This window comes from Vigna unguiculata, chromosome 8 (genome assembly GCF_004118075.2).
Source record: "Vigna unguiculata cultivar IT97K-499-35 chromosome 8, ASM411807v1, whole genome shotgun sequence".
In the NCBI taxonomy this organism is placed as follows: Eukaryota; Viridiplantae; Streptophyta; class Magnoliopsida; order Fabales; family Fabaceae; genus Vigna; species Vigna unguiculata.
This window is the reverse complement of record NC_040286.1, coordinates 30,386,154-30,458,242: the sequence shown is the minus strand read 5'-3', so window position 1 is coordinate 30,458,242 and position 72,089 is coordinate 30,386,154. Positions and strand designations below refer to the sequence as shown.

Below are 72,089 nucleotides of genomic sequence, written 5' to 3'. Positions count from 1 at the left end.
AATTAAGTTGTTTTTTCTCAAATGCTCTTTTTAAGACAATTTAATTCAGTTTCAATTTTTTGTGTGTATTTTAATTCAGTTTCAATTCTTTTTTGTGTATTTTATTTCAGTTTCTTGGTATTTATTTTCCTCAGACTTTCCAAAAGATTTTAAAGTCGTAACTCATATTTTTTTAAGCAGAGAATCTATAAATAATTTAATATTTGAAATTCAATTTTAAAGCCATTTTTTATTAACAAGCAACTCTAATTTGAATTTCAAATTACACCTTAGGTTAACATCCAATTCTACAATTAATGTTTGTATTTCTTTTTCTTATTTTTTTATTATTATTCTTGATGTGGTTCTATTTAGGGATAACAAAATAATTGTATCCTGTTAATAAGATCGGATATTAAATAGATATTCGCGGGTGATAGATAGATATAGGTATTTAATTACATTTTGATGATAGAGTGGGTATAGGTATCTTGTGCATACTCGCTATCTGTTCATAATTTTTGTTTATATATTTTCTTACATAATAATCATTAGTGAGTGTTATTTTTGTCACTTTTTTTAAAACCAAATGATAAAGATAAAGTTATAAGTAAAAGAAATACTAATTACTAAAGAATTATTTAAAATTTGACTTCATACATTTATATTTTTTATTTTAGATCAATAATATTGAAGTTATTATTGTTAAAAGGATTAGTTTTTTAAAATTTATATTTTGGTGCAATTCATTTAAATTGCATTGTATTAATATATTTTAGTGAATATTTTGATTTGAATTATACTTTAAAATTAATTTTTTATTTTTTTTAAATTATATATATATATATATATATATATATATATATATATATATATATATTTGTGGGTATCAATGAGAATCTATTGGTATAAAAAATATCTGCATTTTTTTCATGAATATTCGACGGATAACAGGGCGAGTAGTATGATATATTTTTTAGGCGAAGTGGTAGCGGGTAGGCACTGCTTGTACTTGATCCCGTCCGTTGTCATCTCTTATTCTAATCATTTAATTTTTCCTTCAAAAATGTCTATAACATTTTGGTCAATTTAATAATTTTAGTTTGTGTGTTCTATGATAACAGTAATACACTTATGTTTAGGATTATCACAGGTCGGGCCGTATAGTATCTACCCATTATCTGATCCATCACAGAAAATTATCTTGTTATCTTTTTGTTATTTGCCGGATGCTCACTTCAAAAATATTTGTGACTTTTTTACAACTTGTGAGTGCTCAACAATATTTGTAAATATTTTAAAAAATTATAATTTTTAAAATAAGATCTAAATAAAATTACAAAAACAACATAAAATATAAATGTAAATTAAATTAAAGTATAATATTATTTAAATTTAACCTAATAAATTATAAATTAAATTTTAATTTTAATTTTTTTAAGATAATGAATATCTATAGATATTGATAATATGATATTAATAGCCAACTTATTTAAATTATTCGTTACCTATTATTCGCGAGCAGTCATTTGAAGTATTCACTCAATATCCAATAATTTTTATTCGCATATACATGTAATCATAAATATTTTTGTCATTCTATGTGTAATTTGCATATTTTATTCGCCTCATGAATATTAATCTTCTTGAAAGCATGTGGTTTTTCATAAGTTCATCCAAACTTTAATAACATCTATACTGTGTTTTGCATTTTTAATCCCAAAAAGTGTATCATCAGACAAGATATTGTAGTCTTTTTTGTCCAACCATCTGAACAACACTTAATTTATTTTGATAAAGTATAGGAGAAAACATAAAACATAAGTTTCAAACCTAAATAACTATTAATTGCAACTGTTCTTTTGTCTTGTGCTCATTTTCAATTTTAACTTTGAAAAAGAATATATATATATATATATATATATATATATATATATATATATATATATATATATATATATATATATATATATATATATATAAAGATTTCCCTTTTTTATCCACATTTCAAAATACCAATTTTACCCTTTAAATATAATAATTATTAAATTTTTAAAAATTGACCGTTACTTTTACAAGTTTTTTATAAAATCGGATGTCTTTGTTTTTTCTCTTCTTCTTTATTTATCAATGGTTATTCTTTTGTCTGTTCTTATATATTTCACTTTATTTTTAATAAATATAATTTTAATTTATATATTAACTTAATAACATTACAATATTATCATCTATTAATATAATATCACACATATTTAAAAAATAGATATAAAGGCGCGATAGCGCCTGTGTTTACGCTAGGATATATATACACTAAGTAATCAATTTTAATGACCGAAAGTTGTTAGTCATTATAATAACTAATTTAGATACCAATTTATAAAATAAAAAATTATTGATTATTAAAATAGTTACTATTATGAATAAAAAAATATTATTGTCATTAAATTGGATTTTAAAAATAGCTATCAAGATTTTGGCTACCAAGGAAAATTGGTCACTAAAACTTAGCTACTTAGGTACCAAAATGACTTAGTTACTAAATTGGTCTCTAATTAATTAGTAACCAATTATAATTTTTCGTTTATAATAGTGACTATTTTAGCAACCAATAATTTTTAATTTTATAAATTGGTCACTATAGTGACTAATAACTTTCAGTCACTAAAATTAGTTACTAACAAGACATCTTCTTTTATATATATATATATATATATATATATATATATATATATATATATATATATATATATATATATATATATATATATATAAATAATAGAATTTCTATTAAAAGAAGTTAGTTATATATCATGAAATTTTATATTTTAATTGAACATATGCTATTACATTTTTGTTTTAATTTAGGAAAACATGAGAGTTACTTTGCATTGTTATTAAAGAGATGTCATCATATAGAAAGTAAAAATTGGTTTAATTAAATTTTAAGTTCTTCATAAAGACTATATTAAAGTTTTTAAACAGAATGTCCTTGTATTTAGAGATATAAAAAATATGTGTACTTGTAGATATTCGCAGATAAGATCCGTAATAGGTAAGAAATGAATATTGAAAATAGATATCGCGAGTAATGGATACGAGTATTTTTTATACCCACATATTAATAGAACGGGTACAGATATCATAATATTCGTACTTGTGGATATCTGTACTCGCTATACTCTGATACATTAATATATTGATTTTGAATGAGTTATTTTTTATCCATTAATTTTAAAAAATCTTAATTTATATTTAACACTATTTAAATGAATTATTGTCGTTTTGTTTAAAATTTACAAGTAAGAAAAACACCATCCAAACACCTGAAAAAACCAGGGTTCCCCGGTGGAAATTGAGCTGAATCGCGCTCTGATTAGTGAAAAGGGGTCTTTGTGCTTCTTTGGTTCTTTGGTCTGAATAGCGTTGGGAACAGTGTCCAAACGGCTATATTTTGTATATTACGCGCCCTCGCTTTGGTCAGGGTGATATGATCATCATTTTAGTATGAATGGAAGTGGATTTTATAAAATTTAATTATGTCCATAACAACAACATTGCGTCATTACTTCTTTCTAAGTTAAAATTTTCATAGTGTCGAAACTTTCATTATTAACTTAAATACCTCGATAATAACTATAAAAAATCTAACTACAAATTAGCAATTAATAGTTTCAATATAATTATTTAATTAAATGTTCATCTCATTAATTTTGATTAATTTTGGATGATTCACTAATTAAAGTTACAAGTACGATTAGTAATCTCGTCGATATTTTCCTTGAAAAACTAAGCATCATAGCAATTATACTTTCAACATCTATGAATTCTAGTACAGTGAGTGATTTCTAGATAGTTAATTTTGATATTATCTTGTGAAAAATAACTTAGCTAATTTCTTATATTTTTAGAAATTCTCCAAACTTAAATCAAGTAACCCTTGAAGCAATTATATCGGTGAATTTTGGTTGTGATTTGGAGAATATTTTTTCAGGAATGAGATTGATATATTAAAGGAGGCAAAAATTTAATTATTTATTATTTTTGTTGAATCAGTTGTATATATTTTTGAAATTTTGGTTGATGATTTAATATTCAAAAGTATTTTATAAAATTTTACATCATATATACACCCATTTTTTAACTATAATTTTTTCTCACTAATTTGACACAAAAAATATTTTTACACCTATTTGACACCTAAATTTTTTTGCACCCAGTTTACAACTATAATTTTTGTACACCCATTTAACACCTAAATTTTTTTATACTCATTTGACAACTAAAATATTTTCACACACATTTAACACCTAAAATATTTTTACAACCATTAACAACAATAATTTTTTGACACTCATTTGACACTTAAAGTATTTATACACACATTTGACACTTAAAATATTTTTACAGTCATTTGACACCTAAATTATTTTACACCCATTTGACACCTAAAATATTTTATATCCGTTTGACAACTAAAATATTTTCACACATTTGACACCTAAAAGATTTTCAGACACTTTTGACACCTAAAATATTTTTACACCCATTTGAGAACTATAATTTCTTAGCACCCATTTGACACCTAATATATTTTTACACACATTTGACAACTATAATTTTTGTACACCTATTTGACACCTAATATATTTTTACACACATTTGAAACTTAAATCATTTTTACACCAATTTGACACTTAAAGTTTTTTTACCCATTTGACAACTATAATTTTTGTACACCTATTTGACACCTAAAGTATTTTTACACACATTTGAAACTTAAATTATTTTTACACCTATTTGACATCTAAAATGTTTTGACAGTTATTTGACACCTAAAATGTTTTTACATCCATTTGACAACTAAAATATTTTCACACATTTGACACCTAAAATATTTTTACGCACATTTGACACTTAAAATATTTTTTCACCTATTTCAGACCGAAAATAATTTTACACACATTTGACACCTAAAATTTTTTTACACCTATTTGACACCTAAAATATTTTTACACAAATTTGACATTTAAAATATTTTACACCCATTTGATACTTAAAATATTTTGACAGCTATTTGACACCTAAAATATTTTTACATCCATTTGACAAGTAAAATATTTTCACACACATTTGACACCTAAAATAATTTTATACCCATTTAACAACTATAATTTTTTAACATTCATTTGACACCTAAAATATTTTTACATACATTTGACACTTCAAATATTTTTACACCCATTTTACATCTTAATTATTTTTACATTAATTTGACACCTTAAAGTTTTTTACACCCACTTGACAACTAACATGTTTTCACACCCATTTGACACCTAAAATATTTTTACACCCATTTTACAACTATAATTTTTTAGCACCCATTTGACACCTAAAATTTTTTTACACCCATTTGACAGTCAAAATATTTGTACACATATTTGATGCCTAAAATATTTTTACACCCATATGACACATAAAATTTGCTTACACCCATTTCTTAGCTATAATTTTTCTCACCAATTTGACACTTAAAATATTTTTACACCAATTTGACACCCAAATTTTATTTACAACCATTTGACAACTGTAATTTTTGTACACTCATTTGACAATTAAAATATTTCTACACACATTTGACACTTAAAATTTTTTACATTTATTTGTCACTTAAAATATTTTTACACCCATTTGAGACCTAAAATATTTTTACAACCATTTGACAACAATGATTTTTTAGCTCCCATTTGACACCTAAAATATTTTTACATACATTTGACACTTAAAATAACTCTCTACCCATTTGACACTCAAATTATTTTTACACCAATTTGACACCTAAAATATTTTTACAGCCATTTGACATCTAAAATGTTCTTAGACCCATTTGACAACTAAAATATTTTCACACGCATTTGACACCTAAAATATTTAAACACCCATTTGAGAACTATAATTTTTTAACACCCATTTGACACCTAATATATTTTTGCACACATTTGACACTTAAAATTTTTTTACACTCATTTGACACTTAAAATATTTTTACACCCATTTGACATCTAAAATTTGTTTACATCAATTTCTCGGCTATAATTTTTTCTCACCAATATGACACCTAAAATATTTTTACACCAATTTAACACCTAAATTTTTTTTATAGCCATTTGACTATTATAATTTTGGTACATCTTTGACAGCAAAAATATTTTTACATATATTTGTCACTTAAAATTCTTTTTCACCCATTTGACATCTAAAATAATTTTACATTCATTTGACAACTATGATTTTTTTGCTCTCATTTCACAACTAAAATATTTTGCCACCCATTTGACAGCTAAAATATTTTTACCATCATTTGACACCTAAAATGGTTTTACACCCTAACCCTAACCCTAACCCTAAAACCCTAACACTAACCCTAAAAACCCTAACCCTAACACTAACCATAACCCTAAAACCCTAAACCCTAAACCCTAACCCTAACCCTAAAAACCCTAACACTAACCCTAACCCTAGACCCTAAAAACCCTAACCTTAAAAACCCTAACCATAACCTTAACCCTAACCCTAACCCTACAACCCTAACCATAACCCTAAATCCCATAACCCTAACCCTAAAACCATAAAACCATAAAACCCTAACCCTAACCCTACACTAACACTACTCCTAACCCTAACCATAACCATAACCCTAAAACACTAACCCTAACCCTAACCCTAACCCTAAAAACCCTAACTCTAACACTAACCCCAACCATAAAAACCCTAACCCTAACCCTAACTTACTTTGCATTGTATTTTTATTTTAATTTATGATTAATTTGTTTTATTATATATTAAATATTTTTTTTGTAAATACTCGTGGGTACCCGTGGATAGTAAAAAAAAAATACGGGTACCCGCATAACGGATACTCACACAAATATGGGTGCGGGTACAAAACGAATATTTATCTCACAGATAGAGTATATATGGTGAGCTATTATCGTATCCTACCCGCCACGTTGACATTCTTGCTCGTGTTACATGAGTAACAATAGGCTTAGGTAAATCTATTTTCTTAAATTCAGTTTTAAGTTTTCAATTTAATTTGTGATTGGATTTTTTTTTATCTGAAGTGTACATGATATTGAGTTCAATCCACAACCCAAAACTTTATGAAATGAATTTATAAGACTTCTATCTTATATGATGTATAATTTTATTATCTTTATTTGATGTGTACTTAGACTTACAAATAATTTGCAATTCTGATACAATTCAATGAAATTGGGAAGTGTAGTAGAAACTCTTTCCAATGTCTGCAGAATGTGAAGAGAGTTGCAATAAAGGTTGCACCAAGGCCACTGAAGCCAAAGAGAAAAGCACACAAGAAAAGGACCTGTGTTTTCCTCTCATATTTCATTTCATATTCATTATGATTCACTCCAAATCATTTACAGAACCAAATTGAAGTTCGATGATTGTAGTGCTTTTTATGTTTGTGATCTGCATAAAGAGAATTTAATGCTTTCAATCTTCATTGAAAGCAATCTGCTACAACTCATTTGTATAATTGCAGCCACACCTCTTTTAGCATTCACCTTTCTTGATTGTAGCAATATACTCTTTTCTTGTAACCAATTAATATGCATTCTTCAAATAAGGAACATACAGCACATAAATGTTTTCTACAAGACCATTCTTGATCTTTAGCTTAACATGAGCCACTTTTTTCTCATCACTCTCGCCATAGAAGAATCACTAAAACATAAAAGTGAATTTTCTTATTACTTTCTTTCACTGATTAATATCTATAAGTCTTACATAGAATAATAAGAAAAAGAAATTAATAAAAAAAATACTATAAGAATAAAAAGTTGTTTTCGAAGTTATCAAAGATTTATAATTTTGTTCATAAAAAATTATACGAAGGTTTGAGTATTTGTGAATGTTTGGTGCGTGATTCCGCACATCAAAGAATTTGGTGCTTTGATCAAAATCTATATATCAATGTTATTTGTTATTTGGTCTTATGCATTTGATACACAACCATCAGAAAAAAAGGTTTTGCTCCCATTTCACAACTAAAATATTTTTGCACCCATTTGACAGCTAAAATATTTTTACCATCATTTGATACCTAAAATGTTTTTACACCCTAACCATAACCCTAACCCTAACACTAACACTAACCATAACCCTAACCCTAAAAACCCTAACCATGACCCTAACCCTAACCCTAACCTTAAAACACTTACCCTAACCCTAACTATAAAACGCTAACCCCAACCCTAAAACCCTAACCCTAAACCCCTAACCCTACCCTAACAGTAACCATAACCCTAAACCTAAAAACCCTAACCCTAACCCTAACCCTAAAAATCCTAACCATAACCATAACCCTAAAAATTGTAACCCTAACCACAAAAACCCAAACCATAACCCTAAAAACTCTAACCCCAAACCCTAACCCCTAAACACTGACCCTAAAAACCATAACCCTAACCCTAACCCTAACCCTAACCCTAAAAACCCTAACCATAACCTTATTCTTAACACTAACCCTAATCCTAACCCTAACCATAACCCTAACCCTAAACCATTAACCCTAACCCTAACCCTAACCATAAACACTAAACCCTAACCATAACCCTAAACCCTAAAAACCCTAACCCTAACCCCAAACCCTAAACCATAAACCATAAACCCTAACCCTAAAACCCTAACCATAACACTAACCCTAAAAACCCTAAACTTAACTTGAACCTTAACACTAACCCTAACCCTAACCCTAAAACACTAACCATAACCCTAACCCTAACCCTAAACCCTAAACCCTAAACCATAAACCCTAAACCCTAAACCATAAACCATAAACCATAAACCATAAACCCTAAACCCTAAAAACCCACCCTAACCCTAAACATAACCCTAAAAACCCTAAACCATAACCCTAAACATTGACCCTAACCCTAAAAACCCTAAGCCTAACCCTAAACATTGACCCTAACCCTAATCCTAACCCTAAAACCCTAACCCTAACCCTAACTCTAACCCTAACGCTAACCTGAACCCTAACCCTAACCCTAACCCTAAAAACCATAACCCTAACCCTAACCCTAACCATAAAACCCTAACACTAACCATAACCCTAACCCTAACCCTAAACCATAAACCCTAACCATCAACCCTAACCATAACCCTAGACCCTAAACCCTAAACCATAAACCCTAAACCCTAAACCATAAATCCTAAACCATAAATCCTAAACCCTAAACCCTAAACCACAATCCCTAAACCCTAAACCCTAAACCCTAAACCTAAAACCCTAACCCTAACCATAACCTTATTCTTAACACTAACCTTAACCCTAACCCTAACCCTAAACCATTAACCCTAACCCTAACCCTCACCCTAAACGCTAAACCCTAAACCCTAACCATAACCCTAAACCCTAAAAACCCTAAACACTAACCCTAACCCTAACCCTAAAACACTAACCCTAACCCTAACCCTAACCATAAACCCTAAACCCTAAACCCTAAACCGTAAACCATAAAAACCCTAACCCTAACCCTAAACCCTAACCCTAAACCCTAAACCCTAAACCCTAAACCCTAAACCATAAACCCTAAACCCTAAACCCTAAACCCTAACCATAACACTAACCCTAACACTAACACTAAAACACTAACCCTAAACCCTAAATCCTAAACCCTAACCATAACACTAACCATAAAACACTAACCCTAAACCCTAAATCCTAAACCCTAAAAACCCTAAACCCTAAACACAACACTAACCACCCTAACCCTAAAAACCCTAATCCTAACACTAACCCTAAAAATCCTAACCCTAACCGTAAAAAACGTAACCATAACCCCTAAACCCTAACCCTAAAAACCATAACCATAACCCTAACCCTAAAACCCTAACCCTAACCCTAAAAACCCTAACCATAACCTTAACCTTAACACTAACTCTAACCCTAACCCTAACCCTAAACCTAACCCTAAACCATTAACCCTAACCCTAACCATAATACCCTAACCCTAACCATAACCCTAACCATAACCCTAAACCATAAACCCTAACCTTGAACCTTAACCATAACCCTAAACCCTAAAAACCCTAACCCTAACCCCAAACCCTAAACCATAAACCATAAACCCTAACCCTAAAAACCATAACCATAACCCTAACCCAAAAACCCTAACCCTAACCCTAAACATTGACCCTAACCCTAAAAACCCTAAGCCTAACCCTAAACATTGACCCTAACCCTAATCCTAACCCTAAAACCCTAAACTATAACCCTAACGCTAACCTGAACCCTAACCCTAAAAACCATAACCCTAACCCTAACCCTAACCATAAAACCCTAACACTAACCATAACCCTAACCCTAACCCTAAACCATAAACCCTAACCATAACCCTAGACCCTAAACCATAAACCCTAAACCCTAAACCCCAATCCCTAAACCCTAAACCCTAAACCCTAACCCTAAAACCCTAACCCTAACCATAACCTTATTCTTAACACTAACCTTAACCCTAACCCTAACCCTAAACCATTAACCCTAACCCTAACCCTCACCCTAAACCCTAAACCCTAAACCCTAACCATAACCCTAAACCCTAAAAACCCTAAACACTAACCCTAACCCTAACCCTAAAACACTAACCCTAACCCTAACCCTAACCCTAAACACTAAACCCTAAACCCTAAACCCTAAACCCTAAACCCTAACCCTAACCCTAAAACCCTAACCATAACACTAACACTAAAACACTAACCCTAAACCCTAAACCCTAAACCCTAAACCCTAAACACAACACTAACCATAACCCTAACCCTAAAAACCCTAATACTAACACTAACCCTAAAAATCCTAACCCTAACCCTAAAAAACGTAACCATAACCCCTAAACCATAACCCTAAAAACCATAACCATAACCCTAACCCGAAAACCCTAACCCTAACCCTAACCCTAAAAACCCTAACCATAAACCCTAAACCCTAACCTTAACACTAACTCTAACCCTAACCCTAACCCTAAACCTAACCCTAAACCATTAACCCTAACCCTAACCATAAAACCCTAACCCTAACCATAACCCTAAACCATAAACCCTAACCTTGAACCCTAACCATAACCCTAAACCCTAAAAACCCTAACCCTAACCCCAAACCCTAATAACCCTAACCCTAAAACCCTAACCATAACACTAACCCTAAAAACCCTAACCATAACCTTAACACTAACCATAACCCTAACCATAAAACCCTAACCCTAACCCTAAACCCTAAACAATAAACCCTAAAAACACTAACCCTAACCCTAACCCTAACCCTAAACATAACCCTAAAAACCCTAACCATAACCCTAAACATTGACCCTAACCCTAAAAACCCTAACCTTAACCCTAACCCTAAGCCTAACCCTTAACATTGACCTTAACCCTAAAAACCCTAACCATAACCCTAATCATAACCCTAACCCTAACCCTAAAACCCTAACCCTAACCCTACCCCTAAAACCCTAACACTAACTCGAACCCTAACCCTAATCCTAACCCTAACTCCAACCCTAACGCTAACCCGAACCCTAACCCTAACCCTAACCCTAACTCTAACCTTAACGCTAACCCTAAAAACCCTAACCCTAACCCTAACTTACTTTGCATTATATTTTTATTTTAATTAATGATGAAATTTTTTATTATATATTAAATATTTTTTATAAATACTCGTGGGTACTCGTGGATATTAAAAAAAAATACGGATACCCGCATAACGGATACTCATACAAATATGGGTGCGGGTACAAAACAATTATTTATCCCGCGGATAGAGTATATATGGTGAGCTATTACCGTATCCTACCCGCCACGTTAACATCCCTGCTCGTGTTACATGAGTAACAATAGGTTTAGGTAAATCTATTTTCTTAAATTCAGTTTTAAGTTTTCAATTTAATTTGTGATTGGATTTTTTTTATCTGAATTGTACATGATATTGGGTTCAATCCACAACCCAAAACTTTATGAAATGAATTTATTATAAGACTTCTATCTTATATGATGTATAATTTTATTATCTTTATTTGATGTGTACTCAGACTTACAAATAATTTGCAATTCTGATACAATTCAATGAAATTGGAAAGTGCAGTAGAAACTCTTTCCAATGTCTGCAAATTGTGAAGAGAGTTGCAATAAAGGTTGCACCGAGGCCACTGAAGCCAAAGAGAAAAGCACACAAGAAAAGGACTTGTGTTTTCCTCTCATGTTTCATTTCATATTCACTATGATTCACTCCAAATCATTTGCAGAACCAAATTGAAGTTCGATGATTGTAGTGCTTTTTGTGTTTGTGATCTGCATAAAGAGAATTTAATGCTTTCAATCTTCATTGAAAGCAATCTGCTACAGCTCATTTGTATAATTGCAACCACACCTCTTTTAGCATTCACCTTTCTTGATTGTAGCAATATACTCTTTTCTTGTAACCAATTAATATGCATTCTTCAAATAAGGAACATACAACACATAAATGTTTTCTACAAAGGTTTGAGTATTTGTGAATGTTTGAAGCGTGATTCTACACATCAAAGAATTTGGTGCTTTGATCAAAATCTATATATCAATGTTATTTGTTATTTGGTCTTATGCCCTTGATACACAACCATCAGAGAAAAGGTTTTGCTCCCATTTCACAACTAAAATATTTTTGCACCCATTTGACAGCTAAAATATTTTTACCATCATTTGACGCCTAAACTGTTTTTACACCCTAACCCTAACCCTAACCCTAACCCTAACCCTAAACCCTAAACCCTAAACCCTAATTATAAAACCCTAACCCCAACCCTAAAACCATAACCCTAACCCTAAACCCCTAACCCTACCCTAACACTAACCATAACCCTAACCCTAAAAACCCTAATACTAACCCTAACCCCAACCCTAACCCTAAAATCCTAACCCTAACCCTAACCCTAAAAACCGTAACCCTAACCACAAAAACCCAAACCATAACCCTAAAAACTCTAACCCCAAACCCTAACCCTAACCCTAAACCATAACCCTAAACCCTAAAAACCATAACCCTAACCCCAAACCCTAAACCATAAACCCTAACCCTAACCCTAAAAACCATAACCATAACCATAACCCTAACCCTAAACCATTAACCCTAACCCTAACCGTAAAACCCTAACCCTAACCCTAACCCTAACCCTAAACCATAAACCCCAACCCTAAACCATAACCATAACCCTAAACCCTAAAAACCCTAACCCTAACCCCAAACCCTAAACCATAAACCCTAAACCCTAACCCTAAAAACCATAACCATAACCCTAACCCTAAAACCCTAACCATAACACTAACCCTAAAAACCCTAACCTTAACCTTAACACTAACCCTAACCCTAACCCTAAACCCTAAACCCTAAACCCTAACCCTAACCATAATTCTAACCCTAAACCTAACCCTAAAAACCCTAACCCTAAACATAACCCTAAAAACCCTAACCATAACCCTAACCATTGACCCTAACCCTAAAAACCCTAACCTTAACCCTAACCCTAAGCCTAACCCTAAACATTGACCCTAACCCTAAAAACCATAACCTTAACCCTAACCTTAACCCTAACCCTAATCCTAACCCTGAAACCCTAACCTTAACCCTAACCCTAACCCTAACCCTAACCCTAACCCTAAACCCTAACACGAACCCTAACCCTAACCCTAACCCTAACTCTAACCCTAACCTTAACCCTAACTTACTTTGCATTGTATTTTTATTTTAATTTATGATTAAATTTTTTTATTATATATTAATTTTTTTTTATAAATACTCGTGGGTATTCGTGGATATTAAAAAAAAATACGGATACTCGCATAACGGATACTCACACAAATATGGGTGCAGGTACAAAACGAATATTTATCCCGCGGATAGAGTATATATGGTGAGCTATTACCGTATCCTACCCGCCACGTTAACATCCCTGCTCGTGTTACATGAGTAACAATAGGTTTAGGTAAATCTATTTTCTTAAATTCAGTTTTAAGTTTTCAATTTAATTTGTGATTGGATTTTTTTTATCTGAAGTGTACATGATATTGAGTTCAATCCACAGCCCAAAACTTTATGAAATGAATTTATAAGACTTCTATCATATATGATGTATAATTTTATTATCTTTATTTGATGTGTACTCAGACTTACAAATAATTTGCAATTCTGATACAATTCAATGAAATTGGAAAGGGCGGTAGAAACTCTTTCCAATGTCTGCAAAATGTGAAGAGAGTTGCAATAAAGGTTGCACCGAGGCCACTGAAGCCAAAGAGAAAAGCACACAAGAAAAGGACTTGTGTTTTCCTCTCATGTTTCATTTCATATTCATTATGATTCACTCCAAATCATTTGCAGAACCAAATTGAAGTTCGATGATTGTAGTGCTTTTTGTGTTTGTGATATGCATAAAGAGAATTTAATGCTTTCAATCTTCATTGAAAGCAATCTGCTACAACTCATTTGTATAATTGCAACCACACCTCTTTTAGCATTCACCTTTCTTGATTATAGCAATATACTCTTTTCTTGTAACCAATTAATATGCATTCTTCAAATAAGGAACATACAACACATAAATGTTTTCTACAAGACCATTCTTGATCTTTAGCTTAACATGAGCCATTTTTTTCTCATTACTTTCGCCATAGAAGAATCACTAAAACATAAAAGTGAATTTTCTTATTACTTTCTTTCACTGATTAATATCTATAAGTCTAACATAGAATAATATGAAAAAGAAATTAATAAAAAAATACTATAAGAATAAAAAGTTGTTTCCGAAGTTATCAAAGATTTATAATTTTGTTCATAAAAAATTATACGAAAGTTTGAGTATTTGTGAATGTTTGGGGCGTGATTCCCAACATCAAAGAATTTGGTGCTTTGATCAATATCTATATATCAATGTTATTTGTTATTTGGTCTTATGCCTTTGGTACACAACCATCAGAAAAAAAGGTTTTGCTTCCTTTTTGTCTCAAAGGAAATTTGAACTTTCCTACTTTTGTTTATCATTAAACAGACAAGAGTAAGATTCAAATGCATAAACATAATGACCATATATTTATGACTCCTAAAAGCACTCTTCCTTAATTGTGCCATCATAATTACCTTACATAATTACTTTAACATCTCTTTCTGACCATGAAATCCATGAATAGTATGCACTGTAATTTTATTTAAATTTATGTACGAAAATATTGTTAAATATTAAATTTTTCGTTTGTAACCCATAAATATTAAAAAAATTATATGAGTACTCACATAATGGATATCCGTACGAATACGGAACATATATTTATCCATTAAATAAAGTACGAGGAGATACTACGCGTACCTGTTCCATTGACATCAGTAGCATCTATGTGTTCACTTTACCCTTCCTCTTCCTCTACCAATACCTCTTTCTACTCCTAAGTTGTTGGAATGGAATGAGTACTAGTAGAAGCTAGAGAAAGAGAGGTTGCATATCTTTTTCCATTCTTGAACCGATCAAAGGACACTTAAATTCTGGCATAACAGTAACATCTTCATTTTTTCCCAATGAAATTGCATGAGAAACATAAATCTAAATTTCTGTACTATTAATATTTCACTAGAACATAATTGGCACTTCCTCTTGTCTTTTTGCATGAAATAAATTAATAATTTATCATTTTTTATCGTTTTTGTTCAGTTCTTATTGTAAGTAATCTTCTTTCTAGCTTCTTTATCCCATCTAGCTTATTGACTTATTATCCCCTCTTAAGAATATGTCTACTATTAACTGCAAAAGCTACCCAGAGTTGAAAATAAGAACTTTGAATATCTTACTTATCTGCCTGAGGGTATTAATTAATTTGGATCAAATCAACCCCATCAACTTGAAAAACCAATCCAAACCTCATAAATGGATTTAAGTTTTTAACTTAATCCAATACCAAACCAAGCAGATTCAATTATATTTAGTTTAGATATCAATTTTGAGATTTTAAATTCAATAAACTCAAACTAAACCAGTGATATGCTTTTTATTAGTAATTATCGTTCCTCTAATCCTTTTCATATGCTTTTTAAGGTTATTTATCACAAATCAAGAATATTAATAAATGATTTGTTTTCTAATAAAATAGTTGTTCATTTTCTTACGTTACCCATTTCTTTCTCCATCTAACACAATAAATGCTTGTTTTGAAAACTGATACTTGTTTGCATTGTACTAAGAGTGAAATAAAAAATAAAAGAAGAAAGAAAATGTATGTAAGCTGAAATTCTTTGGATTGGAAAAAAAGTAAAAAATATTAAAAGTAATCAATTTTATAAATTTAATTTTTTAAGTGAAATTTGTATATTTATATAGTTTAAATTCGTCTTATCTTAAATGAATGTAAAACTTTTAAATCTAATATAAACTAATTTTAATATTATATTAAAATATGAATTTTAAATTTAATTTAATTTTATAAAATTTACGTGTGAAATAAAATTTTTATTCATTAATTAATATATTATAAATTTATCTCATTTTTAATTTTAACTTATAACAATATTGTCTCCTTCTTATCAGCTCGTGATGGGTTATCATTCATTTTTTTTTATCAATACAAAATCAATACAAATTGGTAGTCCCAAAAACTAATGGACTATTAAGTTTATGATATAATTATATAAATGTTTTTATAAATTTTACAGTTATCTTGAATAAAATTATGCATATTTTTTTTCCTAAAACAACTTAAGGATTCGATTGATCCAAATTGAAACAACTTATTTCGCCAGCAGGTTTGTTTCAATTTTTTTTTTGAAGAATTAAAACCCATCCCAACTAATAAAAATGGATGTTTTTGACTTTTAAATATTGTAAGTATCCTTAGAAGAGAGTTTAAAGTCTAACTCAACTCCACAAAACCAACTTGTAAGGTGAGGATTGTACCTTACTTATATATTGTGAATTGGTTTTATCTCTAGTCGATGTGGAACTTTCAACACACTCCCTTACATCGAAGTATATTCATCTTGTGCGTGAGACTAGAAATTTGTGAGTGGTCCGTTAGCGATCTGATAACGGATGGAACAGAATGTTCAAAAAATTTCGCTAGGATAGCTCTAATTTGACTCTGATATCATATTATCTAAACAATTGATCGATGATAATACATGAAACTAACAGTGTATTAAAAAATTTAAATAATTGTTAAAAATGCAGATATGGAAATTGCAAACTGCCGCCTTTGAAGAAAAAGTGTGGGTTTGTATATAAGCCAATAATTAATGATTTAATTTGATTATTAGGAAGTAAATTGATGGTTGATTAATAGTTCCAAACAAAATATTAGGAGCATAGACCCATAACATGGGACAAAGATGTTTTGGGTGGAGCATTGCTGTTCTCCCCTTCCCACAGGTGAAGCATTAATTTCTGGCTGCACTTTCCCAGAAATTGTGCTTTATGTTGTTTTTTTCCCTTACTCAACATGCTTCACACACTTCAATCTTTAAATTTCAACGTTTTCCCTTTTTCTTATATTTTTAAATTTTCAGGTTAATTTGACTCTTGTTTTATTTGTTTTTTAATTCAATTTCTTAAATTTAAAAAGTTTTACCCTCAAAAGTGTATTTGTTGACTAAGTTGTTGTACTAGGTGGAATCTCTTAAAGTAAATCAACCACGTAAACGATAAACAATGAAACGGAAAACTAAAAAAATAATAATATTAGTACGAAAAAAACTATTAGAGTGATGAGTTTTTCTATCAGAAACAGTTCTTTGTTTGGATACGGAAGTGAGGGAGAAAGAAGAGAAAAGATATCTGTAAGTTAACTTTATTTTTCTCAACTCAATCAATTATGTCTTTGTTTGTAACTTTGGCTTCAATCTATCTTCAATATTTATCGTTAATTTCATATAATACGAGACAAAATAAAAAGGTTCAATTATGTTAAAGACTGAAACAAAATTGCAAAACACAGTATCACTTGATTTTTCGCTCTTTTCTTAATTCTTAGAATGGGACAACTCCTTTTTCACCGATGATATTTTCATTTCTCACATTCTTTTTCAAAATATATGATCTAAACCATTATATGATTCGGTTTCTGGCCAACCGAGACATATAAGACAAGGTAAAATGGAAATTCTACATTAATGATAGTAAATTATATTTAACTCCTCTTATTCCTTTTCAATTATATATTTTCAAAATTACATCAATAAATTCAAACATGTTGTAAGGACATAGTGAAAAATTACTTCAAAGCTCAACTAAAACTAAAAAATAAGATGGAATATTTTCCTTGTTTAATTTATTTTAAAAATTTATCATTAGTCTAGTGATTATAAATGATATTGGAGAAAAGATAAATTTTTAGGGCAACTTAGGTGCATGAACCTCCTGGTGAGATAATAATTTGTTATTGGCTAATGTCATGGGTGTTAGCTTGCAATGTAGTTAGTTTATTTTCTTCATTTTCTCATTTACCCAAAATAAAATACATTTGCTAGTATAAATAAATAAATTAATTAAAAACAATATTTGTTTTAGAGGTTAATTTTCTTTAAACAATATCAAGATGGATGGAGTGAGATTAGGGTAATAAAAAAAATTATACTCACTTATTTGTGGATAAAATATGTGACATATACTAAACAAATATTCATAATGGATTTTATATATATATATATATATATATATATATATATATATATATATTCTTACTTAAATTTGTATTTATTCAAGTCTGCATTTCGTCTAAATATCCACAGTTAGAAAGAAAAAAATCTCGAATAAATAATTTTGTGATATTATTTTCAGAAAAATCACATAAATGTGGCTTGCAATACCCAAAATGTTGTATGAGTGGCTTGATCGACTCTCCAGGAATACTCGCGAATCACATCTTTGTTTAGTTTTAAGTTTCGCATGATTTTCTCATCAACTTTGTATTGTCGAGCAATACTTCACATAGACTACAGTTTGAATTGCTCTAACAAACAATAATCTCCAAAAGTAGAGTTTGACCTCTGTTGTCACCCTGATTCCTCCGCGTTCATAATGAGGTAAATTGGTTTTTAAGTAAATATAAGGTTTATTACCAGAAATCTCATATTTCATAATTATATGACCCCTCATATTTTATAATTATATTTCATAAATCCACGTCTCACTTAATTTTGCACCAAACTCTTCATATCAAAATGCAAACTTAAACTCGCATAGTTGCTATCTGTTAATAATTATCAATGAATTTTATTTGAGTATTTTTTTTTAAATTTAAGTGGTCAAAATAAAATTATTAGTAAACGAATTTTTAATCATGGAATAACCATTTAAAATTTGACTTCAAATATTTTTATTTTTTATTTGGACATATGAAATTGAATTTATTTTATAAAATGTTAACTTTTTAAAAATTATATTTTGTTGCAACTCATTTAAATTTACATTTAAAAAAATTTATTTATATTAATTTATTGACTATTTGATTTTGAATTTTGCCTAAAATTACTTTTTTTTTGTCTAAGTTTATATTTTAAAAATTTACTTTTAAATAATTTTATTTAAAATTAAAAAAAATATATAGATAAATATTCGCATCTATCTATGAATACCTCGATGTAAGAAAAAGAAAAACTTGTAAATATTTTTCATGGTTATCCGACTAATAACGAAACGGAGACGATGATAGATTTATTTTGATAATATGAATAATGAGTGGACATTATCCGCACCCGATAAACCCAACGAGTTCTCATTCCTAAATGTGATTCCTAATTGGGATTACAGTGTTCCAACACTGGAGCCCTAAACTTTTCTTTGAAAGGACATAAAGAAGTTTCGGTGAGCCATGAAGCTACACATTTGGAATAGCTTAGGTAGGGTCATGGAAGCAAAAATAAGTTTGTTGGGAGAACTTAATTTACCCAATGAAAAACGTTTGTATGTGAGAGGTGAGGTGATGTTGAGGGAGAGCCCGTGCAATACACAATCTGTTTGATTAAAGTTCTCTATCATTCATTGTCTGAACTCAAATTATCTGCCCCTTCAATCTAAACTGTTTCCAGGTTGAAAGGGGAGAAAATGACCAAAGATAGTTAAGAATTGTAATCTTTTAATTTAATTGGTCCCTCATACATGGCTCCTACTTGAAAACGTTTGTCACAAATACAACAAATCCAATAAACAGAAGCACACCACTTTGCAGCCCATAGCCATTTCTCCGATAATTTTTTTCAGAAAACTCAATTGCTGAGTAGTCTGACACTGATGTTTCTTGTATTTTTTTTCCAAAGTCAATTCTCAGTTTCCAATAGAACTAACACGTGTGCAAGCTATTGACAAAGAGTGCTACCTCTCTCTCTTTAAGTGCTTAATGCAACCTAATCATTTTGTTTTTATTTTCTCCTTCTTCTTAATTAAATATTTCTGTTAAAAAAACTCATGATCTGCAAACTTTTTTTCTTCTAATAATTCCATATCTTTTTTCCTCATAAAAAGCATTGACCTACTTTTCCTAATCACCACCTTGCCTTTTAAGGACTTGTTTCCCTGCCTTTTCTCTCTCAGTGCCTGTGTATGAAACAAAAATCTTTCTCCCTCCCAACCCTCCACTGAGATCAAGAAAATCAAAAGGCATGTTTGGACATCAAGAGATAGGTAAATGTTATATAAACACACATAAATTTTCTTCCTCTCTTAAAAATCAATTTACTCATGAGTTGAAATTAGTAGCATACCATTCATATCACAGTTTCAACCATGTTTTTGGTTTCTGGTGATGGTGCTGAGAGCATGATGCTCTTACACCACCCAAAACACGAATTATTTTTTCTTTACAGATTCATGGTTTTAACATGCAGTTTTTTGTATTTTCCCAAAGACAGATTAGAGGAGATAACAAAGGTGAGAGCAGAGGTGGAAGCATCATCTCAAATGGGAAGAAAGCATTTCTATGGTCCAACTCCTGGGATAACCTTAAACACAGTAACCCCTTGTGCTGCATGCAAGCTTTTGAGAAGAAGGTGTGCTGAAGAATGCCCTTTTTCTCCTTATTTCTCACCACACGAGCCTCAAAAGTTTGTAGCAGTTCACAAAGTGTTTGGTGCAAGCAATGTCTCCAAGATGCTTCTGGTTGGTGCCTAGCTAGCTCCACAACACCAAAATAGTTACTCTTTTGTTGTTCTTCAATTGGATTAGTAGTTCTTATTGAAGTAAAAACTGATTTGTTTTCAAATTTTACTTTTATGTGCAGGAGGTACCAGAGGCTCAAAGAGCTGATGCAGCAAATAGCCTTGTTTACGAAGCTAACTTGAGGCTAAGAGATCCTGTGTATGGATGCATGGGTGCAATATCAACCTTGCAGCAACAAGTTCAATCTTTACAAGCAGAACTAAATGCAATAAGAGCAGAGATACTAAAATACAAATATAGAGAAGCCGCGAGTCTCATTTCTTCTAATCATGCAGCTTTGGTTTCTTCAGCTGATGCAATCTCAGCAGCAATTCCCACAAACTCACAACCACTAGGTCTTTCTCAACCTCTCACTCCTCCTCCACCAAAACCATTGCATACTCCTCCACTAAAACCATTGCCTTCTCCTTCTGTTATCCTTTCATCCTTCTCTTCATCTTCAACTTCTTCTGTGTACACTCCTCCTAAAAGCTCAATGAGCCTTGGATCCATTTCCAGCACTGAAAATGTCCCATACTTTGTTTAGTATTCATTTGTTGTAGGAATAATCATGTTTTTCTCAACAGTGTAGAATGTATCACTTCGCCATCTAGAGCTAGTTATGGGGAAGGAAAGCCCCATCACGTATTCATGTGCTTTTAGTGGTATTTTCTACTCTTTTGATGTTCTTTTTCACAAACATTATCATTATGATTTTTAATTTTATACATCTTCTATTTATGCTTGATTTGTCATCATTTGTAACAGTACTGCATTCGAATATAGGCATCAAATTTACTTTTACCAGGTAATTAATTAACTAGATTGCAATGTTTCAAACTGATGTAAAAGATTAAGGTATGAGATGGAGAAAAACTGAATAAATATAGATGTAGGTAAATGCAGAAAGCAAAAAGTATAAAGAATACAATGAGAAACTCTTGATGCTCTGAGAAGTATGATTTTATTATAGAATTGGTGCTGAAGATCACATGAAGAGATTAAGTATAGCCTTGAACAATTGGCCACTGCACGTGGGGGGAATATATCTCCATTTGACTCAAGTTTAAATAACTCACTCACGAGTCTGTGCCAGCTGCAGATTTAAAGGATGTGAAAGACTTCACTTCTTAAAAGGGAGACAAGGTACGGTGCCTGTGTTATGGTTCCTGTTCCCATGTGAAGATATATAGATATAGATATAGATATATAGATCTAAGAACATATATTAAAACCCTTTTCTCGTTTTACTTAGATTCTCAAACTTTATCAGTCTTAGTATATTTGAAAACATCTCTCTCTATATATGACATATAATAGAAAAATAAAAGTAAAGCTTTTCTGTGTCTTTTGTTGAATTGTATGCTCTAAACTCTTATGTAAGCAGCCAAATTATAACCACTGATTGCATAGATTAGTTAATTAGAATTAGTTTTGTAGCCTAACAAGTCACTCAAAGTATATACAGTTATTTCCTTCCACTGATATAAGAAAAAGGAGACATATTGTAATAACCAAAGGCTATGCATAACCTTTTCTTTCAAAAGGTGTGATAGTTAGGTATGGTGGTATTGGAATCTTATGTGATCAACCAAAAAAAGTTAGGTAGAATAATAGAACAATAGAAAGATTGATTATCTGTTAGCAGCAGTACTAGTTGCTAGCACGTAGTGTAATCAAGAATAAAATAGTTTTTCACTGCAAAAAAATATGATTACGGTTATTTTTTATGTGATTAATGAACTGTAACCTATAATAGTTATAGATTGAAATTAAAGTCGTAATCTATTACACATAATAGATTATAGTTCCAATTGTAACCTATTCATAACACAATGGATGTAATTGTCAAGCGGTCATTGTAAGCATCCTGCTAGAGTTATGATGATGGCATCTAATAACTCAACTATGATATAAAATAGTAGAAAACTGATTTAAGCCGATGCTGGAATCAGTAGCATTTGATATGCATAACCAAGCTTAACTAGGAGAACCAACTTTAACGTTGAACACCAAAGAATCAAAGGAAAGAAAAAGAACAGTGGAATCGTTTGCTTTGCAGTGTAATTAAAGTTGTTCAATGCAAGTAAAGGGTATGCAATCTAAGTCAATCTTTCCACCAACAAAATCTGGTGAGTTATGGAAGCATTCGATTCCTTTGACGTGTGAAACTCAACCTGAAATAGTGTGAAAATAGGCTTAGAAAATGTTAATAAATAAAAAAAGATAGGTAATAGACATGCATAGAATGCTCCATTTTTATTATTTATATTGTGTGATAGTTTGGACGAAAGATGCGTATGGATTATGACACAGATCGAACTTGGTTTTGTCACCGTTGCTTGAAATATTCGCATCTTTGGCTCAACATGGCCATTAGTTATTGCTCAATTTACTATTACTTAATATTCAAAACTTCAGAAACTTCATCTTTCTTACATGTCAAACACCCCATCAACAAGGCACGAGAATTTTGGTTTTCTTTATTCAGTTTTTTGTTTTTTAGAAGTGAAAGCAAGAAATAGTTTTATAGCACGCAATTCAAGCTAGTTGGGCGACTTGGTGGTAAATCATGCAATATTTTAACTAATAATATGGATTAAAAAATATTATCAAACTGATATGGCATTTATATGGAGTTGACAAGTTCTAATTTGGTATTAAATGTGAGAAGAAGATAAAGTATTATGTGTTTGTGAGGATTCCTAGACACATAGATGTGTGTATTAATGATAGGTCTTTGGATCTATATAAATGTGATCAAAAGTCAAAGATACATATCTAAATAAAGCATTCACATGGATATATCTATGAATGCTTAATTAGCTATTAGTTGAGCTGTGTCACAGTGATTAATCAGAGAGGTTCTTCCCAGTGACAGAGACAGCTCGAAACTTGCTTTGTAAATTAATGTGTTCTCACATGGAATCATCAACTGCAACTTGGTCTACAATAATTAACCTAAAGGACAAATAGGGTGTTAGCCAAATTCCTTATATGCTCAACCTTTTAATCATCCATATCTTATGTTAAATTTGGTAATTTAACACTACATTCTTTGGTTTGTCAAAAACATGTTATATGGATTGGATTTTAACATGAACATATTAAATAGGATTCAATTCTTGATTAAGGTTTAAATATATTTTTGAAATTAGTACAGATGTATTAGAAGAGTAGGATAAAGATAGGATAAAAGTATGATAAATTTTAATTTTATCAAATATTTGATAAAGGGTAAAATATAGAATAAATTATGTCTAAATGGAAAAAATACCATTTTTATATAATTACATTTGATTTTCTAAAAGTTCAATATGTTTTTTTACGAGTTCTAAAAGTTCAATATTTTTTATGTTGTTATTTTTCTAAAAAACTGTAAAAGTTGGTCCTTATAATTTGTGTCAGTAATGATATCTTTGGAAATGTTTTTAATCCCTAAAGTAAGCATTAGTTACCTATCTTGAAATGAATAATGGAATAAAAATAATAATTTCAAATTTTGAAGGATAAAAATAAAAAAATACATATTTTATAGTAATTAAAATAAAATTCACTCATTGTATAGTGAAAATTTAAATTTCGAACTACAATGGAAATAAAACAGAAAAGAAATCAATAAAATCAAAACTCGAGGCCAAAGTAATTTAACAAAAAATTATAATGATAATTGACATATAAGGTGAGAATATTAACAATATAAAAATATATAGATCAAGCTACAAAACTCAAATTATTAGTATTGATGGAAAATGTAGTTAAACAAGTTATGATAAGAATAAACATGACATAAAGAAGTAAAGGCTTGAACTTTTTACCTTATAAAAACTCCTTTTCTTAGCGATCAACATTGTTTCAAAGATGAAACATATAGAGCTGTTGCTGCATTGTTAAAGGTTAGCATACGATTAAGTCTAGCCAGTTTTTTCTTGCACCCCCACAGAATTCTTACTGCACCCCATATAAAAGAAATTTCTCATTTTATTGTTCTTAAATTATGCAATCTAAAAGTTAAAAAATATTTTCGGATTATACTATTCGAAAAAATTCATAATTACGTAATTTAAAAGTTGTTTTGGCTTTTCAAATTACGTAATATGAAATTTTTTTTTTTGATAGAATGACTTTTGGTTGCAAGATTCACAAATCAAAAATGACTTTTTGATTATACAGTCTAAAAGAAAAAAATGTTAAAAAAGACTTTTAAATTGTGTTATCTTATTGATAAAGTTATGTTCTACTGCACGCAACGTTTCCTCTTAAGTTTTGACTATTTTTTTCGTTATTTGCCTCTTTCACTTCTTTTGTATATAAGGCTTTTGTCCTTGTCCTTGTCCTTTTGTAACACATCAAGGAATATAATTCTATTTTGTCTTTCTTCCTTATGACTCTCTCTATCTCTTTCTCCCTTTGCTTTTGTTTCCATATTGTTATGCAATTCCATATTGCCTCTGTCATTATGCATTCTCCTTTTTTCTTGCTTGCTTCCTGCCTGTTTCTTGTGTTTCTTTCTTCCTTTTGTTTTTGTTCCCTGCTTTCTTTAACCACGACAGATATCTCCACCACCAATATTGTGCCCTCTACATCAAACGAAATTCAGTCACCTAATTTTCTTAATCTGCATCCAAGTGAAAACCCAACTACACCTCTGGTTGCACCTTTGTTTAACGGGACCAATTATCACTCATGGAGTCGATCCATGATCACGGCTTTAAGTGCCAAGAACAAGGTCAAATTCATTCTTGGCACCACTGATCCACCTAACACCAACAATTCTTTGTTCTCCACTTGGCATTGATGCAACATAGTTGCTTCTTGGATCATTCATTCAGTTTCTCCCACCATAAGACAAAACATCATATGGATGGATAACGCCCTCGACATCTGGACAAATCTCAAGAACAAATTCTCCCATGGTGATCTTGCACGTATAAATAATCTACAATTAGAGGCAGTTACCCTCAGTCAAGGCGATCTCAATGTCTTTGATTTCTTCACAAAATTATGCATCATCTGGGATGAATTAGAAAACTTCAGACCAACACCTACATGTTTTTGCCCCGTCAAATGCTCATGTCTGATTCCTACTATCCTTGCACAAATAAGAAGAGAAGATCAGGCTATGCAGTTTTTAAGGGGTCTCAATGACCAATTTAACAAATATAAAATCATATGTTCTCCTCATGGATCTAATGCCACCTATCACAAAATTTTTTTCCGTTGTCATGCAATAAGAAAGACAGTTGTCACATGGCACTCCTGCTATCAACATCCACAACATCAACAATACCACTCAACACTCCATTGCTTCCAATCACAATCCTAACAGTGGGTCTGTCAATGTTGTCTCCACTTATTCTTGCACTCATTGCAACAAAACTAGTCACACCGAAAGTGTCTGCTACCGCAAGCATGGCTTTCCCAACCAAGCCAACAATAAAAGCATCCCTCCTCAACTTTCTTCTTCCAAGAAACTTTGTACTCATTGTGGTAGAAATGATCATACAGTGGATATATGCTATAAGAAGCATGGCTATCCACCTGGTCACAAACTACACAATAAAACACCACACGTTCATTAAGCATCCATACAAGAAGACAAATATGCCCAATCTGAACCTGATGACACCATGGGAGACATTCACCTAACACCCCTATAGTACCAACTCTTGGCTAATCTGTTCAAGAATCACACATCGGTAACAATCAATCAAATTGGCTCTATTGCTTCAAGCAATTCTTCATCAGGTAATATCAACTCTATTATTGCTTCTTCACACCATAAACGTATTTGGATACTTGACTCTGGTGCCACAGTTCACGTTTGTGTTTCCCTACATTTTTTTTCTTATCACACCAGAATCAAGCCTATCCAAATTACTCTACCTAATGGTGAAACTGTGACTGTTGAACAGTCAGGAACTATCCACTTCTCCCTTACCTTTTATTTAACTAATGTTTATGTTCCTCATTTTTCCTTCAATCTCAATTCTGTTTCACAGCTAATCAAAACTCTTAATTGCAAACTCATTTTCTCTTCTCTTGGCTGTGATATACAAGACTCACAGAGCAACGCCACGATTGGTTCAGCTAATCACGCTGGTGGCTTATATTTCTATAAACATGTCCAAACTCATGACAACAATTTCTTTGCTTTCTTTAAACAATTGTAATGCCAAGAACATAAATCTATGACACTTTAGACTATGTCATCTCTTAAATGATAGACTTCGTCTTCTGTCTGCAAAGTATAACTATATCAATTTTGATCATTCTTATATTTGTGATGCATGTCATCTTGCTAAACAATGCAAACTAACTTTTCCTTCTAGTGTATCAAAAACTATTCAACCCTTTGAGTTACTACACATTGATATATGGGGCCCATGTTCTTCTCATTTCTATGCAAGGAAATAAATACTTTCTAACTATCGTTGAAACTCCCCAGCAAAATGGCATTGTCGAGAGAAAACATCAACACCTTCTCAATGTCACCAAGGCCCTTCTTCTCCAAGCTAATCTTCCAACTCTATTCTGGTGTTTTGCTGCTACCCATGCTATTTTTCTTATCAATACTATGCCTACTCCCTTTTTAAACAATGACACCCCTTTTGAAAAGCTTTTCGGAAAAAATTGTGATCTAACCAATCTTCATATTTTTGGTTGTCTTTGTTATTCTTCCACCATCACTGCACATTGAAAGAAACTTGATTCTAGAGTTGTGCCTGGTATATTTCTTGGTTTTGAACCCAATGTTAAAGGTTATCGTCTCCTAAACTTAAAGAACCACAATCTTGAAGTATCACACAATGTTATTTTCCATGAAAATCATTTTCCCTATCATAACACTACTGGAACAATTGATACAAACAATCTTTCTCTCCCTCTTCCAACCAACTACACTCAAAATTATGATGACCTTCAAACCCCTTTCCCCACTAACCCTCCTTACCCCAATCCACCCTCTAACACTCTTGCTCCCACCCAACCTCCTTTTATTACAGATTCCAATGTCACTCAACCTCGATGATCCACCCGCTCTAGAAAACCTCCCTAATACCTTCAAAATTTTCAAACCAATAGTATCACCAAATACCTCATCCACAACTACATTAACTATAATATTTTATGCCCCTCTTTCAAACATTTTATTTCTGTTATATCCTCTACTAACGATCCTTGCAGCTACACTGAAGCTTCTAAACACCATCATTGGATTCAAGCTATGAAAGAGGAACTTGAAGCCTTGCCTACTGTTAGATGATATAATATTGTGTTTAGTAGTTGGGCTCAGCCCATTATGTATTTCTGGGTTATGCCCATTATCAATATAAATAAACTATCCTTTGTGTAGGGTTTACACAAGGGAGATTAATCCCAAAACCCTATTTCATCTTATTTTACATGGTATCTAGAGCTTAGGTTAGTTTACTACAGTCACTGTCCAGTCGCTCATTGCCGTCGCTTCTACCGTCGTCACCGTTGCCTCCATCGTCGCCGTCGTCGAAGCTACAGTTTCGACCGACGCCAGACGGTTTTGTTCATGTCGGCCAGGCGACTCCAACGCCGCAGAGATCGCCGCCATCGAAGTTCTCACGCGCCTTCATGCATCGCCGCAAGCTCCGACAGTCTCCCCCTCTCTGCCGCACGTGACGGCGCGTCGCCGATCTTTTTCTACGTCGATCAACTTCGCCTGAATCGCCTTCTTGAGCTCTTCCTAGATCTGTGGTTGTTGTTTCAATCGGAGCACCTTGAATTTTTAGGGTTTCTCCCTCTATGGCTTCTTCCGCGGCCAATTCGGGTGTGTCGTCTTCAAGTTATCTAGTTTGTCGTGTGAGTCTTGTCAATTAGGAAAGCATAGTCGTAGTTCGTTTCCTTGTATTGTCTCACAACGGGCTTTGTCCCCTTTTGCATTAGTTCATTCAGACATTTGGGGACCTAATCGTGCTAAGTCTATTTTAGGTTTTCAGTATTTTGTTACTTTTGGTTATATTTAATGAAAAATCATTTTGAGTTGTTCTCTATTTTTCAATCATTCTTTCATGAAATTAAAACACAGTTTGGGGTTTCTATTCGAAATTTGCGGAGTGATAATGGTCGTGAATATCTCTCTAAATCCTTCAAACATTTTATGGCTTCTCAGGGCATTCTTCATCAAACATCATGTGCTTATACACCCCAACAAAATGGAGTGGTTGAGCACAAGAATAGCCACATTATTGAAACAACTGACACTCTTTTAATTCATGGTGCAGTTCCTTCACATTTTTGGAGTGATGCGGTTCTTACCGCTTGTTATCTTATTAATCGCATGCCTTCTTCAGTCTTGCATAACCAAGTTCCTCATTCTATTTTATTTCCTCACGACCCTCTTCACCCTTTACCTCTTAAAGTCTTTGGGTCCACATGTTTTGTTCATGATTTTAGTCCTGGCTTGGATAAGTTGTCTCCGAGAGCCCACAAATGTGTCTTCTTAGGATTCTCCCGCTCACAAAAAGGGTATAAGTGTTTCTCTCCTTCCCTCAACCATCATTTTATCTTCGCTGATGTCACCTTTGACGAGTCTTCTTTTTACTTCACACACCCCTCTTCTCGCTGTGAGCCACCATCTACTACTATAGATATCCCTGTTGTGTGTGATCCTCCTAGTGTGCCCACTTCCAGTGCCACCTCGAATTCTCCTCAGCCACCTCCGAGTGTACCTATTGCGGATAAACCACCTCTTCAGGTTTATAGCAGAAGACAGTTGCCAACCACCAACACATTACTCACATCAAGTGCCGAGTTATTTGTCTCCTCCGGTTCCAACAACTGAGTCTGATCTTCCCATTGCCCTTCGTAAAGGTATGCGTTCTACCCGTAATCATTCCCCTCATTATGCTACTTTGAGTTATCATAGAATCTCTCCATCTTTCTATACATGCCTTTTGTCTATTTCCTCTTTGTCAATTCCAAAATCTTTAAGTGATGCATTAGCCCACCCTGGTCGGCGTCAAGCCATGCTTGATGAATTGAGTGCTCTCAGGCATAGAGGAACATGGGATCTTGTCCAATTACCATCTGGGAAATCTGTTGTTGGTTGCAGGTGGGTCTATGCTATCAAAGTTGGCCCTGATGGTACTGTTGACCGTCTCAAAGCTCGCCTTGTTGCCAAAGGTTACACACAGATCTTTGGTTTAGATTATGGTGATACTTTTTCTCTAGTGGCCAAGATGGCATCTGGTCGCTTATTCATTGTCATGGCTGCTCTTCGCCAATGGCCTTTTCACCAACTTGATGTCAAAAATGCATTCCTTAATGGCGATTTGAATGAAGAAATTTATATGGAGCAACCTCCGGGTTTTGTTGCTCAGGGGGAGTCTTCTGGATTGGTTTGTCGTCTTCACAAATCTTTATATGGCCTAAAGCAGTCTCTTCGGGCCTGGTTTGGAAAATTCAGTAGTGTTGTTCAACAATTTGGCATGTCTCGTAGTGAAGTGGATCATTCAGTTTTTTATCGTCACTCCAGTGTGGATGTATCTACTTAATAGTATATGTTGATGACATTGTTCTCACAGGAAGCGACAACCTTGGCATCTCCCTCTTAAAGCAACATCTTTATCGTCATTTTCAGACCAAAGATCTTGGAAAACTCAGGTATTTCTTTGGTATTGAAGTAGCACAATCCAATAGTGGTATTGTCATATCTTAGAGGAAATATGCATTGGATATTCTGGAGGAAACTGAGTTAATGAATTTTAAAGCGGTAGAAACACCCATGGATCCTAATATTAAACTTCTACCTAAATAGGGGGAGCCTTTCTCAGATCCTGAACAGTACAGACGATTAGTTAGAAAGTTGAATTATCTTATTATTACTCGTCCTGATATTTCCTTTGCTGTTAGCGTGGTGAGTCAATTCCTTAATTTCCCATGTGAAGAACATTAGAATGCAGTCATTCGCATATTAAAGTATATCAAAAGCTCTCCTGGAAAAGGTTTACTATATGATTCCAACTCTAATACAAAAGTTGTATGTTATTCAGATGCTGACTGGGCAGGATCTCCTTCCGACAGAAGATCTACTTCCGGATATTATGTCTCGATTGGTGGTAGTTTGATCTCTTGGAAGACCAAGAAACAAAGTGTTGTGGCAAGATCTAGAGCAGAAGCGGAATATAGAGCTATGGCTTTAGCCACGTGTGAACTTGTTTGGCTTAAGCAATTGCTTCAAGAATTGCAATTTGGAGATGTCACTCAAATGACACTCATATGTGACAATCAGGCTGCTCTTCACATTAGCTCTAATCCTATTTTTCATGAGAGGACCAAGCACATTGAAATTGACTATCACTTCATTCGAGAAAAAATCCTATATGGGGACATCAAGATTGAGTTTGTCAACACAAGTGATCAATTAGCAAATATTTTCACTAAGTCTCTTCGAGGACCTATAATTGATTATCTTTGTAACAAGCTTGGTACATACGATTTGTATATACCAGCTTGGGAGAGTGTTAGATGATATAATATTGTGTTTAGTAGTTGGGCTCAACCCATTATGTATTTCTGGGTTATGCCCATTATCAATATAAATAAACTATCCTTTGTGTAGGGTTTACACAAGGGAGATTAATCCCAAAACCCTATTTCATCTTATTTTACACCTACAAACAACACATGGATTATCACGGATCTTCCACCAAGAAAATCTGCCATTGCTTGTCGTTGGATCTACAAAACAAAGTACAAATTTGATGGTTCCATTGAGCGTTACAAGGCCCACCTAGTAGCAAAAGGTTACAACCAAGTTCAAGGGTTAGATTTCATTGATACCTTTGCTCTTGTTGCTAAACTAACCACTCTTCGCCTCTTTCTTGCCTTAGCTGCCTCTAACAATTGGTTCTTGCGCCAATTGGAGGTCAACAACGCCTTTTTGCACGGTGATTTACACGAAGAAGTATACATGAAGTTGCCCCTAGGTCTTTCTAACCCCAAATCCAAAAAAGTGTGCAATTTGCAACGCTCCCTTTATGGCTTAAAGCAAGCAGGAAGACAGTGGTATGATAAGCTATCCCAGTTTCTCATATCTCATGATTACACATGTTCTCCTTCTGACCATTCACCTTTTATCAAACATGTTGAATCTCACACCTCTGTCATTCTTATCTATGTGGATGACGTCATCCTAACCGAAACATACATTGAGGAAATACAACATATAACTCATCTTCTCCAAACCAACTTTCACATTAAGAACCTTGGTGACCTCACCTATATTCTTGGTCTAGAAGTGGCTTGAAATCCTTCAGGCATTCACCTATCGCAACGCAAATACACTCTTGATCTGTTGACCGAAACATGTATGCTTGATTTTGCACCCATGCCAACTCTTATGTCTCAGTCATCTAAACTCCTTCTGCAAGGAAAACCCCTCAATAAAGACCAATCTGCCTCCTACAGACGTCTAATTGGCTTTCTCATTTATCTGACAAACACACGCCCTGATATAGCCTTTTCCATTAATCACCTTAGCCAATTCATTTATGCCCCAAAGTTTCACCAAGCCAAAATCAAGTAACACCAGGCCACTATACAAAACTAATAAGAACGTTGAAGCGAGAGAATCATTGAAAAGTTTCACAATTTGCCATGTAACAAGTAACAACCATGACTTTTCTAACAATGAGGAAAAAAAGACCAATATCCTTTTCTATTTGAATATGGCAGAATCATGATAGAAGATACAAAACAAAAAATGTATCTCTCACTACAGTAGAAATTCTACTAAAGTGTAAAGTACTAAAGTCTACATAACAAAAACAAAAAAAACTAACCAAACAGTCTTCACTTATATAACATAAAAAGTATCACTACACAAATGAAAAGAAACAAAAATAAAGCCATGTTACAATTGTCATAGTGAGTAGTGATGCAGAGGGAAATTCAGTAGGACACGTGCCTATATATAAGGAAATATGAAAAGTGGAGAGAAAGTTGTTAGGAGAAGCAACAGAATTGCAAACAAACCAGCACGTTATAGGGACTAAGGGATATATGTATGCAAAAGGGGAGGGGAAAAATAAGAAGAAAGTTAGTTATGAATTTCTCTTGCTGAATGTTCTCTTCTCTCTTTGATTTCTATTGTACTCACAGGCTGCTCGGTTTATTTCCTTTGAGAATACACCAAAAATTTCAATTGTCTCTCTTTTTTTTTGCTATCACTATATTCCAGTTTGTGCATGAGATATTCCATTGGTGCTTACATTGAGCTCTGATGGAGGAAAACACACGATTGAAGGAGTTGGTTGTAGACATTAAACGCGCCTCTGATAGTATCACTTCCCTTGATGACCAGAATAAGGTAACCCAGTAGCGTTTGGATCGAGTGGAGACAACGATGTCTTCAATCCAACGCACTCTTGATACTCTAACTCGAGCTCTTGATCGCCTCTCCCTTCCTTCACCAATTGGAGCTCCGTCCTCATTACCTCCATTACGTCACGTGAAATGGGACTTTCTAAGATTTGATGGATCTAATCCTCTTAATTGGTTGTTTTGTGCCTAACAATTCTTTGCATATTATGACACCCCTGCTTCACAATGGCTCCTCATTGCGTCCGTTCATTTTGAAGGTTTTGTTGTGCCATGGTTCCAGATGTTACAAAAAGCCAACCAAATCCCTACATGGATCGAACTTGCTCATGCTGTGGAGGAACACTTTAGGCCTTCAAACTTTGACAACCCTCGTGCCCAATTGTTCAAGCTATCTTAGGAAGGCTCTATTGTTGTGTATTACACTCAATTTTTGACTCTCGCCAACTGAGTCGATGGGCTCATTGATGCAGCCTTGTTGGATTGTTTCATCAGTGGATAGCATGACCCAATTCGTTGTGAGGTCATCACCCAAATTCCGCAGTCATTGTTATGTGCGGTGGCACTGGCCCGTTTATTTGATACAAAGGTTAATTTGGGCCTTCCTTCCAATTCAGCTAAAGCCAACGTTGTTGCTACCCCAATGAGGTCCTTTTCTTCTCCTACATCGTCTTCTACTACTCTCAAAACCTATAACCTCGTGGGTTCTCCTTCGTCAAGTTTACTTCCTACGCCTCGCCTCAAACCATTACCACCAATCAAACATATGTCGTCGGCAGAGATGCAAATTCGTCATGACAAAGGGCTTTGTTTCACTTGTGATGAGAAGTACTCTTGGACTAACAAATGTCCTAATAAGAATATCATGTTACTATTATATGATGTTGATGACGATGATTGCCAACCTATTTTTGATGTGTTGACGCCTAACCCTCCAAACCCCGAGGATGACCCACCATTATCTCTCCATCACCTTTCTCTGCAAGCTTACCAAGGCTTCCCTAGCAGCGCCACTATCCATTTCCAAGGAACCATTATTGGTACAACCGTTAAGGTGCTTATGGATGGTGGTAGCTCCGATAGTTTTATCCACCTTCGCATCGCACATCACCTTCACCTCCCTATTGAACCAACCCCTGGTGTGAGGGTTTTGGTGGGAAATGGTCATTACTTACAGGTCGGTGACATCATCCGTGCCTTACCGCTTCAAATCAGTGGCCATATCATTCATTTCCCCACGTATGTGTTATTGATTTTCGACACTAATGTGTTAATTAGAGCCTCATGGCTTGTGACATTGGGCGAACACATTGCCGATTATCGCTCTGCTTACATCAGATTTTATGCTAACAATGCTTTTATCACCTTACAAGGTGACCATTATTATCACCTGGTTACTGCCAAATTTCACCATCTCAAGCGGTTGTGTGCCACTAAGGCTATTGCTGAAATGTACACTTTATCTTGTTTTTCCATGGACTTGGATACAGGAGAATCGTTGGACTTTCCTCCGAAATTGCCCAATGATCTTGTGGTTGTTCTGCAAAAGTTTTCCTCTCTCTTTGAAGTTCCTCGAGGATTACCACCACCACGTAGCCACGATCATTCTATTCCTCTACAAGAAGGGGTTTCGGCAGTCAAAGTCAGGCAATACCGTTATCATTTCTCTCATAAATCTGAGATCGAGCATATGGTTACAGTGATGCTCCAAGACGGTTTGATTCAGCCAAGTACTGGTCCTTTTTTAGTTCCAATTTTGTTGGTGCATAAGAAGGATGAGACATAGCGCTTTTGCACGAATTACAAAGCCTTGAATGCGGTGACAGTGAAGGATTCATTCCCTATTCCTATTATAGACGAATTACTTGATGAACTTGGTGGGTCTTGATTTTTCTCTAAGTTGGATTTATGTTTCGGGTATCATCAAATTTTAGTCTATCCCGAGGATCGTCACAAGACAGCTTTTCACAGCCATCATGGGCACTATGAGTGGCTTGTCATGCCATTCAAATTAACCAATGCCCCAACCACCTTCCAAGCCTTGATGAATTATGTTTTTTGTCCCTTTTAGCGTAAGTTTGTATTAGTGTTTTTTTATGATATCTTGGTATACAGCACTACCTGATCCTCACATCTGGATCACTTGTCTCGGGTACTTGACTGTTTGCAACGCCATCAGCTTTATGTTAAGCTTTCAAAATGCTCTTTTGGCAAATATAGTCTTGAATATTTGGGTCATATAGTTTCTTGCCAAGGCGTGGAAATGGACCCCGACAAGGTTCAAGCAATGCACGAGTTGCCTATACCGACTTCCGTGACTCAATTGAGAGCTTCCCTTGGTTTAATTGGATATTATCGCATATTTATTAAAGGATATGCTTCCATTGCTGCACCTCTTACCAATTTGTTACAAAAAGATAAGTTTTCTTGAAACACGGAGGCCCACACAGCTTTTATCGCTCTTCAACAAGCTCGCTCTTATCACGGCACATGTCTTGTCTCTTCCCGACGATTTTGCATTACCGTTTATTGTGGAAACAAACGCTTCAGGCTTGGGTATTGGTGTTGTTTTGTCTCAAGTCGGTCATCCTATTGCTTATTTTTCAAAGAAAATATCTCCTCGCATGCAATGACAATATGCATACGTTCGGGAACTCTATGCCATCATTGAAGCGGTTGCGAAGTTTCGTCATTACCTGGTTGGCCATTATTTCATTATCCGCATTGACCATCGTAGCCTTAAACATCTCATTGGTCAAGTCATACAGACATCGAAGCAAGAATCACTTCTTCCTAAACTACTAGTTTCCACTACTCCATTGAATACAAAACTAGATCCTCTAATCAGGCTTTTGATGCATTATCTCGTTCATTTCACATGGTAGTAACAATTCCCCATTCCACCATTATTGATGAGATCAAAGATGCCATCTCTTTGCCGCGTTCATTGAACCAATTAATTCAGAAATTCCAATCTGACCATGCTACCATGCCACAACACATATTGAAGGATGGGTTGTTATTTTGGCGCCACCGCTTATTGATTCCAGTCGAGGCTCATTCTGTTATCCTTCAAATCTTACATGAATTTCATTCATCTGCCATAGGGGGACATGCGGGATTCCTCCGCACTCGTGCTCGTGTTGCTACTTATTTTTATTGGTCGGGTATGCGTCGTGACATTAGTGCCTTCATTAGGCAATGTCAAGTATGCCAACAAGCCAAATCATTACAAACATTTCCTGCTGGTCTTTTAAGCCCTCTTCCAATTCCGAATCAAGTCTGGGAGGATGTCATTATGGACTTCATCACTGGTTTTCCATTGTCAAGGGGTTATTTTGTTATTTTTGTCATCATTGACCGCTTATCTAAGTTTGCTCATTTTGCACCTTTGCAGTCCCATTTTATTGCACTCCAAGTTGTTGAAGCTTTCCTCAATATTGTGGTTAAATTGCATGGTATTCCTACTTCCATAGTCTCTGACCGTGATAAGGTTTTCACTAGCTCATTTTGGCAGCATTTATTCAAACTTCAGGGTACTACATTGAAGATGAGCTTCGCTTACCATCCACAAACAGATGACCAATCTGAAGCTCTTAATAAGTGTCTGGAAATGTATTTGCATTGTTTTGTTTCTGAACACCCGCACCAGTGGGTCTCCTTTCTGCCATAGGCAGAATTTTGGTACAATAGCTCATTTCAAACCTCCATTGGGATGACCCCTTTCAAAGTTATCTATGGCAGAGAGCCTCCCACAATCATTCCATGTTCTACTCGTGATGACATTCCCTATGAAGTTCAGGATCAGTTAGTGCAACGTGATCGTCTCCTTGCTCAGCTCAAACTACAGTTGTCTCACGCTCAAGCTCGCATGAAGACGAATGTGGATAAAAAGTGGACGAAAATAGAGTTCAATGTTGGTGTCGGTTTTTGTGAAGTTACAACCCTATCGCCAATTGTCTCTACGGCTTCAACGAAATCAAAAGTTGTCCATGCAATATTTTGGGCCTTTTAAAATCTTAGAACGTATTGGAATTGTTGCTTATCGTCTAGAGCTCCCTTCACATGCCAAATTACACCCATTTTCCATGTTTCTTTGTTGAAGTTGTGTAGGGGTGAACCCATTTCCCAGTACATTCTATTGCCACTGATGACAACTCTCGAAGGACCACAGTTACAGCCGTTAGCAGTATTGGCTTTTCGCCATATTCAGGTGCAACAATCTTGGGTTCCCCAAGTTCTCATCTAGTGGGAAGGTACATACAAGTGCACTTGGGAATCATTATCATATATCCAAGCTCATTTTCCTCAGTTTGACCTTGGGGACAAGGTCCCTTTCGATGGGGAAGGTAATGTTATGATGATTAGTGATGCAGAGAAAAATTCAGTGGGACACGTGGCCATAGATAAGGGAAATATGAAAAGTGGAGAGAAAGTTATTAGGAGAAGCAACAAAATTGCAAACAAACCAACGCATTATAGAGACTTAGGGGTATATGTATGCAAAAGGGGAGGGGTAAAATAAGAAGAAAGTTAGTTATGAATTTCTTTTGTTGAATGTTCTCTTCTCTCTCTAATTTCTATTGTACTCACAGGGTGCTTGGTTTATTTCCTTTGAGAATACACCAGAAATTTCAATTGTCTCTCTTTTTTTCTATCACTATATTCCAGTTTATGCAAGAGATATTCCAACAGCTATGCAGAAAGTCTAGTCACATTGCATTATTTCTAGTATATGATTTTGAAACATTATCTGTGCCTTTTTAAGTTGTTTTGTTTACAAAGTGAAGACAATACAGGGGAAATTGAAAATTTTCCAATCCATTAACTGCCTTTATTTGAACAAGCATACAAAGGTCTTGGCAAGCAATGTATGGAGAAACAAGCAATAGAACCTTTCACTCTACCTCTGTACTTCATAATGCTGTTTTGCCATTCATCGTATAAGCATCTCTTTTTGTGCTCGCTTAGCTTCTGAGCACTTCAATGTTTGTACTACATATGGCAGCATTGTCTGAAGTAGTTGCACACCTTATGTAATTCTTAGCATTCATAATAAGTTCTAAAAGTTCAGGAATAGAAAGCATATTTTGATCCTGAAGACAAACTGCCAGTAAATTTGCAAATGTTTCGAAGCTCAAAAAAGAAAGCTCAAAGCTAGATTTGATAAGAGGTATGAAAGCCGTTGTCTATTGGTTTATTTAACATGCATTGTTAGGTTCTCTTTTAGCATTTTTCTTCTTTGCCATCTTATCTGTTATTCTGTTTCAGACAGTTGGCAGTTAAGTAGTTTAGTTGGTTGGTCATGTTAGTTAGACTTAAATAGTACTTTTGTTTAAGCCTGATAATAAGGAGTTTATACCTATAAAAGAAAGATTCAGAAGTTACATCTTGGTTTTAAGTAACATCTGACATGATATTAGAACTTACAGTTCATTTCGGTTTTCAATTAGTTAGGAAGCAATGACATCAAAGAAAATATTAGCATATTAGGAAGAAAAAAATGCAACTATATCAAGACTACAAAAAATCAATGATTCCTGTTGTTAGAATATGAAAATAAATGTAACAACCTGTGACTTATAATCAAAAAGTAATATGGAAAGCAATAATATTACATGATTCTCACCAAATTCAAAATAGCATGTGTCACTAGAAAGAATCTCACCTAGTTTACTCTTACAATAGGCCTCTGGCAATCATTTCATAAAGAAGTTTCTCCGCCTTATCATTTTCATCTTCTTCAAAGAAAGCACGAATCATTATTTCAAAAGTTACAGCATCTGGAATGCAACCATTGTCTTCCATTTTTGACCATAAGGCCAATGCTTCATCAAGCAAACCCTCTTTACAAAGCCCATTGATCATAACAGTATATGTTTTGGCGTTTAAACAATAGCCTTTAGTCAAAAGATCTAGAAAAACCTCTTGTGCATTCTTAAGCTTTCCACCTTTACAAAGTCCATCAAGAAGTATAGTGAATGTGTACACATTTGGCTGAATTCCTTGGTTTTTCATTTTGTTGAAGAATTCAATTGCTTTGTCAAGATGGCCATTTTTGCACAAAGCATCTATTAAATTATTATAAGTGATTACATCAAGAGGTTGACCTGTATCATGCATCTGATCAATAAGATCCCAAACATAAGAGATTCTTCCTGATTTGCACAAACCAGCAATAAGAGAAGTATAAGTCACTGTATCAGGAACCATATTTTTCTGGTGCATTTCTTTAAAAAGATTCATAGCATCATCCACCATTTTAATCTTACATAGTCCATGAATCATGATACTATAGCAGTGAACATCAGGAGTTACTCCCATTTGGGTCAAAGTGTAGAATACATGTTTTGCACTGTTCACTTCATTAACTATGAAATATCCATCCATTAAAGTACTACAAACAATAACATCAGGTTTCAAACATGCTTTCACCATCACAGCAAACACATTTCTAGCTTCTTTTACCTTTCCTTCCTTACATAAAGCATCAATCAATATACTATAGGTATAAATATCTGGGTCGATGCTTTTCGATACCATTTCATTTAACAAACCAATTGCTTTGTTTAGTTGACCCACAATGCAGAAACCACATATCAAACTAGTGTAAGTGACAACATCAGGAGAAATTCCTTTCACAACCATTTCAGAATATAAATCACAAGCCTCAGTAACAAGATTATCTTTGGATAGACTATCAATGATTGTGCTGTACATTATCAAATTAGGCTTAATAGCCCTTCTTTCAATCATTCTCAACAACCTAATGGCAGCTCTTGTTTCTCCTATTTTACACACCCCATTGATCAAAGTCCCATAACTAATCTCATCCAGCCGAAACCCTTGTGCCAACACCTCGTCATGAAAGTTCAGTGCTTTTTTTACCTCACCCTTAAGACAGAGACCTTTCATGAGAGTGTTCAAGGTTATGGTAGTTGGGTGATGACCCAGTTTGAGAATCTTTCCCACTACAGAGAAAGCGAAGGCCATTTGACCTAAGTGGCAGAAACAGTTAACCAATATGTTCAAAGTGAAAAAGTCAGGATCAATTCCAGTGAATTCCATTTGCCTATAAAGAGAAATAGTAGAAGGGTAAAGCTTACTATTCACAAGGAAACTTAAAATCTTGTTAAGTTGGAATGTGGGTGGGGTAGGATGCATATGGAGCATGTGATTGAATTGGAAAAAAGCATCATCAAGATTGTTAATTTGTAGGCGCTGGGAGTGAGAGTGGAGAGTACAGGGTGAAGGGAAGCAAAGAAAGGAAATGGGGTTTTGCAAGAAAGGAGGAAATTTGGGAATGGAAGGAGACAGACAATACCTTAATCTTCTTGCCAAAAACATTGTTTTGTTCGTTGACACCAACATCACTGAAAAGATTGCGTTGTTTTGTGATTGGTTGGTTTCTGTGTGAGAGACCAAAGTTCAGTTTTTGCTATTCAGCTTCTGGGAACCGGGATCGAATAACTGATGCTGCGCTTACACGACCAAAAAATGGAAAGACAAAGATATGGTAAACTTATATTTAAGAAAGAAAAATAAAAATAAAGTAAAATATAATCGGCTATACAATATAATATATAATTGAATAAGAATATAGTAGAATAAAACTTTTTATAAGGTGAATACATCTTAACTAAACTAGTATTTTAGTTTGTAAATTATAAATCTAAATAATAAATTTATATAATTAAAACTCATAAGAATAATATTTCTGTATATTAAATTTATATCAGAATTTAAAAAATTATATATAATTGTTTAAATTGAAATTTAATTTTAGAATAAAGTTAACTTAATTATATTTTCCTTTGGAATTTTAACTTAATAATTTTTTTAATCACAAAATTATTGAAACCGTATAAGTCTTGAATTTCTTTTTTACATTTTCTCGCACATATCTAAATTATTGCTTTGTCTCTATATAAATCAGTTACAAATATATATATATATATATATATATATATATATATAATATTTATTTGAAATACTTCATCTTGACTTGGATGTGTGTAGAGATGGCAAATAAATTTATCATCGTGAATATTGTCCAAACCATTTTGACGGGAAATTTCCGCATTGACTGGATATGGGTATGTGTATGGAGAATCTCCGACTTTTTTAATTGGATATGGGGATAGGTATGAGGATGTACATATCTCCATCATAATACTTGTTCTCGTTTAAATTATTAAATATTTGTAATTAATTAAGTAACCATATATATATATATATACTATTTTTTTTATTTCTTCTAATTATTTGGTTTGTCATAAAATTTATTCGCATCTCAATTATATTTTTTCATCATATCATAATTTTTACGTAATTATGTTAAAAGATGTATGTCAAATAAAAAAAAATTATGTCTCACATTTGAATATTTATATTATTTTTTAATATTTTTATTTACTGTATATTTTCCTTCCACATTAGAATGTCTAATACTCTCAATTTAAGTATTTAATAGCATAAACCTTTCGTTGATTAGTATCCTTTACTTATTATTATTAGTTTTTGTTTCATTTGAAGAACTTTTTTGTTTCTCTAAAAAAAGTTTTGTTATTTCTCAACCATTGAGTATCTATGTTGATATTTTAAAAGTTTTCTTAAATCTCTAAGGTATTTTTCATCTTATCATACTCTTAATTATACATTTTTGTTTTTCTTGGTACGATTTCTTTATATAGTCTTTCAAATTGTTTATAAGCATTTGTTAATTTTTTTAATATCTTTATTTGTTATTTATTTTCATTATGTAGAATACTATTTCGATATATTTATCTAATATTTTTTTTATTTTCTAACTCATTATCAATCATACTGTAATATTTTCACTATAATTGTATACATAACTTTTATTTACTATAATATAAAAAATTTAATATAATTGTCATGAATCTTTTTTTATACCATCCAACATAATTGAAGTTCAAAAGATACAACATCTATCTCAAAATTTTATTATTATGATTATTATTTGTTCTTTGTATCATTTTGATAAGGTGATGTATTATAACTTTTATTAATGTATAAAAAAGATATTCATTAGAATTTAAAAGATTTAAATAAACAAACATTTAAAATATATTTTAATTTGAATATTCCTTTTATATATTTAAAAAAATATTTTTAAATTTTATTAACTAGATTTCATTAATGTATGCAAATTTAATAAATGTGTTGGTTCTCATGAAATTTTATTTTGTTATAAAATAAAGGTAATAAGAGAGACAAAGGAGAGGAAGAATAGAGAATGAGAGAGTAGGGAGCAACTTCTGTTTTTATGTGTGTCTCATTACTGATAGGACGAGTCCTATTTATAGGTACAATATGGTAACCCAGAAAGGATATAAAATCAAATAGTAAATACAAAATATTACATCATAAAGAGTAATGAATAATATGATTATCAATCATATGAGTAATTGTATAAATCAATGGACGACCATTAATTCATAACACTCCCCCTTGGGTGTCCATTGATAAAAGAATGTGCCTCGTTAAAACCTTACTAGGAAAAACCCTTTGGGATAAAAACCTAGTGAAGGAAAAAGAGTACATCATTCTATATAATATTGTTCTTTGCATCTTCTAATTTCTCCCCCTCATGTAAACTTACATCATTAAGATGGCGGAGTCCAATCCTATGAACCAATTGCTCAAAAGTTCTCCTTGGCAAAGACTTTGTAAATAAATCTGCTAGATTTTCACATGAGCGAATCTTTTGGATCTCTACATCACCATTTCTTTGAAGATCATGAGTGAAAAAGAATTTTGGAAGAATATGTTTTGTTCTGTCTCCTTTAATATATCCTTCTTTCAATTGAGCAATGCATGCACTATTGTCTTCATATATCGTTGTTGGTTTCATTTTTCCCAAGGATAAACCACAAGTTTGTCGCACATGTTGAATTATAGACCTTAACCAAACACATTCACGACTTGCCTCATGTAATGCTAAAATTTCTGCATGATTTGACGATGTTGCTGTTATTGTTTGTTTCACAGATCGCCATGAAATCGCTGTGCCACCACATGTGAACAAATATCCTGTTTGTGATCGACCATTATGAGGATCTGATAAATAACCTGCATCTGCATAACCCATTAGATCTAATTTTGAATCATTTGGGTAAAACAAGCCCATATTCATAGTGCCTTTAAGGTAACGGAGTATTTGTTTTACTCCATTCCAATGTCTTCTTGTAGGTGAAGAACTATATCTTGCTAACAAATTTACAGCAAATGCTATATCGGGTCGAGTATAATTAGCAAGATACATTAGTGCTCCTATAGCACTAAGATATGGTACTTCAGGACCAAGTAGTTCTTCATCTTTTTCTTGAGGTCTAAAAGGGTCTTTATCAACATCTAATGACCTCACCACCATTGGAGTGCATAGTGAATGTGATTTGTCCATATAGAACTTTTTAAGCACTTTCGTTATATAAGCTTCTTGATGTACAAGAACACCTTTGTTTAAATACTCAATTTGTAATCCCAAACAAAACTTTGTCCTTCCAAGATCCTTCATCTCAAATTCTTTCTTTAAACAATCAATTGCCTTTGTGAGCTCATTAGGAGTTCCAACTATGTTTATGTCATCTACATAAACAGCAATTATGGCAAATTCATTCTCGGATCTTTTCATATAAATACAAGGACAAATAGGGTCATTTTTATACCCTTCCTTTAATAAGTACTCACTTAGACGGTTATACCACATACGTCCTGATTGTTTCAATCCATAAAGGGACTTATTCAATTTTATTGAATAATCCTTTTTAGAATTTGCTTTGTTGGGCACATTAAATCCTTCAGGGAGTTTCATATAAATATCATTTTCCAAAGAGCCATACAAATAGGCTGTAACAACATCCATGAGGTGCAAATTCAAACCTTCTTGTGCAACAAGGCTAATTAAATATCTAAATGTTGTTGCATCCAATACTGGAGAATATGTCTCCTCAAAATCAATACCAGGTCTTTGTGAAAAACCTTGAGCAACTAACCGTGCTTTGTATCTAACAATTTCACCATTCTCATTTCGTTTTTGTACAAAAACCCATCTGTACCCAATAGGTTTTACACCCTCAGGTGTGCGAACTACAGGTCCAAAAACCTTTCGTTTAGCAAGCGAATCTAATTCTGCTTGGATTGCATCTTTCCATTTTGGCCAATCATTTCTTTGCCGACAATCTTCAATTGTCATTGGTTCTTGATCATCATTGTCACTTATGACATCCTTTGCTACATTATATGCAAAAACCTCGTCAATATTGACTTTATTTCGATTCCATATTTTATGATTCATGACATAATTTATTGAGATCTCATCATTTTCAACAATTTCAGGTACCTGAGGTTCTTCTGGAACCGAATCATTGATTATGTCAAAAGAATCTTTTGGGACTTTTACCCCCTCGATTAGGCCATCTTGCCTTTTTTCCCTTTTTCTCACACGAGGATTTTTATCTTTGGAACCCAAAGGCCTACCACGCTTTAGGCGTGTTTGAGATTCATTTGCTATATTAGATTGTCCAACAGGAATATCAATTCTGATTGGAGTATTAGCAGCGGGTATATGCGACTTAGTTACCCTTTTTGTGTCAGTAAAAGCATCTGGTAATTGGTTGGCCAATTTTTGTAAATGAATTATCCGTTGAACTTCTAGTTCACACTCTTTTGTACGAGGATCAAGATGAGATAATGATAATTCATTCCAACCAATATCTTTTTCCAGTTTCTTTCTTTCTCCCCCTAACGTTGGAAAAATTGATTCATCAAAATGACTATCAGCAAATCGAGCTGTAAATAAGTCACCTGTTGATGGTTCAAGATATTTTATTATCGATGGAGAATCATATCCAACATATATTCCCAAACGTCTTTGAGGACCCATCATAGTCCTTTTTGGTGGGGAAATTGGGACATATACAGCACACCCAAAAATTCTTAAATGAGAAATATTTGGTTGTTGACCAAAAACCAACTGTAAAGGAGAGTATTTGTGATAACTTGTTGGTCTGATGCGAATCAATACTGCAGCATGCAGAATTGCATATCCCCAAGTAGTCATTGGAAGATTAGCTTTCATAAGTAAAGGTCGTGCAATCAATTTTAGACGTTTTATCAATGATTCTGCAAGTCCATTTTGAGTATGAACATGTGCTACTGGATGTTCAACTTCAATTCCAATTGACATACAATACTCATTAAAAGCATGAGATGTAAATTCACCAGCATTATCAAGACGAATTTTCTTAATTGGATAATCTGGGAAGTGGGCTCTTAACTTGATCAATTGTGCTAATAACTTAGCAAATGCTTGATTTCGAGTTGATAGTAAACAAATATGTGACCATCTAGTGGACGCATCAATTAATACCATGAAATATCTAAATGATCCACATGGTGGGTGTATTGGACCACAAATATCACCTTGTATTCGTTCTAAAAATGAGATTGACTCATTTCTAATTTTTTCTGGTGATGGTCTTATTATCAATTTTCCCTGCGAACATGCAGTACATGAGAAATCATTGGACTGAAGAAGCTTTTGACTTTTAAGTGGATGTCCACATGAGTTTTCAGCTATTTTTCGCATCATGATATATCCAGGATGACCCAACCGATCATGCCAAACAAGAAATTCATTCTTATTTGTAAGCTTCTGGCTTACAATAACATGCGTCTCAATCGCATTAATATATGTGTAGTACAAGCCATAAGAGAAGGCTGATAATTTCTCCAATACACATTTTTTATTTGACTCAATTTGAGTGATATAAAGATATTCAACATCTCCTTCATTATTTGTCTCAATATGATATCCATTTAGACGAATATCCTTGAAACTTAATAAGTTTCTATTGGACTTAGGAGAATAAAATGCATTTTTAATATGCAATCTTGTACCTCTTGGCAGAAGTACTGTAGCTCTTCCAGAGCCTTCAATTATATTTGTAGTACCAGAAATAGTACTAACATTGACTTCTCGCATTACCAAAGTAGAGAAAAATTTATTACTCTTGAGAATTGTATGAGTTGTTGCACTATCAGCAAGGCACAGATCCTCATCATTGGTGTTAATGCCAATATTCATTCTTCATATAAACATAAATATCAATATTAGAGATTACTTTGTAAGAGGAGAGAAAGAGAAAAAAAAATAAAATAGAGGATTTTATTCATAAAAACATAAAAACTTGTACATATAAAAGCAACATGAATTAAATATAAAACATTGTCTTAAAAATTAATCATAAAATAAAACTATTTTCTAACACTCCCATCACCAATAAGGTGATCAATGCTTCCATCGGGTTTAGAAAAGAAATCACCAATATCAAGATGAGTAGTATCCATATGACCATAATCAGAATCACCATCTTCATAAGCAAAGTGTGTTTCTACATTCTTCTTTTTAAGTGATTCTTGGTAGAGTTCAACAAGATGCTTTGGTGTATAACAGGCACGGGTCCAATGACCTTTACTACCACAACGGTAACATATATTTTCAGCCTTTTTGCCATTATTTTCACCCCTTTCTTTTTCCTTTTTCGCATTCTTGTTCCACTTCTGTTGATGAAGTTTCTCTTTGAAAATTTCCTTTATAACCATGTCCACGACCATGATTAATAGCACGACCATGACCACGACCATGGCTACGACCACGGCCAAAATTACGACCACGATTATTATTATGGTCTTGACCTCGTCCATGATTATATGGATCAGATGTTGCTGCATTCACTTCTGGGAATGGAGCAGAACCAGTTGGTCGGGCCTCATGATTTTTCATCAAGAGCTCATTATTTTGTTCAGCCACAAGAAGGCATGAAATCAATTCATAATATTGATTGCTCCATTCACTTCTGGGAATGGAACAGATTAGGCGGATCTCATGATTTTTCATCAAAAGCTTTATTGCTTTGTCCAGCCAGCCATGCATAGGCATGAAATAAATTCACAATATTTGTGAAGTCTCTTTTCACAATATTTTTGTTATGAGCAAATTAGTTGCTTTATTTCTTTATTTAATGGTATCCCAATATCCATTGCATCTAAATATATTTCAACATTTAAAATCCAATATAAGGAATTCTTCCTTACAATATCAAGGGTCACAAATCCAAATTTTGCAACGTTTCGCGTGTTTAAAACTAACACATAAAATAATAATATTAATAATAATCATCATCATCAAAATAATAATATTAATAATAATCATCGTCATAATAAAAATATTATGACAGAGAATTTTGCAACGTTTCGCGTGTTTAAAACTAGCACATAAAATATTAATATAATCAAATTTCATGTATGAAATTATTAAAATCAAATAATAATAATAATAATAATATGACAGAGAAAAATAAATCAAACAATTATCATTACACAAAAAAAAGAAAATGAGATAAAGTTTGTGAATGAGAAAAAGATTAGAAAGAACCTCGGTTAAGGAATATAGAGCGTTGTTCTTAGGGAGAAAAAAAAAATATGCCTTCACGCTCAGTTGGATAACCCTGGTGCTGATAACGTGTTATAAAATAAAGGTAATAAGAGAGACAAAGGAGAGGAAGAATAGAGAATGAGAGAGTAGGGAGCAACTTCTGTTTTTATGTGTGTCTCATTACTGATAGGACGAGTCCTATTTATAGGTACAATATGGTAACCCAGAAAGGATATAAAATCAAATAGTAAATACAAAATATTACATCATAAAGAGTAATGAATAATATGATTATCAATCATATGAGTAATTGTATAAATCAATGGACGACCATTAATTCATAACATATTTGGTATTATAATTTAAAATGTAAACAATTATAATTTATTTTCAAATATTTGTTATCGAAGAAACAACCATTATTTTAATATTGAATATTTGATAATATTATGTTTCCTTTACCATAATTTGTTATTATGTTATAAAAATTAATTAAAATTAATATTGAAGTAATAAAAAAATGTATATTGGTTCAAGATTATATCTGTTACCTAGTAAAAATGGAGATGAGACAAAAGATAATAAAACTCGAGTCCGTCCTGTTGCCATCTCTATGAGTGGGTAAAAGCCTAACAATATTATTGAATTCCTACCAATGCCATTGAATCATTATATATTGACTGGTGAATTGAAAAATATTAACTGCATATTTCCTATATGTTATTTGTGATTTAGTTATCTTTTCAGATTTGGAAATGTTTTCCGGGAGTAAATTTTTTCAAAATATTAAAACTGTAATAAATCTTAGTTCTATGCTTCGATGCATGCGAAAATCCAAAACTAACACATTAAAAGATAAGAAAAATAAGGTGAGGAGCAACTTAACACTGTCATCATATTAAGAATTCATTCTTGTTAAAGAGTGGCCATTCCAAATATTTTAGTACTGCATGAATGATCAATTGAAATGTAAAGTAACAGTCAAAATACTATTATGGGGTAATTGAATGTTATTGTGCTAATGAATTTTAGTTTCATTGTCTATTGTTTCAACCACGGTGTTGTAGCTCCCTAATCAGACAGAACAAAACCTGTTCAATGTCATACAATAGAACAACTTTGAAGCAGCCACTAAACCAGAAAAAACTTTCAAATTTAGGGAGGGCTCAAATGAGAAGATGGTGTTTGATACACTGACCAGTCTAGTCTAATGATTCGGTATACATAAGAAAAGCTTTCAATAGAAAGATGGTCTCATTGAACAGTAGTGAGACCAGCTACACCTGGTTCTTGATATAAGCATACAAGTTTACATGGATATCAATATCAATATCAATATCCCATACAAATTAAAAGCCAGTACAATCTCAACTCGATCAACCAGGCTTTACTCATTTCAGAAACACAATACTTATGCAGCAAGACATCAAAAATGTTATAGATCAAAGCAAGAACCACTGCACCCAACCAAAGATCAATGAGTTCACCAATTTATGTTCAGTGCAATTAGCTTTTGTTCAACAATGTATTCTCTTCCAATATTTTCTATTAAAGAAACGTTGAACTTCAAAATTTACAGCTTCAATGTTACATTATACATAAATAAGTACACGCAGCTGCAATGTTTACCAAATAATGAATGTGAGTAAGAGGGTTTATCCTCCAAAAAAAAATGGTGCTATTCTCCAAACAAAATTGAACTTCCACCTAAATAGCCCGTGAAATGAAGGTTTGCATTACAAACCAGTACAAGTTGAGGTGAAACTCTAATTCTAAATAGAAAACTACACATAGAGAATAAGCTTCTCTGTATCAGGTAAATCAAAGGTTTCTTAAGAATACAAAAAAAAATAAATAAACACAGAGCAAATAAAACAGTCCCCAAAAAATACTCTGTTCAATAGACACTCTCAAGCTATTCTCACCAGCACCTTGTTCTTTTTGCCAGCTGATAACAGAAGAACTTTCCCATCCACAATATCCGCAGCCTCAATCCTCTTACCTTCACTATCCACTCTGCTATTATTTAAGTAAAGCCCCCCTTGCTTCAACAACCTCCTTGCAGCAGACTTACTCTCAAACAAACCAGAAGAGACAGAAAGATCCACCAATGACAGATTCAAAACCTCCTCATAAGCCAAAGAACAAGATGGCACATCCTCAGCAATCCCCTCAATGCTTTTCCAGTCCAACTTCGTCCCTGACCCTGGCCTCAATGCCTCAGTGGCCTGAAGAGCCTCAGCCAAACCTTCTTCCCCATGAACAAATCGTGTAACTTCTTCCGCCAGCCTCCGCTGGGCGGTGTTAGGCACATAGCCAGGCTTCGTCATCTCCCCTTCCAAGGCAACTATCTCCTCAATGTCCAAAAATGTAAGAACTCTCAAAAACCTAATCACATCATCATCAGTAATGCTAAAAAAATACTGGTAAAACTTGTAGGGAGACAAAAACTTTGGAGACAACCAAATAGCTCCATCTTCAGACTTCCCAAACTTCGTACCATCACTCTTCAAAAGAAGAGGGAATGTCAAGCCATATGCATCTTTCACGTGCAATATCTTCCTAATCAATTCAGTCCCAGCAGTTATATTACCCCATTGATCACTACCCCCAATCTGAACATTTATACCCTCATTCTGAAACAAGTGCAAGAAATCGTAACCTTGCAATAACTGATATGTGAACTCAGTGAAACTAATTCCTTCTTCTGACTCCAACCTCTTCCTTACACTCTCCTTAGAAATCATAGACCCTACCCTAGCAAACCTACCCACCCTTTTCAAAAAATCCAACAAACTAAACTCCTTCCACCAGTCATAGTTATTCAAAATCACAACAGATAAATCAGAACCCACCGAGTTCGGATTTCGACCGCGACCCAAAATCCGTTCAATGGTGTTGGAGATACCCACCGTGTTCTTCTCCAAAGACTCGGCGTCAAGTTCGGGCCTTTCGAGAGATTTTCCTGAGGGATCGCCCACGCGGGCGGTGGCGCCTCCGATCAACGCGATGGAGCTGTGGCCGCAGCGGTGGAACCAGGAGAGCACGATGATGCCGAGGAGGTTGCCAAGGTGCAGAGACTCCGCGGTGGGGTCGAAACCGCAGTAGACCTTGACCGGTGAGGAGCACGCGGCCCGTAGCGCGTCGCTGGTGATGGACTCGACCAGACCGCGTTCTTCGAGGATTTCAATGACGTTGCGGCGAGATTGCTGGAGGGCGCAGGTGGTTTTTGTGGCACATTGAAGAAGAAAGGGAGAAGAAAGGGGTTTGAAGGGACTAAAGAAACGTTTGGTTGAATGGTTGAAAATGAGTGTTCTTGCTAAAACAGAAATGGAAGCCATTGGTTGTGTCACTGTGTGACTCCTGCTTCCTCTTTGAAGTTGGGGATGACGAAGGATATGATTCTGTGTCTCTCTTTCACACCATTTCTATTTATTAATAACTATTAAATTAAATTTATTAACATCTACATTATTTTATTCAAAAGAGTTAAACTTGTTTTTTAATCAAGGAAAAATAGGTTATCTTGTTTTCTTTTTAAAGAAAAAGTAATTTTTTTTATTGCAGGTTTTTCTTTATCGTCTTAAAATTGAAAGACTGATTAAATTTAATTCATACATTTTTCTAATACTTAAAAAGAATTCATTAATTTGAAACCACGTGGATTAAATTTCTAATACTAACTATACTGAATATATGTTTTGTTCTCGCCTATGTGATCCTCGATGAATTGAGATTTTAATATGAGGATCTCTATAATTTAGATTAACTAATTATACTCATTATACCATGTCTCCATATAAAACAAATATATTTGTTTATAAAGACTAATCAGTAAGTGAATCTGGGTGAAAGAAATAATTCAATTCATAATTTAATTATTGGAGGAAAATTGGAGATGATGTCTCGATTATGATTTAATTATAATTAACATAATCTAACTATTACAAGAAAATCAAAACGATGTCCCAATTATAATTTAATAATAATTGACAGGAGATAACCAAATACAAAATAAATAAAAATCGAAAACGATGTCCCAATTATGATTTAATAATAATTGGCAGGAGATAACCAAATACAAAATAAATAAAAACCGAAGATTAATGAGAAAACAAAATACAAAACTAAATTATCTAATATAAGGGATTATGTATCCAGTTAGAACAATGTTTATAATAAATCTTGTAAAACATATTTGGTATTGTTTTATTATATATTATTTTTTATTTCTAAATATTGATTATTGGCTTAATTAGACTTTTGTTCCTCTACTTTATATAATCTAACTATTACAAGAAAATCAAAAATAATGTCCCAATTATGAATTAATAATAATTGATACGGGATAACCAAATACAAAATAAATAAAAACTGAAGATTCATGAGAAGACAAAATACAAAACTAAATTATCTAATGTAAGGGATTATGTATCCTGGTTAGAACAATGTTTATAATAAATCTTGTAAAAAATATTTGGTATTGTTTTATTATATATTATTTTTTATTTCTAAATATTGATTATTGGCTTAATTAGACTTTGGTCCTCTACTTTATATGTGAGGTTTATTTTGGTCCTCTTATTTTTTCGGGGTTCAATTTAGTCCCCTAGTTTGTGTAGGAGGTTCAATTCAGTCCTGTGTGTTAACAACGTTAAAAAAATTAACGGCAGAGTAATTTGATGTGATACTGTGGCAATTTTACATGATATGTCAAGTAGGGACATCAGATTATGTGGACAGTAGAGAACGAGAAATTAAAGGCAGTGGTAATTGGAAGAAGCGAAATTAGGGTTTGTGAAAGAAAGAAATTAGGGTTCGTGGAAGAAAGAAATTTGGGTGCGAGAAAGAAATTGGGGATAACGATTGAACAAATTAGGGTTCGAGGAAGAAGCGAAAATCAATCAATATATAACGATTCCAGGAGGAAGGATTTGCGGTCTCCTTCGGTGAGACAAAGGTTCGTCGTTGTGTTCATAGTGGGACGAAATCGAAGGTAAGTTTTCTGGTTTTTTTATGGATTGAATGTCGCGTTTTACTTATATAGTATTGTCTTTGTCGGCATTGGTATTGTTTTTTATGTGTTATTTTGTTTGTGTGTGTTTGTAATGGTGTGTGGGTTGTGGTCCTGTTGCTTTGTGGTGGTCCTGTTTGTTTGTGGTTAGTGGGTTGTGGTCCCGTTTTAACGTTTGTGATATGGAATATGAATTGGAAGATGACGCAGATAGTCACCATAACATTAGGGTGGAGCCACAAACTGAATTTGAGGAAACTGGAGCTGATGTAGTAGGTGTAGGTAAGGAAACTGGATCTGATGCAGTAGTTGAAGGTGATGAAACTAGAGCTGATGGAGTAGGTGTAGGTAAGGAAACTGGAGTTGATGCAGAAGTTGAAGGTGATGAAGCTGGAGCTGATGGAGTAGCTGTAGATAAGGAAACTGGAGTTCGTGCAGAAGGTGATGAAGTTGGAGCTGATGGAGTAGCTGTAGATAAGGAAACTGGAGATGATGCAGTAGGTGAAGGTGATGAAACTGGAGCTGAGGCACATGAGGCAGTAGGTGGGGAGGAGAGAAATGAAGATGAAACTGATTCTGATCTAGTTTATGTAAGTGTCCATTATGAGGACAATTTATGGGAAGGAAATGGGGAAGAAGATAGTGAGGATGACGATTTAGAATTTGATGGCAGTGACCATGTTGATATGCGAGATAGGGGGTTATCTGATGATGGGTGGGAATCATATGACATGTACAGCGATGATCCAAGCAGTGATGACTCATTGGCCAGTCGCAGCCAATGTAAGGCAAACTTTGGGACCTTTAAAATGCCCAAAAGTATGGCCCAATACCAGTGGGAAGTTGGAACATATTTTCCAAATAAAGAGGCATTTATAGAGGCAATAAGGACATATGGAGTGCAATTTGGAAGAAGGCTTAAACTTCAAAAAAACGATAAACGTAGATGTAGAGTGATATGTTTGGGTGGGAAAGGGAAGTGTTATTGGTTTGCATATTGTGCTTATATGGCTTAAACACACATATGGCAGTTAAGGAGAATTAATGACAAGCACAAGTGCAACAGATAATTCAATGTGAAAATGCTTAATGCTAAGTGGTTAAGTAGTAGGTTGGAAAACACATTAAGAGACAACCCAAGTTTGAGGGCAATTGATATTCGCAATAAAGTTACTAGGAAGTGGAATATTGTTGTGACAAAGTCCATGGCTCGTAGAGCAAAAACACTAGCTGTTGAGCAAGTTGATGGGTCATTTGTAGAACAATTTAGTAGAATCTATGATTATGCACATGAGATTCTTCGTTCTAATCCTGGTTCTACAACAAAGGTCAAAGTGGAAGGAAATGAAGGGGAAAAATATTTCAACAGGTTCTACATGTGTTTAAAAGCCTCCAAAGATAGTATGATTTCATGTCGCCCTTTTATTGGTTTAGATGGATGTTTTCTGAAACATAAGTATGAGGGTGAACTTCTTACTGCTGTTGGAAGGGATGCCAACGACCAAATGCTACCAATTGCATGTGCTGTCGTTGAAGTGGAAAATAAGGACACATGGACATGGTTTTGGGAGTTGTTAATTGATGATCTTGGGGGACCAGATATCTGTGCAGCCTACACATTCATGTCAAACCAGCAAAAGGTATGGATACTATTTTCGCACAGTTTTGTTATGTCCATTTACTGCTGATATAATTGGTGGTCTGCCTTAATTGATTTAATTGTATTATGCAGGGTTTGTTACCAGCCATTCAATCTCTTTTGCCTAGGGTTGACCAAAGGTTCTGAATGAGGCATTTATATGCAAACTTCAAGAAGAAATTCCCGAGAAAGAATATGAAAGCTTTAATGTGGGAAGCAGCTCATAGCACATATCCACAACAATGGGAGAAAATCATGAAGAGGATGAAAGAAGTTAACAACGATGCTTTCAAACATCTGTTAGGAATACCCCCTAGGTAACTTTACTCAACTTTGCTGAAACTGATTGTGAAGCATTAATGATTTTTGTGTGGCACTTCTACAGGTATTGGTCAAAGTCAAGGTTCATCCCTAGACCTTTGTGTGACACACTCGTCAATAACATGAGCGAGGCATTCAACAGCATAATTGTACAAGCAAGGAGTAAGCCAATAGTGTCCATGATGGAGGAAATACGTCTTTATATGATGCAAAGATGGGCTGAGAATCGATCAAAGGCAAAATCATTCAAAAACTCAATATGTCCAAGAATCAAGACAAGATTGGACAATGAAACAACAAATTCCACGAGTTGGATTCCCAGGTACTTTTAATTTGTTGCACACTCATTTTGATTTAGTCACCATTGCCTCATTTCTGATTTAAACCTGTATTGAATTGTCATACACAGCTGGTCAGCAAATCAGATTTTTTAGGTTAGGCACAAATCATTTACTAGGGAGAAATTTGTGATGAACATAGATAGCAAGCACTGCACCTGCAAGAAGTGGAGTCTAACAGGGATACCTTGCTGTCATGCAGTGGTTGCAATTAAGTTTTTGAACTTAAGTGAAAAAGATTTTGTCCCTCATTGGTTCAGAATCTCAACCTATGAAGAGACCTACAATTCCATCATATACCCTTATAACGGGCATCAAATGTGGACTGAAATAGAATTTCCATATGTATTGCCCCCTCCTAAACGAATTCTACCTGGAAGACCCAAAAAGAAAAGAAGACTTGAAGCTTGGGAGATGAACAAGAATGGGAAGCAGATTACAAAACATGGCATGACTAAAAAATGTAGCATATGCAAAGAAGTTGGTCATAATCGAAAAAGCTGTCCCCAACAACCTGAACCAGCACCACCAACTCAGCCAACACCATCAACTCAGCCAACACCATCAACTCAGCCAATACCATCAACTGAAACAGCACCACCAACTGCAACGACAGCAGGAAGTCAGCCAACACCACCAATTGAAACAGCACCACCAACTGCAACGACAGCAGGAAGTCAGCCAACACCACCAACTGAACCAGCACCACCAACTCAGCCACCACAACCAACTCAGCCACCACCACCAACTATTACTCAACCAAGTCAGTCATCACAGCAGCCACCACCAACACCTATGACTCAACCAACTCAGTCATCACAGCAGCCACCACAGTCATCACAACAGCCACACCCATGCCACCTTCCAATTCCTCGTCCAACCATACCCAATAGAAGGCAGAAACTACAGCATAGGAGAGGACGTGTGTGGAAGCCATGAGGATGACTTATGCTTTTTTTGATGCTGCACGTTTATTTTGGAGCTTTGATGTATTATGCAGCTTTTAGATTTCTAAGTCAAGAATGTTTTGTCCACTTTTAATTTACATGTTTTACATTGTAAGTTCAAAAATCCAAAACACTATTGGATGTCTTTTGTGTTGTAACAGCAAGTACAATGATGTGTTTCTATAATATTGGCTTATGATTGAAAAATTGTTGTTATTGAATGTTTGTAATGCTTGTAAGTAGGATACCAAACACATATTTCTTTAACACCAATTTTTCATTAATTAACTAAGTCATACAATAATTGAGCTTTCCAATTACATATTTCAAGACAATAAAACGAAAAACACAAATTGATACCCCCAATACACAAACTGATACATCCAATACAGATTTCAACACCACCGAATACAAATTTAATCACACACTTTTCATCAATCATGACAACACAATGATGTTCACTACAACTAATAAACCCACTATCCCTAGTAAAACATTAACAAACATTCTGGATCCCTTAAGTTCTTTCTCCAAAATAAATATCTTCCTTCTTTACCTTATAATAGTGTTATCCCTTTCATCAGCAGCATCTTCCGAACACCATTTAAAGTAATTACAACCGATGAAAGCTTCACTTCCCCTCTGTTATTGACAACATCCACAACACAAAACAACCTTCATGTTAGTTGCAAACAATTATTGATCAACGAATCACAAAAAAAGGGTGATGGATCTAACCTTGTAATTAGGACAACCCCAAAATTGCTTCCCACCATTTTTAGTAGTTTGAGCTGTTCTTAACACAACAACTTCTCCACAGTTGCAAATGGGCGCTCCACCGTGAGACAAAACACCACCACCATGATTAGATAACCTTGGATTTTGCGTACCCCACGAGTTACAGGAGCAAGATGAAGAAGAATGGCCCCTAGACATCACTCAAAATTAAGAAAGCTTGCCAAATGAAGATGAATTCCAGCAGGACGAAGAAGACGACTGAAATTAGGGCAAATGAACACTTCTATCTCCATAAATAACCTTCATTGCCACCTCATTACACCACATTGATGACAAGGTACTCAGGACTTGCCACGTCCCTGTTCCAAACAAACACAGTGGCACTATTCTGACACCGTTTAACTAAAACTAACGGGAGGGACCATTTTAAACTGTTTTAACAAATTGGGGGACTAAATTGAACCCCGAAAAAAAAGAGAGGACCAAAATGAACCTCGAAGAAAAAGTAGGAGACCAAAAGTCTAATTAAGCCTTGATTATTTTACTGGTTATTTAAATAAGGTTTATTTTTAACTGAACAATTTGAGTCAATTTATTTTTATGGAAAATGTTTGTGTTGTTAAATCAATTTAATCGTTAAATTTTATATTTATATTAATTAGAAATATGTATATAAATATAAATTTTGTACAATCTCAGTTATTTAGTATTTCATTATATTATTTAATTTTACATGTATAATATGATATTTAAAAACATATTAGTATGTATTATTAGATAATAAATCTATAAAAAGTTTAAATTGTATAAATTTGATTACATGCTTATTAAAAATGAGGTTAAAATACTTTTTTTGTCCCAATTTTCGTCAAGTTTTTCAAATAAGTCCTAATTTTTGTTTTGTGTTCAAATAGGTCCTAATTTTCGTCAATTTTGTTCAATTGGGTCATTTTTTGTTAACACCGTTTAAATCATTAACAGTGATTGCCACGTGTCACTTCGTGGTTTTTTTGAATTTTTTGAATTTTTATTTTTATTTTTTTAATTTTTATTTTAATTTTTTTTAAATTTTTTTTTAAATTTTTTTTAAATTTTTTTAAATTTTTTTTTTAGTTTTTTTAAATGTCCACGTGTCAACCCAGTAGCGTGTCACGTGTCAAAGCCAATGTTCTAAATTTAATTTGGTTCCTATATTTATTATTTTTTTTCAATTAGGTCCCAATTTTTGTTAACATTAACCAATTTGGTCTCTCTCCAAATTAAAACCAAATTTAATTTTTATATTAAAATTTACATTTTTTATTAAATATTTTTATATAATATATTAAAATTCACATTATTATAATTTTGATATAAAAATTAAATTTTGTCATAGAAAGTGAAACATAAAGTTATTACAATTATAACTATATGTCTCTTAAATTAACCTAAAATTGCAATAAAGAAAGACAATATTATAATAGGATATATTTTTGTGTGGATGAAAAAAATGTTATATGTATCTTTCTACATCAGATTAAATTTTAACCAACGTAGTATGTGACTTCTTTTTTTAAATGTCATATTCTTTTTAACTTGTAATTGAAATCGATTTGAACTAGTCAAAATAAATATAGTTTATGAATGAGATACATTTTTAATATTTAATCAAATAGTAAATAACAAAATTGATTAATAATTTTATTTAAGTGCATTAGTTTCTAAATATAAAAAAGTTAATTAAAAATTAAAGTTGTTATGACTGCAAATCAAAACGAAACTAACTTAAAATATGTTTGTTTTAACGTGTGAGATCTCAAACATTCTTTGAAGAGTCATTAAAAGTACCTCATAATTGGGGGATTGTAGTTGCAACACAACTTATAGATAGAAAACACAAAATTTTAGTTTAAAAGAGACAATGTAACAAAAACATGATTTTGAAGGTAGCCATCACAAAAAGAGAGCAATGGAAAAAAGTGAAAAAAAAAAAGAAGAAAAGTATTCGACACAATCACAAAAATAATAAAACAATGAAAAAAAAAAGAAACACCATAACAAAATTGAAAGTAAACATGTCCTGATAATAAGAAATACTAGATCATCATTGCTTTAAAATTTATGTAATGTGTCCCATTACATAAATTCTAAAAAAAAATACTATAACATATGACTCTATAATTACAAAACTATTGACTTTATCTTTTTATTTTCTACATTGTTTTATAAAAAATCTGTAAAATCTTGTCTTCACATAATAATACATAAATTACATCAATATATATATATATATATATATATATATATATATATATATATATATATATATATATATATATACTTTCTAAAACAACTGCTGGTCATATCAACTACATAAGAAATCTCTTAGAAAAAGTATATAAGTTTTACATTTATTCTGGTTCAAGAAAAAAGTAATATTCAAATGTATCAACTCTGACCCATTCCTAAATATTAATTAAGTAATATTCAAATTCAAATATCTGGTACCCACACGCAGTCATAAGCACCTATCCATCAAAAGAAAAATAAAAAATATAATTTTTTTAAACACAGAGTTTTATTTTATAAATTTCTTTGTAAGAAAGTAGTTTTAATAAATTAAAATTACTTTATGTACAATTTAAGATATATATATAAAAGTTTGAAAAATTACATAATTTTTTTATAAAAAAATTTTATATAGAAACAAATTTTAATATGCAGTCTTCATTTATATTTTTATCATAGAAGTTCCTTGGGAGATTTAATGCAAACATGTCCTTATCTGTATAACTATAATCTGTGACTTTTCACACGTTTTGTTTCTACTATTCTATGCAAGTCAAAGTGTAGGTTAGAAGAATACAAATTACCCAAAATTCCACATTTATTTTAGCACCACCACTGCCCATTGCAGCTCCTCCCATTCCAACGGTTGCCGCCAAGCCCATTTCTCCGGTGCTGTCAATCAATTCTTCTCCTTCTGTCACCTTCAACTGGGAACTATTTGCCATATAGTACTTCTCCTCTCAATTCCCCCTCTTTTGGTAAAACCCATGTTTCTTAACTCTCAATAGTTGGTTATTTTTTGTATATGATTTTGAGTTTGGCACCTAATTTCACAAGTTCGTGCTTTCATTTGGACGAAAGGTTGCATTTTTACCAAAAGGGTTAGTGGTTGTGTTGGGTTTCTAATTGTGCTCTTCGACCATATGTTGCTGCATTTGCTTTGTGTTGGTTATTGGTCACTCCTTTGTTGTAGCATTTTATTGATTTTTTAATCTGGAAATTTGTTGGTCTTGCTTTGTTTGGTTCACTGTTGTGTAATGATTTGTTTTCTGCTTGAAACTCAGAACTCTTGACTGGCTTTATAGTCCCAACTGCACTGTACTTGAGCTCAAGTAAACTACGCTGGTTACTAGTGATTTGGAGTCAAGCTGTGTCTGCATGCCTTTTTTTCTTCCTCCTGATTGAGTTGAATTGATCCTAACTTTGCTTATGTGGTGCTTAGTTGTTGCCGAGTGTTCCATAGCATGTGCCTTACCTTAGTAGAAGAGGTTGGTTGTGTTGTCTAATCAATTGTTAACATACAACTTTCTTGAGTTTTTATAACACCGGATTATGTGGACAAGATAAAAAAAGAAGGTGATATAGTACTTTCTAAGGAAAAGATTACGATCTTGCCATAATTGATTTAGTCGTGTGTTGGAGAAGACTAATAAATGCCCCAAAGAAGAAATGTTTAGTTGGTAGAGCCATGGATGATAATCCAATGAATAAAGGAAGACAGAAAAACAAGGAATACTATAAAGAGAAACCATTAAAATCGATAAAGATCTAAATGACCATTTCAAAAAATTAGATTTTCAAAGAACACAATGTTGTTGTTTTATCCATATCGTCAGCGTTGGAAAAAGATCTTGTTACTATTATTATTGGAATTGTGTTAAGTTCATCCTAGTGTACTTTTAGCTTAACTTAGCTAGCATTTCAAGTTCTATTGTTCCCCATTGATAGATAACAGACATTTGTTACATGTGCACAAGAGTGTAATACTGTATGAGTAATAAATCTTAAAGCTTATGTCGAGTTTCTCTGGAAAACACTAGATAGGAAATGCAATGAGTGATATGCATGAATCCCTTGTTGGCAATGTGTAAGACATGAATATAGTAGGAGTGGGTTTTCCTCTTCGTATCACAATTTCAGTTTTCTAGAATCTTTTCTACAAATGAATTTATGCATCAGAGTTTTTCATGGTGGAGAAAATGCATTTTGAATTATGTAATTATGTCAGTTTTCTGTAAAACTGAATGGTCCATTTGATCAACACTACAATTTGCAATCTTTTAGAGAGGCAATCTTGTGCATCGATTCTCATTTTCGTTGAATATCTTTCATGTTTTCATTGGCTATTTAGATTCTATTTGTAATGTTCTAATAGTTCCATACTGATTAATTTTACTCTCTAATAGTATGCACTTCTTTCCCTGCTTTTGCGGCAGTTCGATTTTTCATCTTCTAAAAAAGTTGTTTTTCTAAATTGACATGTAACTGCGTCATTAGGTCAGGTAGAGTCCAATAATACATGGTTAGGTCTTCACACAATCAGTTAGCTAATACAGTTCTATAGTGTTAAAGGCTTGTCAGTTTCTTATTATATTAGGTCTTATAGTTTTCTCAAATCCGACGCTATCCTATATAATTTAGTTGTTGTCCATTCTGATTTACATATGTTAAAGATTCCAAATACTAGTAATTACAAATTAGCTACAATAAATTGCTAGACCAATTAGTTAGCCAGTTAATTAAAGAGGATGGAAGGATATAGATTTAACTTAAATAGTGTAGATAGAAGGGAGTTGCATTCTGTTTTGTATCAACTGGTAACTTAGTATTAGATCTGTCATATGGATGAGAAACCTTTCTCCTTGGCTTGTTCATTTTCAAATGAGAAATAAAGTTTTTTTTTTTTCTTTTTTCAATATCTGGTTTCTTAATGTCATACAACTGAACAATTTTTCTGTTAATAGTGCAGGTGTTATGGAGATATCTTTATTGAAAGTCCTATCTGATGCAATATCCACATTTTTGCATTTATCATTTTCTGAAAAGATGAAGTTAGAACCTGTATCAAAATGTTTCCAAAAGGCAGAGAAGATGCTTAAGCTGTTGAAGCCAATTGTTGAGACTACTGTTTTTTCAGATATAGCTTCTAATGAAGGGCTTAGGAAACTATTTGAGGAACTTGGTCTGGCAGTTGATGAGTTGAGGGAGCTTATTCTGAACTGGCATCCATTATCTAGCAAATTTTACTTTGTAAGTTTCATCATGTCTCTATATTATAATCAAGGGTTTTCCCTCCACCCACTTTTCCACCCTATATTTTCCTCTCAAAACTATCACATCATATATTATGTTTTCCTCTCAAGGAGCTTATATTTGTTTAACTTGGGATTTCCATCTGGTATAGAAGTATATTATGTACTAGTTGTTTTTTCTGACCTGCTTATCACAGATGTTATTTGCCTTAACTATTGTTTATTAAGTATGTGTTGGCTCTCATGCTTTCCTCTTTTTTAATCTCTAGGTTAATCAAGTTGATCCCATAATATCAACAATTCAGGCTTTGGGTCTCGGCATTTTACAACAGCTGGAGGATTCACCGCAAGTTCTCCCAGATAATTTGGGAAATGAAACATCATCAGCCATTAAAAAAGCTATTATGGAACAACCGGAAGGTGTAGGACCAAGTTTGGAGGTCCTGGAAAACATTGCTGACAACCTGGGTCTACGGTCTAATCAAGAGGTCCTGATTGAGGCTGTAGCCCTTGAAAGGCTGAAGGAGAAGGCTGAACAAATTGAAAACACTTCAGAAGTTGAATATATTGATAAAATGATCTTAGTTGTAAATCGAATGCATGAGCATGTTGTTATGCTTAAGCAAGCCCAGAGTTCTATCCCAGTGTCAGTACCTTCTGATTTTTGCTGTCCTCTCTCTTTGGAATTGATGACAGATCCGGTCATTGTGGCATCTGGACAAACATATGAGCGGGCTTTCATCAAGAACTGGATTGACCTAGGTCTTACTGTTTGTCCAAAGACACGCCAGACTCTTGTCCACACCAATCTAATACCTAACTACACTGTAAAAGCATTAATTGCTAACTGGTGTGAAACACATGATGTAAAGCTTCCTGATCCCATTAATTCCAAAAGCTTAAATCAACCATCACCCTTTCTTGTGTCTATGGAGTCTGGTTTGACCAAGGATTTTCCTGTTAGAACTAGTGGTGAACCCCACCAAGAACGAATCTCAACATTGCATCCCTCTTCTATACCGGTTGGTTCTTTAAATGGCACGGTTCATGAGCCGTATGTGGATCTTGAAAGAATATCACACACCGGTTCGGATGATGAATCTGCAAGCTCGAATGAAGGGAGCATCGATTCAGTTGGTGAATCATTAACATCACCATCCAGAAATATCTTGAGCTCAGAACAATCTCACACTGATGTTAGAACTACTTCTGATGTCAACAATACTCTGCTATCAACCAGCTCAGTCCACAATCGCGATGCTTCTGGGGAATTGAATTCAGTGCAAGATGCTGTTCCCTTGCCAACTCGGCATAGAGAATCTGAGTTTTCTGCCCAATTACCAGTACCAAGGTCTCGAAGCCATACTATATGGCAACGGTCATCCGAGTGGCGTGTTCCTAGGGTAGTGTCTACTGTTGAAACAAGAGCTGATCTTTCTGCTGCTGAAACCCAGGTTCTGAAATTAGTGGAGCAGTTAAAGATTGATTCTCTTGATGCTAAGAGAGAGGCAACATCAGAACTTCGCCTTCTTGCTAAGCACAATATGGATAACCGAATTGTGATTTCAAACTGTGGAGCCATTAGCTTACTAGTTGATTTACTGCAATCACCTGATTCTATGATCCAGGAAAATTCTGTTACAGCTCTCCTTAACTTATCAATCAATGATAACAACAAGGCTGCTATTGCAAATGCCGGTGCAATTGAACCTTTGATTCATGTCCTCAAGACAGGGAGTGCAGAAGCCAAGGAAAATTCAGCTGCCACTCTTTTCAGCCTCTCAGTAACTGAGGAAAACAAAATCAGGATAGGGAGGTCTGGGGCAATTGGGCCACTGGTTGATTTGTTGGGAAACGGAACCCCTAGGGGGAAGAAAGATGCTGCCACTGCGTTGTTTAATTTGTCCATATTTCATGAAAACAAGGACCGGATTGTGCAAGCAGGTGCTGTGAAACACCTTGTAGAGTTAATGGACCCTGCAGCTGGAATGGTGGACAAGGCTGTGGCTGTTTTAGCAAATCTTGCTACAATACCAGAAGGGAAAGCAGCCATTGGTGATCAGGGTGGGATTCCTGTTCTGGTTGAGGTTATTGAGTTGGGTTCTGTGAGAGGAAAGGAGAATGCTGCTGCGGCTCTTCTACATCTTTGCTCAGACAACCACAGATATTTAAACAGGGTGCTCCAAGAAGGAGCTGTGCCACCTTTGGTAGCATTGTCACAATCTGGCACCCCAAGGGCCAAAGAAAAGGTATGGCTTCTTTGACACCATTTGACAACCTTTATAGGGATAAAATGATCTTTACATAAGTTAACTTTTGTATTTTTAAAGAAAAAGACACAGTTCAAGTAGTGTCAAATGGCTGTAAAAAAAATTCTGGTGCCAAAGTACCATTGTCCTTTCATAATTTAGTTGCCTTCTTATTTTATTCGTTTGATACTAATAAAGATGATGGTTTTCTTTTACTTTTTAGGCCCTTGCGCTCCTTAATCAATTTAGAAGCCAAAGACATGGTGGTGGTGGGAGAGGTTGATCTCAATTTTGCAACTAGTTGGGCCAACCAAAGTTTTTGAACCAGTTTGCAGAATGTGTAGGATTATACGCTCCATTGTGCACATAATATGCGTAAAGGCGTTTTTTTTTTGTTGATTACACATGCTTGTAAAGGCGTGAAGGGGCTAATATGTATGTATGATGATTGTTTCTGTTTGTGTCCTCTTGTGACACACCTCTCTCTCTGATGCAAGTGTAACTTTTGTTTCAGAAACAAAATTCTGGATTTTGTAACTGACCGAATGTAAAATGTAAGATGAAATATACTTGTATTTGGCTTGTTTGGTGATGTACTAACTATCACTTTCAATGAGATGTTTTCTACCTGAGAAGAAAGCATATAACAAGCATTTGAAGAAAAAAATAGTTGATACTGGTGTGTTTGGTTGTTTTTGTTACCAGATTCATATTCTTCTTCTCTATTGCATTCTCGAGTTTTCTTTTTTTTTTTTTTCTTTGAGTGAATGAACCTATTAGGAGTGACAAAAAGGTTGGTTTGATTGGGTTGATGACCGGCTAAACCAACCTAGGGTTTTTCTTCCTGCACCTCCAATTTTTTCTTTCTGCCCCACCAAGTTTGACCGTGAAGATTATTATGTCCTTCAAAAAAATAAAAAAAAATTATAAACTAAATATCTTCGTAGTTTGTACTCCCAAGAATAAAATTCGGTACTTCGGTTTTTGAAAGTCGGTAACATCGATTTCTGAAAGTCGATAACACCGGTTTTGAAAGTCGGTAACATCAATTTCTGAAAGTTGGTAACACCGAATTTTAAAAGTCAGTAATACCGGTTTCTGAAAGTCAGTAACACCGATTTTTGAAAGTCGGTAACACTGTTTTCTAAAAGCCGGTAACATTGGATCCTATAGTTTAATAAAATAAATTTCGTGACATACTACAACCAATAACCATGACGAAATACTATAATCTAAAAAGATAAAGATTAGAGATGAGTATAACGAAACTCGTCTCGAGGATATTCAAGTCTTTCTTGGCACTCCTATTTCACTTCTCCAACAATTTGTGGCTTGTCAACAAGGGCTCAGAGTCGCCAACCATGAACAAAAAAAAATACAAAAGAATTAAAATAGTCCAAACATAATTTTGCAAATCGATACACTCGCATCCACCGGCGGTCCTTCATTATGACATAGGGGAGCCATGGCTCCCCCAATTTTTTTATATATATTTTTATATATTTTAAAATTATATTTATATAGAGTTATATTATTTATATTAAGTTTAAGAAAATTTCTAATAATTTTATTTATATATTTTTAGTTATATATCTTTATTGTTTAAAAATAAAAATCAATTTTATGGATATTGGTTGATAAAAGCGATTAGGGTTCTATCTTTGGTCATAATAAAATTATTTTTCAATAAGTCATCAAGAAATATTAAAGTAAAACCTTAATTATATTTTTACCAAAATTAGTACAACCTTAAATTATAAAATTTAAAGGTTTTTGTATTTTCTGCTGCAAATGGTAAAATTTATGGATATATCTTCGGGTGCATTACAAATTCCGCTATACATAATGAATTAGTTTGATAACCTTGAATTGAAATAGAAATTCTATTGTGTGAATTCAATAATTTAGAAATATTAGAAATTGAAAAGTGCATACGTGAGTCACTCTATAAAAATGGTTTAAGTATAGAAAATGAAGAATTTTTTATTTAACTAGAAAAAATAATTTATATATAAAAAATTTAAATTTGACACCCCTAGAATTTTTATTCAAGTTTTTTCACTGCAAGTATCCTGAAAGTCGGTAACACTGGTTTCTGAAAGTCGGTAACACCGGATTCTGAAAGCCAGTAACTACAAACCAAAAGGGTAGCAATAGAATTATAAAAAAATTGAGGGTATAGGAAGAAAAATTGGGGGTGCAGGAAGAAAAATCCACCAACCTATTACAAATGACGGACTGAGTTAACTGCCGGCTTTTACTTCCTGCACCCTCACAATTTCTGTGTGCCCCTCTAAAATTTTCAAAATGTCATTTAGCCCTCCGACAAAGTCACTTTTCTGAAATAAAATTTTCAGAACATGATTATAGAATTTCCTAAACGTATGAAATGTTCTGCAATAAATTTGTTGGAACGGGTATTCAAAATATCTTCTGGAATGTGTTTTCCAAAGTACTTGTAAATGAAATAGGTTTTGAAAATAACTTTTCGAAACATATAAAATATGTACCGAAGAAAACTTTTCGGAATGAATTTTTTTTTTCTGCATTTTCTTTCTTCTTCTTCTGCAGCATTCTCTCTCTCCATCCCTTTGCAGCAGTGGTGAGCAATGGTGGTGTGGTATGGTGCAGTAATGGAGGGTATTTAAGTCATTTCGTAATGTTGTGGGGGTTCAAGTGCTTTTAATTTAACTAATATTGAACAACAATTTTAGCTTTAAGAAATTGAGGTATCCTATAAAAATTAATCTGCCCTTTTAAAGTGGGTAATGATAAAGTAAGCTATTCCATATAAAAAATTAAGATTTAAAGTTTTAACATGTTCATGATTTGTTATATATGTGTATACATAATATTAGTATAATTTATTTTCTTATAAACTATTAAAATTATTTACTTTATACCCTCTTTTATGTCACATATTCTTTTTTCATTGATTGCCAAATCTTTTTAGATAGGGTTTGATGGATTAGAATTAATTGGATTGTGATGTCGTTGACTACTCTTAATCTAACCTTTTGTTTGTAGTTTAGTAGCAACCTTTATTAAATATTTGAATGAAGTAGTTAGTAATGACTATGAAATTGGAAAATATAGTTTTGGACCATGCTTCTAATTGATTTGATTCCCTTCTTTTAAATATATTGGGTCCATTACTATAGATATATTTTAGTATGCTGGACCAGGCCTCATCAATCTTATTGAATCAAATCAGAAAAACAATTTTTTTATGATGTGAATTTAATATATATTTTTTAAATATTGTTTTGACTTTTAAAACAAAAATAAAAAACATATTTTCTTCTCTTTTCCACTCTTTTTGCTAAATTATTTTTCAAAATATTTTAAACTAAATAAAAAAGGCCCACTTAAACACACCCTTGTTAGTACACAATTTTAATTAAGGGTTAATTAATCTGTATGAGTTTTAGAGAAATTAGAATAGCGAGCTATTTTAATAAAATTCAGTGCTGTAATTAAATATATCTTAACTACTAATCCATAGCAATTTGGTGAAACCTAACCATGATAATGATTTTTGCCATTTGAGAAAACTCACCAATTTTATTTAATTGCATTCCTTTATTCTTATACTTTTCTTTAGTTGCACAACTTTATTGAGTTTCAAATTCTCTTCAATCTTCATTAACAGCTTCTAAACAGTTTAATTCAGTAAACTAATACACACCAAAAGTAATTCTTATAAAAAGAAACATTCCACTTTATTTCATCACTTTCTTTTTATGGAACAGTTACAATATGTATACATATCCTTAAACTGAAATCACATGTAAGAAACATGCTTTAATTACAATTGATTCAAAACTGTGTACTAAAACTGAAATTGAACTTAACAAACAAAAGTACATTTGAAGGCATAGAAAACACCTTAAAAGATGAACTGATAAAAGAACTCCCCCACTTTTGGGATGTATATGTAAAAAACACACAAAAACACACTTTGATTATAATTTATTTGTTGTTTCTCCTCTAATTAGGGCTTCTACACTGCCTCCTTATCTCCCCATTTGACCCTGTTAAGGGTTTGATGTTTCCCATCTTGATCATTGCAGTGACAAAATCAGACTCAAAAGCCTTCTGATTGTTGCTGTAAGCTGTAACAAGAGAATCTGTGGATCCTCCATCGAAGAGAACTTGATCAGAATGAAGAAGACCCTTTTTGTTGATGAGGTTCTTGTAGTAGCTGTTGTCAAAATGGTTAGGAGTTTTGAAATCTAGTGGTGCTACATTGTTGTCCTTCGGTGTTCCATTACTGTTACTTGGACAGTTCTTTTGCCTTGCCTTCGCAAACAAACTGTCAATGTTTTTCTCTGTGTATATGCGACTTCCATAAGTTGCACACCTTGCCTTCCCAATTGTGTGTGCTCCTGAATCCACACAAAAAAAGAAAATTTCCCAGTTAGTTAAACAAGCTTTTCTTTTAACTTGACTCTTCTATGTTCAGAAAGAGCATGACATGACATGCATGCACGTAGTTGTTTGAATGTCACATCAGGTCCATATTATGCAATTATACAATGAAATGTCGTTTTTTCTTTACTTTCCTTTGTTACAGTACTCATCTATAATTATTCACATTTCTTTCCCTCACGTTTTTTCTTCTTATCAGTGTTGTAAAAGTACTGTATAGATAAAGAAAATTTCTTCTGAGCAATAATGCAGATTTCGTAGAGAATTGGAAGAGAGATAAGGGCAAAAGTAGATATAATTAAAGAGAAAAGGACATATACCAGATAGGGCAACCATGTCCTTGGTAGAGAGGCCTTGATCTTTGAAGTTTGAGATAAGGGTGCTGAGGGAAGAAGATGGACCTGGGAGAACACCACTGCTTGCAAGTTGGAAGAATCCAGTCTTGGAATCCCTTCTACCAAGTTTAACCTTCCAAAATGGCCCTCCAAGCTGCACAATCAAATTTTGTTAACCAAAAATCAACACTTGTATTTTCTTATTCACATATAATCTGGTTTTTAAGAACAATTAACATATATTATGTTGGTTTAGTACTCACAATATTGACAGAGTCACGAGCAGCAATGGCTGTTATATCAGCACAAGAGACTATTCCGGGGCAAATTGCCTCCACCTTAGACTTGATGGCATCAATGACTTCATAGCCTCTCAAAGAATTATTGTTGGGTGGTGCAGTCTTCTCTGAGGAAGGGCCATCAAGTAGTACTGATCCATCACAACCCTATTTCCAATTAACAACACACAATTCATCACCAATTACTTCTGTATATATGTAATCATGAAGCCTTTCTAAACTAATCAAATGCATGTTTAAAGACCTAAACAATATTTGTAACTTAGTTTGAAAAATTATTGTAATTCTGATATTGTATATAAACTATTTCTATTTACTTAAACAAAATAACATGGAGTTTTCAAAAGTTCATCACATAATAATGTATAACAGAACAATGTTAATAAATCATACAATTTATAAAAACAAGCAAGTCAAACTCAAAGAATTCAATTGGCGGATTACAAAATATATAATTTAAACCAATTCATAATTTTTTACAGATTAAATGAGTTTACTTCAATTTAGTCCATTTTGAAACCCTTGTGTTGGCAAATAGTGTTTCTAATTGATTATCTTTTCCTTCTATAGTTGGAATATGAAATGAAGCTTTACTTAACATGATCTAATTAGTGTATTGTTTTTAATTAATGTATACGCAAAGGAGATTTTTTTATATTATATACAAGATTATTCTAATTGACTAAGAATATTTAAATATGCTGAGTTATTTTATGAGAGATTCGGACCTATGGCCTGTGGGCGGAATAACCAAAACCCCTACGTTTAAAAAGAAGTGGTTTACATGCCATGAAAACATCGGATAAGAACATTTTCACTTCATTTTTTTATGCTTTGAACGTGCAATATTATTGGTGATGTCACATCATCGAATATGACCTTTGAAAGTGATAGAAACTTAGAAAGAAAGAAAGAAAAACAAATACGTATGATTGGTCAATAACGTACGTAACACAAAAACAACATAGTATTACACTATCAAATACTTGTATTTTAGTATTACGATTATCCACGCACAACGTCCATTATATTCTTCATGATGGAATACGTACGTGAATGATTATATATGTATAGAAAGTGAAATCTAGAAAATCTTATTAACTCGGAAACTTCTGTTGCTAAAAGCTATGTAAGTATTACCCTTGATCAAGCAGATAAAGTATATATAACTATGATGAATAAAAAGTAAAGATTTTAGGTTAGAAAAATTTACATTGACAAAGCAGTCATGAAAGAAGAGGCGAAGGAGAGAACCTCCCATGCGAGGTTCTTTCGCCACAGCAGATTGAACCACAGATTTTACAGCAGATAAAACCTTGGGACATTTTTTGGCGTAGAAGTTCTCAGAGAGTTGAGCTGAAGAACTTCCTATAAGAAAAAGTGTGAACAAAGCTATAGCAAAAGTGGTTGTTGAAGAAGAAGCAGAAGAAAAAAGTGCCATTTTAATTTGCAAAGTAAGGTTCAGAAGATGGATAAAATGAGCTTAGATGATGAAGGGAAAAGGATAAGATATATATATAAATACAGGGTATGTGAGAGCTTTGAGAGATGGCTACTCACCTAATAATCAAGAACTTGACAAATGAATGCATGGCACATAAAATTTGTCCGAGTCTGGAAAATGAGGATTGAATTGACCAGTTGAATTGAAAAGAACGAAATTATTTACTAACAACTTCCCTTTTATTTACTTTATTTTTTATTGCAATTTGGAAAGATAAACATAAAAGGTTGTGGTGAAATGAACTTGGTCGATGCATTGGTTATGCATATTTGTCCTTATTATTATTGGCTGTTGTTGTTGAAGAATATATATAACCTAGTTTGACTATTCAAAAATTGCAAAAAGCACATGCTAGCTGTTGGTTTACTATTATATAACAAAGAGAAATGCTACTTGAATAAGTATTGATGTAGATGCTGGTTAATATATATTATAATTATATTATGAAATGAAGTGATTAATGAAAAGTTGATGAAGATATGCATGCAGGTTCAGCAGTGAGAGCTAGAAAATTCGTCTAGTTACCCAATCAAATTTTTGCTGCAATTTATATAAGAATTTAAGTGTTTACCTATTTTTTATTTTTTAGTTTTTTGTTTGGGTTGTATATCATCGTCAATCATCATCGTTACTTGACCATATTATTCATTTTATCTAATGAACTTAGAAAGCAGTGGTGGAGCTTGAATCAAAATTTGAAGGGCATAATTAAGTTCGCAGAAAAGATAATGGAAATTTCGATGCTTGTTTTGTAGCTTTTGTTTCAGTATTCTAATATATATATCACTGCACCAGCAACTAAAGGTATTCTATGGTGCAAATTTAGCCACAACATATGAATATCCCTTCAACACACACCTATACATATATATAGCACTATATAAGTACTCATTATTCACTTGCTTAAAGACATACACCTTGTTACCAGAAGAATTTGAGAACCAAATAAACTAATT

At 33.4% G+C, this 72,089-nt stretch overlaps 5 protein-coding genes across 7 annotated transcripts; 2 read left to right on the top strand and 3 right to left on the bottom strand.

Moving 5' to 3' along the window:
* The first annotated feature begins 20,458 nt into the window (after nt 1-20,458).
* On the top strand, nt 20,459-21,951 carry LOC114193829 (LOB domain-containing protein 13). 2 transcript variants are annotated; one of them, XM_028083773.1, is made up of 3 exons: nt 20,459-20,690; nt 20,914-21,164; nt 21,286-21,951. In XM_028083773.1, exons 1-3 carry the CDS (start codon nt 20,669-20,671, stop codon nt 21,748-21,750), a joined length of 738 nt encoding a protein of 245 aa, XP_027939574.1. In that variant the 5' UTR covers nt 20,459-20,668; the 3' UTR covers nt 21,751-21,951. The 2 variants fall into 2 exon arrangements, with proteins under 2 accessions (XP_027939574.1, XP_027939575.1); XM_028083774.1 differs by having other exon boundaries at nt 20,510-20,690; nt 20,918-21,164.
* A 17,122-nt stretch (nt 21,952-39,073) lies between these two features.
* On the bottom strand, nt 39,074-41,037 carry LOC114193946 (putative pentatricopeptide repeat-containing protein At1g12700, mitochondrial). The gene is made up of 2 exons (XM_028083952.1): nt 40,882-41,037; nt 39,074-40,629 (listed from the first exon to the last, which is right to left on the bottom strand). The coding sequence occupies exons 1-2, from the start codon at nt 40,926-40,928 to the stop codon at nt 39,237-39,239; spliced, it is 1,440 nt and encodes a 479-aa protein (XP_027939753.1). The 5' UTR covers nt 40,929-41,037; the 3' UTR covers nt 39,074-39,236.
* Nucleotides 41,038-49,696: 8,659 nt separating this feature from the next.
* LOC114193209 (tyrosine--tRNA ligase, chloroplastic/mitochondrial) lies at nt 49,697-51,420 on the bottom strand. The gene has a single exon (XM_028082928.1). The coding sequence runs from the start codon at nt 51,357-51,359 to the stop codon at nt 49,929-49,931; it is 1,431 nt and encodes a 476-aa protein (XP_027938729.1). The 5' UTR covers nt 51,360-51,420; the 3' UTR covers nt 49,697-49,928.
* Nucleotides 51,421-59,821: 8,401 nt separating this feature from the next.
* LOC114195252 (U-box domain-containing protein 4-like) lies at nt 59,822-65,156 on the top strand. Of its 2 annotated transcripts, none has more exons than XM_028085653.1 (4): nt 59,822-60,041; nt 62,028-62,313; nt 62,585-64,564; nt 64,788-65,156. In XM_028085653.1, exons 2-4 carry the CDS (start codon nt 62,038-62,040, stop codon nt 64,845-64,847), a joined length of 2,316 nt encoding a protein of 771 aa, XP_027941454.1. In that variant the 5' UTR covers nt 59,822-60,041; nt 62,028-62,037; the 3' UTR covers nt 64,848-65,156. The 2 variants fall into 2 exon arrangements, with proteins under 2 accessions (XP_027941454.1, XP_027941455.1); XM_028085654.1 differs by having other exon boundaries at nt 59,833-60,041; nt 62,033-62,313.
* A 3,113-nt stretch (nt 65,157-68,269) lies between these two features.
* LOC114193594 (peroxidase 4-like) lies at nt 68,270-71,150 on the bottom strand. The gene is made up of 4 exons (XM_028083466.1): nt 70,843-71,150; nt 69,594-69,776; nt 69,316-69,484; nt 68,270-68,952 (listed from the first exon to the last, which is right to left on the bottom strand). Exons 1-4 carry the CDS (start codon nt 71,068-71,070, stop codon nt 68,555-68,557), a joined length of 978 nt encoding a protein of 325 aa, XP_027939267.1. The 5' UTR covers nt 71,071-71,150; the 3' UTR covers nt 68,270-68,554.
* Nucleotides 71,151-72,089: the final 939 nt, after the last annotated feature.

Bases quoted from the DNA above. Each gene is read 5' to 3' on its own strand.
- LOC114193829 (XM_028083773.1), top strand. From the start codon at position 20,669: ATGTTTGGACATCAAGAGATAG. The intron at 20,691-20,913 runs GTAAATGTTATA...ATTTTCCCAAAG, and splicing joins GTTTGGACATCAAGAGATAG to ACAGATTAGAGGAGATAACA. The intron at 21,165-21,285 runs GTTGGTGCCTAG...TTTTATGTGCAG, and splicing joins ATGTCTCCAAGATGCTTCTG to GAGGTACCAGAGGCTCAAAG.
- LOC114193946 (XM_028083952.1), bottom strand. From the start codon at position 40,928: ATGTTGGTGTCAACGAACAAAACAATGTTTTTGGCAAGAAGATTAAG. The intron at 40,630-40,881 runs GTATTGTCTGTC...TTCTCTTTATAG, and splicing joins TTTTTGGCAAGAAGATTAAG to GCAAATGGAATTCACTGGAA.
- LOC114195252 (XM_028085653.1), top strand. From the start codon at position 62,038: ATGGAGATATCTTTATTGAAAGTCCTATCTGATGCAATATCCACATTT. The intron at 62,314-62,584 runs GTAAGTTTCATC...TTTAATCTCTAG, and splicing joins TATCTAGCAAATTTTACTTT to GTTAATCAAGTTGATCCCAT. The intron at 64,565-64,787 runs GTATGGCTTCTT...TTTACTTTTTAG, and splicing joins CCCCAAGGGCCAAAGAAAAG to GCCCTTGCGCTCCTTAATCA.
- LOC114193209 (XM_028082928.1), bottom strand. From the start codon at position 51,359: ATGGCTTCCATTTCTGTTTTAGCAAGAACACTCATTTTCAACCATTCA.
- LOC114193594 (XM_028083466.1), bottom strand. From the start codon at position 71,070: ATGGCACTTTTTTCTTCTGCTTCTTCTTCAACAACCACTTTTGCTATA. The intron at 69,485-69,593 runs GTGAGTACTAAA...TTGATTGTGCAG, and splicing joins CTCGTGACTCTGTCAATATT to CTTGGAGGGCCATTTTGGAA. The intron at 68,953-69,315 runs GTATATGTCCTT...GTGTGGATTCAG, and splicing joins GGACATGGTTGCCCTATCTG to GAGCACACACAATTGGGAAG.